The sequence below is a fragment of the Mus caroli genome, unplaced genomic scaffold (genome assembly GCF_978045245.1).
Source record: "Mus caroli unplaced genomic scaffold, Mus_caroli_1 scaffold_16, whole genome shotgun sequence".
Lineage (NCBI taxonomy): Eukaryota > Metazoa > Chordata > Mammalia > Rodentia > Muridae > Mus > Mus caroli.
The window spans coordinates 15,910,255-15,982,343 of record NW_028227271.1 but is presented as its reverse complement, the minus strand read 5'-3'; positions in this window follow the sequence as shown (position 1 = coordinate 15,982,343).

Genomic DNA, 72,089 nt, shown 5'->3' with positions numbered 1-72,089 from the left:
CATTATCGGCATGCATTGAGGGCCCTATAGAAGGTGGCAAGTAGCAAGACAGTGTCCCCCTACTCCACTGTGCACAGCTGAGGATCCCAGCTCAGACGCATGAACCAGTCATCTGTGACCCATCAGCTCTGCAGACAACAAGAGCCTTCTGTATGGAGTGTGGTGGGGATGGCTTTTCTCTATCCTTCAAAATATCTATGACAGCTTGCATTCTGCAGTTTCTCTCTAAGTTAGGATTGGGTCAAAGAGAGGACTCTTTTGATGGACTTTATTCTGAAGTCACAGAACCGACAGGCTTGTGTTTGTGGATCTGAGATCATTTCCCTCCATCCTTCTTTAGAGACTAATCAGGAAGGTTGGGCTTAGGACTCAAGGTATCAATTACATTCATGTCTGGATGGTGCAGCTGCTATTTCAGATCTGCTTACGCTTGTTTAATCTCAAACTCCACGAGTAATGACCTTTGGAGATAGTGAGTTCTTTCCTTGTGGACTGACCCTGGCAAGAGTCCCCTGAACTGCTGATGAAGTTCTAGAATGGTACCCACCATGCACTCTGGCAATGAACATTCAGGACCTTACTTGAGACCTGTTATTTGCTTCACCTGATAAATGCTTTGCCTAAAGCCTTGTATTTCCCATAGCGGAGGTCACAATTCTTGTCCATCTTGTGAGATCAGTTTGACCTCTCATATAAATAGGGTTATAATACAGCAGGCTTGCTGTCACTGTTTATAGGAGGGCTATGTGTTGAGGTTTGGTCTGTTGCTATTTATTGTAGTGCTAAATTCTGTACCTGAAGGTCCAGGCCTATGAGTAAATTCTTGTTTGCAAGCTTTTGTTTTGTGCGAACCTCGTTCCTTGATTTAAACCTATTAGTTTAATAAAATTGGCTACAGCCAATTACTGGAGATATTAGAGGTAGATGGGTTTTGCGTTATCTGGTCAGGGTAGAGAAAAGAGTGGGGGTAGACCAGGAGGAGAAGGAAGAACAAGAAGAGAGGAGAAAGCTGCCAAGAGGGGAGATGGACCATGAGCACGTGGCCAGGAAAAGCAGTCAGTATCTGGTAGCCAGGCCAGCAGTTAGAAGAATAGATTAGGGGTTAGTCACCAGTAATTGTCAATGCCAAATAAAATAACATAGTCTGAGACTTACTTATTTGTTAGTGAGTTGGAGATAAGTTTAAACTGGTTCTACTACAACTATGACTCCTTAGTGGCTCCAATCCGTAGTCTGATTGCCATTCTGTCTCTGTTGGGACAAAGTTGCACACTATTTACCCTAGGGGTTGGTTGTCAGCTCTGCAGTGTGGTTCTACAGCTCCACAGTGAAAATGACACAAAGCCTAGCCATGTGGCCCCATCCGTCTGCTCAGCTGGAGGACTCTGGTTGCAATAGTCTTCTCTACTGTTGCACAATAGGATGGAGTGCCCCCAGGCCATCTGTAGGACTGTGGTCATGTGATCAGTTCACAGGTCCTATGGTTTAACCTCATCCTCACACAGACAAGTCCTGGTTCTTCAGCAGCCTTCTCAGAGTGCCGTAGAAAATGGCATTTCTGCCCCTAGTTCTGAGCCATCACCTAAGGTTCCCGGAGTAAGCCCAGTTTTGCTGCTGCCAAGTCAAGTGGAGAATGATGGAGTATTGATTGCCACCATTACAGAAGAAAGACAGAGTTCCCAGCTCATCAGTTTTAGACTAGGCAACTGACAGAGGTCTTGGATGAAAGAAGTTTGGAATTTAAGGGGGGGAGAGGGTGTCTTGGAGGGACAGAGCGGGGAGTCCATGCTCTTCCCAGGCAGATTTTTTTTTTTTTTTTTTTTTTGGTTTTTCGAGACAGGGTTTCTCTGTGTAGCCCTGGCTGTCCTGGCACTCACTTTGTAGACCAGGCTGGCCTCGAACTTAGAAATCCGCCTGCCTCTGCCTCCCGCGTGCTGGGATTAAAGGCATGCGCCACCACGCCCGGCCCCAGGCAGATTTTAACATCAGAAAGGTCAACAGGGGGTGGAGGAGATGGCTCAGTGGGTAAAGTGCTTGCTGTTCAAGTGTAAGGACAGGGCTCTCTCTCTCTCTCTCTCTCTCTCTCTCTCTCTCTCTCTCTCTCTCACACACACACACACACACACACACACACACACACACACACACATGCATAGAAGCATGCTGTTCTGTATGGTTTAGAGGAAGGTCTACAACAGTAACGCTTCTGGTTTTGAATGAATGCTTTATGAAGTGTTTATCAAAGCTGATAGGATAAATAGCAAGTAGCAGAGAGAAATCAGCAGCAGATTCATAGCGGAAACATCATCAAAAGGGCACGTACACACAACACCCGGCAGAGAGCCACAGAGGATGCCCCCATTGAGGCAGCTGGGGGAGTTCCCAATAGAGAGCCATGGACAGAGCAGATAGACTCCCCCATTGAGACTCCCAAGTCAAATAGCAACAGCAAGGTCACAGCATCAAATTGGGGGCTTACAGACATCCAAGAGAAACCAGCTAGGGAAACTGAGGCAGCCAGCTGGAGTTCCAGATTGAGAGAGTCCTGGTGAAGGGTCCCTTCTGGCTTCTAAATGAATGAGTTTCCAACCACCATTTATCCCCACTGTAGGCATCTTTTAAAAATATTTTTTATGTTTCAAGTCAGTATGCAGGTATTGGATATCATTGTGACATTTTCAAAGGAAGTGTGTTTTGTGACCCTCTTCACCCTCACCTCCCCCACCCTCTACCACCCCTGATTCCCCAAAGTCTCTTTTTTGTCTTCCAGCTCCCATGTGTCCTTTTGTCCTCGCTAAACTGTAAACATTTTTGTGCTGTGGGGCAAACAATAGTAACCTCAGTTGTAAATAGTTTAGCTTCCAGTCCTCCTCAAGGACACAGTGCCTCTGATACCCTTGTCTGTTCACAATTTCCCATCCTCTGCTTTACAGAGTTAGGAGGCCTCTCTGGCCCTGAACAGGGAGTTTTGGAGGAGATAAAGAAAGGCATCCTCACTCTCAAACTCCACTTTTAACAACAGCACATGACATTTTATCAATGTATACTACACTTGCATACACAGAAACACCACACGCATGCACACCATACACACACAGGTACACACACACACATACACACACACACACAAACCATACACACATAGGCACACATACACACATTCATACGTACACACATGCACACACATACACACATTATACACACATAGGCACACACAGACACATACACACATACATACATACATACATGCATGAATACATACATACACACCATACACACATAGGCACACAGACACATACATACATACACACACACATACAAACACACACACACCATACATACATAGGCACACACATACACACACACACACACACACACACACACACACACTAAAAGTGAGAAGGAAGATCCAGCTGGCATTTCAACAACTTCCTGAAGGCAGAGAATGGTCTCTTATGAGAGTGTGTGGACTCCAGGAGACATAGACAGACTGTTTCAGGGTAGATCTTGAATGTCCCCCAAGGGCCCAACCCCACTGGGAGAGAGGGGGATCTTTAAGGGATGAAGTCTATGGAAGGAAATTACATCACTGAGTAGCTGGAATTAGGATATCAGTGTATCCAAGCATGCTTTTATGTTCTTTCTCTCTTTCTCTCCTTCTCTCTTCCTCCCTTTCTCTCTCCTCCTTCCCCTCCCTTTTCCCTCACCCCTCCCTCTCCCCCTCTTCTTCCTGGCCTAAGTCCATGAGGGAAGCAACTTTCCTGACTCCCAAGCCTCCTGATCTGCTGTAAGCTGCACTACAGTCCCACCCACGGGTCCTGAAGTGTTAGAGCTGGGTCACCATGGGTTGGTAATCATGAGACTGAAGACGTCTTTCTTCCCAGCAGGTTATTTCTCAACTATTTTTTTCATAATGATGGAAATTTGGCTGAATCACAGGAAGAGCTTTGACCACACCAAGTAGCTACAGACCCTATTATAAGCTTGTGGTTAAGACTAGAAGCCAAGATACAGACAGAATAGCTGCTTCCTACTCCAGCCTTGAGTGAGAAACAGGCCAGTAGCTAGGGAGACACAGACCTACCAGAGATCAGCTTTCATACCCTGGGAGGTCTTAGAATCTACTCTGCTTCTAGGAGAGGAACAAGGAGTGCCCTGGTGGGCAAAATATTAGAAAAATAACCAAAAATGAGACGGGGAAAGCAGCCGGCACATTGATTTGACCCAGTGACAGTGACAGGCACATCAGACCCAAGGTGTGGAATCAAACCAGCTAAGAGACAGGGACAACCCAGTCCATCAACTCCCGCATAGTACTGTCTTAAGAGAAACCACATGAACTGTGGTGATGTGGAGAGATCGATCTGTCCATGCCTTTCCCCCGATCCGTGGTGTGAGAAACAAAGACCTCTATTCCATAATAAGAGCACTGGAGACTCAGGGTAGCCAAAGCAAGGCAGATTATTTTTGATGACTCTGAGAAGCCAGGTATCAGCCTAGAATGGCCTGTGCCAGTTGAGCACAGGGAACACTTTATATAATCCTAACACAGATCTCAACCTCCTCTCATCACTGGCTAAATAATCAAAATGGTTCAATCTTCTATGTTGTGTGTGCTTAATATATCTTTTTATTTTCAACCAAGACCGTGTATGGGTTCATCTCTATGTTTTGCATCCTGGTTATTCTAAAACTTTCCAGATACGTGACCACATCACACCTGTAAGCAGGTCTGGTTATTAATTGTAATTTTCTACTCACAACTTCTAGTTTGGGGTGGAGCTAGAGAGATTTACAGATATTAGCAGTGTCCAGTGTTTTCTATTTACTTGTATCTGGACCTATGGTGGCTCAAGAAACTTTTGAAATAGTCCATTTCATGTTGACTTTTTCCAATGGAAAGACAGTTCCCATATGCCTGCTTTAATGAGTTGCATGTTCAGGCCCACAAATCATGCCTACTCCATTGTCTCTGGCTTTCATTGTCCCCTGCTAGAAATCAGTACTCCTTAACTTCCTCTTTGTATATCAATAAGTCTCTTCCTCTACTTTTAAGTTGTGTCTGATAATTAGCTGAGTGTTCCTCTAGGGCCACAATTGTTCTTATTGTTCATTTTATGTCTTTTTGAGTTGAGATTTCTTGAACATTCCACTTGGTTTTTTTTTTTAATAGCTTTGAAAATTTCTTCACCTATGTATTGTTAAAGATTATGTATGTTTCCTCAGTACTCTATCTTCTGTCCAGTCACACATAAATTAGACTCTCAACTGTGGCTTGGTTGTCTCTTGCCTTTTAAAAAAATATATCATTATTTAACTGTGTGTTTTAATTATTTGATATTTTATTTTTCCAATGACTTATTTGTATTTAATTAAAATTCTTTTTCTATATCGAGATGCCACAATTTACTGAACTCCTAGTTTCCATTTTTAAATTTTACAATAATCTGTTTAGGGAAAACTATCCAATCTCCACAGACTCTTGAGTTTCTTCCTAGATGTTGGTTATTTCCCATTCTCTTCAGTTTTCTCAATTTTATTGATCACTGTAATGTCGGGTCTGAAGGCACTGCCTACTTTATGGAGAAATCCCTGTGTATCTTTTCACTCTGAAATTTTGCCCATTAGGTGTGATCTTCTGGGGACTTCTGCCTTATCAATAGAATTCTGCCCACTTCTGTATAAGATCTAGGAAGGTTTTGGATGGCATCTTGGGGTTTATCTGCTCTTTGTTAAGCTAGCAGATGGACAGAGGGAGACTTTTAGTCTAAGGTCCAGGACATAAGCAGAGAACCTTTGCCTCAGTGGCCCCGTCTGGCTGGTTCATTTCTACTTCTGTATTTAGTCCTCATGAGCAGCATCCTCAGGGAACAGAGTGGAAACCTTCGAGATCTGCACCTCATGTCCTGCTTGGTGGGGTGTGAAGCTAACAACAACACAGACTTTAGTCTATTAGCAATGTTCTCGGCCTGCTCTTTACTATTTCACCCCATATATACCTAGTTCAGAATTCAGACAGTGGTGGAGAGGAGAAAAGAGCAGGTGCAGGGGACCCCTCACTCATCGCCAGTTGCTCCCCTTGAGGCTCTCAGCTACTTCAATCCCCAACCTCTCCCAAACCAAAGCAAAACTCTTCTAAATGTCAGGGTTAAAACTCTCCTCATTGTTAAGGGTTTTGTTAAGACACAGTTCCAAGACCCTAAGGCTCACCCTTTGAACGTACGGCTCAGAGGCTGTAACATAGTCACAGAGCTGTATACAACCATTGTCAGATCTCTGCCCATCCCCCCATGCCACTGTCATTATGGCCATAGCAACAGCAGCTCCTGCAGGGTGGCAGCTCATGGGTTTGATTGGCACTTCTGATAGCTGATGACCATTTTTCTTTTCATATACTTACTACCAGTCAAATCTTTGAGTTAATGTCTGTTGGGAGCCTCTGCCCATTTAATGATGCCATATGCCTTTGCTTAGGGAGTTCTTACTTTGTATAGTCTACTTACAAATCCTTACCAAATATGCAATTGATAAATACATTCTCCCCTGATGCTTGTTGTGTTTTTACCAATTTGTTGGTGCCCTTTGGATAAACTGTGCTGCGTTGGGGCTGAGAGTTCACTGTGGAAGTGTACACATGGCTCTAGGCTTCATCCCAAGCACACACATCCCCCCCCCCAAAAAAAAAAGGTTTCAATTGTGATAACAGTAACACTTGCTTTGTTTTGTTGTTTTGACTTTAAATGCCATGGGTGTGTATGTGTGTGTTATGTAAGTTCAAACCCATATTTCCCCCTAAGAGTTTTTAATCCCTTGCGTTTAGAGCTATGTTTCATTTTTATTTAATTTGTAATGTAGTACAAAGCATGCATTCAATTTTATTTTTGGTATGTAGGTATCTATTTGCCTCAGTACCATCTGTTGGGGAAAATTATCCTCATTAAAAATTATTGTTGCCCCGTGGAACTGAACTGACCACAAGCTGTGACCTTCAGACTATTCAGCCCCAGCCTGCATCTCAGAATGGTCCCATGGATTCATCATGGAAATCAAGTGTGCTCTGAAGTGCTGCAGTCAGCTCTGAAGCTGGGGAGCATAGCCTCCAGTTCTGCTCCCTCTCAAATGGTTTTGGTTACCCTGAAAACTTCCAGCAGCTCCATGAGTTGCAGGATGAGATTGTCATGACCTGTGGCAAAGAAGCCAGGTTGGATCTCGATAACAACTGTCATTGACAGTTAAGATAAAATATTAAACTCTTACCATCTGGAATGGTTGATATTGGTTGTTAATTTGACAAGACCAGAAAAGCCTCGGGAGGAAGGCTCTGGGAATGCAGGGATGCAGATGCTGACTCAATTGAGGTGAGAAGCCCCATCCACTGTGGATTCCCTCATCACTCTGCGTCCATATTGTGGATGCCATGTGACCAGCTGCTTCACGCTCCATTCCTGACTTCTGCATCTTGATCGAACTCTTTAGCAGTGTGGGCCAAATTAAACCTCCTTCCACGTTGTCAGCATTGCTTTGTTGAAGTAGGTTTATCACGGTATCTGGAGAAGTCACTAAGACACGCTCAGGACAAGTCTGGATCTGATTCACGAACACAAACTAGTCCCATATATTTAGGTTTTATAACACTCCTCTTACTAATATTTTATGAGTTTTTCAAGCAGAAGTCTTAAATATATTTTGTTCAGCTTATTTGTAAGCACTGTCTTTTAGAAAAGGGCGTTTTGCCTGCATGTATGAGCACCACACCCATGCTGTGCACATGGAGGCTAGAAGAGGGCACTGGATCCCCTTGAACTTGAGTTACAGATGGTTGTGAGCCATCATATGGGTGCAGGGAATGGAATCCTGATCCTCTGGAAGAGCAGCCAGTGCTGCTGACTTCTGGGCTATCTCTCAAGCATCCCAGCATTTTGTTTTCGGAGCTATTATAAATGAAATCATTTTCTTCTCAAACTTTTATTAAGGACTCGATGCATGAGCACTGCATTTCCCTGGCTCACTCCATTCATGCCCCCAACTCCTCCCATGTCCCTTCCTCTCATGAGCTCGTCTTTAATTATAGTTATATGTATATATGTATGTTTGCATATATATGCACACACACACACACTGTATTTGCAACCTCCTGGATCCACTCAGCATTGCTTATAATTACATTATTCAAGGCTAATAATTTAGGGTTGAATAATCTATTTCGGAGCTTGTCCCTGTGGGGAAACTGATCCCCCACCACCCCCATTGATTATCTGTACAGAGACTCACAACTGGTCAAAATGTAGAGAATAAGTAGCATGAAGTATCAAACTCCAACTGATACATCTCTGATCCATCCCTTATACTTAAGTCTCAGAGGAAATCATGGAATAGGAGAAATGCTGTAAGAGCCACTGGTCCAGGCTGCCTGCTGCTTGACAGTGCCCCCTAGATTTAACAGGAGAAATGCATCTATGATGTCTCAATAATAGGGTTGCCTGAACAGGAACAACATAATAGCAATATCATTTGGCATGCCAATATAGACCAGAAAAATTCCACATGGTCCCATCACTAGATGATGTCACTTTCTTAACTTTGTCTCTAGACTGCTCATTAAACTTGTATGAAAATAAACAATTGCTGTGTATTGATCCTGTATTTTGAAATTATGTCTCAGTCAAAGCAGGCTTTTAGTGGATGCTGTAAGATTTTCTCTACATAAAGTCTTGTCCTTATAGCCCAGGAAAGGCTTTCCTCTGCCTTCAACAGTGGTGGTTTTCATTTTCACTTTACCTTCTCTTTTTCCTGGCAAAGTCTCCAACACAGGGCTGGATAGAACTGGTAAGCTAAGTGTGGTGGTTTGAAAATGCTTGGCCCATGTGAAGTGGCACTATTAGGAAGTGAGGCTTTGTTGGAGTAGGTGTGGCCTTGTTGGCAGAAGTGCATCACTGTAGGGAGTGAGCTTGGAGTGTAAGCTCCTCCCAGAGCTGAAGAGAGCCTCCTGCGGAAGAGAGTCTCTTCCTGGCTGCTTTCGGATCAAGATGTAGAACTCCCAGCTCCTCCAGTACTAAGTCTGCCTGCATGCTGCCATGCTTCCCACCATGAGGATAATGAACTAATCCTTTGAAACTGTAAGCCAGCCCCAAATAAACGTTTGCCTTTATAAAACTTGTCATGGTCATGATGTCTCTTTCACAACAATGGAAACCTTAACTCGGTTAAGACACTTGGTACCTTAATTAGCTTTGACTATCAACTTGACACAGCCTAGAGTCACCCAAAGAGTGAGTCGCAACTGTGAGATGACCCAGGTCAGATTAGCTGGTACACAGGTCTGTGCAGGGTTGTCCTGATCCAGCATAGCCTAGCCCAATGTGGGTATGGCCATTTTCTGCACAGGTGCTTCCCGGGCTATCTAAAAAAAAAAAAAAAAAAAAAAAAAACCAGCTAAGCATGACATTGAAGGCTAGCCAACCAAGCAGCCTTTGTCCATTGCTTCCACTTCAAATTCTTGCTTAAGTTCCTACCCAGACCTCCCTTAGTGATGGACTATGAGCTGGAAGAATAAGCCAAATAAATCACTTCTTTCCCTAAGGTGTTTTTTGGTTAGAGTATTTTTTAACAGCAACAGAAAACAAACTAGATCATTGAGGGCGCCTTTGTCTTGCACCTGGTCATAGTGTGAGCTTGGTCTCTCTGTGGCGATTAGGTGCATTGTCGCTGTTGGTTTTCAGATGTTTGTTACAGGCAAGGGTCTCCCTGCTGCCTTGCTTTGTGGATGCTCTCCTTCCACAGGGGCGGAATCCTGTCAGTTACTTTTACCTGGAATCTATTTAAGTTATCATGCTGGGGTTTCTCTATCTCATGGAATTGATATACAACTGACTGCCTTAACGGATTCATACGTGTCATACATCCCCAACACTTTGGGGATAATCCTTGCCTCATCTTGGCATGTAATTCTTTGCACATGGCTAGAAAGGGTTTGCTAGTACCCTCTCAAAGACTTTTGAATCTATATTCTTAAGAGCAGTGATGTTTTCTTGAAATGTTGTGTCTGGTTTGGGGATCAGGATAATGTTGTCCTCGTGAAGTGTCTCCTCATCTGCTACGTGGAAGAATTTGTAAAGAATTGCTATTAAGCCCTGTTGATGTGCTTGGGAGAATTCATCAACAAAGCCACAATTCATCAAAAAGGGCCTTCTAAGCCTTTTTCATAAATAGTTTTTAGAATACTAATTCCGTGTCTTCCCATATTTTCATTCTTCTTGAGTCAGGAATTTCTGCCTTTCTAGCAACAAAGGGCACTATTTCTTGATTCATAGAGGTCCCCACATTCTGCTTCCTTCTTTTTTTATTGTATGCTTGGCAATCATGCCCCTTCCCTTCCGTTTTAGTAACTTCAGCCCACTTACTCTCTGACTCCATCAGTTTGACTAAAGATCAGTCGATGGTATGGATCTTTTGAAAGAATCAATGTTGGTTTTTCTGTCAACTCCCTTCTGTCTCTGTTCTCTGTCCCATTACCCTCAGCTCCAGCCTTCATCATCGCCTTCCCTCTTCCAGCTTCATTTTCTCTCCACTTTCCCGGTATTTTAAAGAGGAGGTTTGGGTTATTGATCCGAGATTCTTCTTCTTTTGATATGGATCTTCTTGGCCTTCAATTTCCCTCTTGCCAAGCTTTCTCCAGAGCCCATATGTTCCGGTAAGCTGAGATTGCATTCATTCCTATGTTTTCTCATTGTCTCTGTGGCTCTTCTTTACCCCACCAGTCATTTGGAGTTTGTTGTTTAATTTCTAGATAATGAAACCTCTTGCCTAGGCTTTCCAAATTTGATCTGCTATGGAAAGAAAAGAATATTTCCCGTGACACGGGTCATGTGGATGCAGCTGACCTTAAGGCTGACCATGCGATCCACCCTTCAGATCACTCCAATGCCTGCTTTTGAGTTAAGTGTTGCCCAGAGGTCTGTGATGCCCTGTGGGGTTTGGGTATTGTTCACGCTGTTATTATTTGTCCACCCTCTACCTGGTCATCCTATACAAGACTGGAAGTGAGTGTTAGTTATTTTCTTGCTGCTGTAAGGAAATATCTAACAGAAGGACTTTATTTGGCTCACAGTTGAAAGGTGCAGCTCATTATCTGGAGAAGGAGTGACAGAACAGGTATAGCCATGATGGCTGAGAGTAAGGTGACTGTTCACAGCATGTCCACAGTCAGGAGCAGAGAGAAATGAATGCTGAAAGTCCCCTCACCTTTCCTCTTATTTATTTTATGATCCCAGAACATTGCATGGTTCTTCCCATGTTGCAGGTGGATCTTACCATCTTTCAAGTGAACCTTCTTGGAAACAGCCTCATAGACACACCCACATACATGTCCCATGGTAATTCTAAGTCTAGTCCAGTTGACAAAGAAGATTAACCACCACAGCTCCAGTCCACATTACCTTGGCACCCAAACACATCACTTTAAATCATACCAACCCACCCCTGATCTCTAAAGCTTTTTTTATTATTATTCCATAATGTAAAATGCATTTGATCCATCTTTCCAGGTCCCTACAGTCTTTTAACAGTCCCAACATTGTTAAGAAATTCAGTGTCTCTTCTCAGACTCAGAACAATCTCTGAACTGTGACCCCTATGAAATAAAACAATCTGTTATATACTTCCAGTATACAATGGCACAGAATAAGAATTCCTGTTCCTAAGGTCACTTGCATTGACTCCTGGGAGCCTCCTCCATCCCAAATCTCTGGGACTTCCTAGAGATTCACCCCACCCCCTAGAGATTCACCTCCCACCCCCAGCAGCTGCAGTTCCCATTCATTTTCCTGGCCCTCTGGCCTTCTCTTCTGTCTCTCCCCATATCAGATCCTGCCCCCCCATGTCCCTTCCCATCCCCTCTCCCACCAAGTTCCCTCCCTCCCTCTGCCTCTTATGAGTATTTTATTCCTCCTTCCAAGTGAGATTCAAGCATTCTCACTTGGGCCTTCCTTCTTCTTTAGCCTCTTTAGGGCTGTGGGGTTTATCATGTGGGGTTTACTTTATGGCTAATATGCAGTTATCAGTGGGTACAAACCCTGCATGTCTGGGTTACCTCGCTCAGAATGATATTTTCTAGTTCCATCCATTTGCCTGCAAAATTCATGATGTCCTTCTTTTTAGTAGCTGAATAGTATTCCATTGTGTAAATGAACCACATTTTCTCTATCCATTACCTTAGCCAAGACACTTAATAGTGGGGATATGGAACCTGAAGAGGCCACCTCCTGTAGCCAGGCAGGATCCCCAGTGGAGGGATAAGGACACTAATCCATCCATAAAACTTTCAGCCCAATATTTTTCCTCTGGAGCAAAGACTGAGGGAATGACCAAACAGTAACTGGCCCAACTTGACATCTACTCCATGGGCAAGCACCAATCCCTGACACTATTAATGATACTCTGCTATGCTTGCAGACAGGTGCCTCTGAGAGGCTCTACCCAGCAGCTGACTGAAACAGATGCAGATACCCACAGACTAACATTGGACAAAGATTTGGGACTGTTGCAGAAGAGTTGGGGGAAGGATTGAGGGCCTTGAAGAGGATAGGAACTCCACGGGAAGACCAACAGAGTCAACTAGCCTGGACCCTTAGGAGCTCTCAGAGACTGAGCTACCAACCAAAGGTAATACACGGGCTTGGTCAAGGCCCCCAGCACATGAGTAGCAGATGTGCAGCTCAGTCTCCATGTGGGGTCCCCAACAACTGGATCGGGGTGGCCCCTAAAGCTATTTCTGTCTGTGGAATCCTTTCCCCAACACGATTGCCTTGTCTGACCTCAGTGGAATAAGATGCACCTAACCCTGCAGAGATTTGATGCACCAGTGTGGGGGGTACCAAGGAGGATGCCACACCCACTCATAGGAGAAGGAGAGGGGAAAGAGGAGGGACTCAGTGAGGGGTAACCAATAGGGGAGGTAACAATTGGGGTGTATAAAAACTTTTTTTAATTAATTGAGGTTAAAAAAAAAAAAAGGAATTCCTGTCACTAAAGATTATGGTGAGGTTATACTGAGAAGAGATTGAATTAAAGCAAGACCCACACCAGCCAGACACCACCAAACCCTACAACTTCACATTCAGCCTCTAGGGCTTGTGATGGGATCATCTTAGTCTGCCTTTCTTCAGACCAGGTCTGTGCTTTCTTTGGCAAACATCCATGCCCCTGGTATCTTCACCATCTTGAGTTTCACCACTACGTCTTTGTGAAATGCCCCCTGGTCCCCAGTTTCCTTTCAGAGAGTCTGGCCCTGTCACACGATCTTTGAGGAAGCTTGGTGCAAGCTCAATTGTGCATTTCTCAGTCTTTTAAAGCCAGTGCACAGGGATGACGCTGTCTGCTGAGATGAAGCCTGGCCCCTTTGGACCACAGTTGCAGTGGCCTCTGTGTGCTGACTCTGAGGAAATACTTCCCTAGGCTTTTGATCAGGGGTCTGCAGAGATGTTGTTCTAAGCTCAGACTATCATATGAGTTTTTATTTTCATGAGTTGCAGCCTTCTAGGGGAAGTCTTGTCCTCCAGACAACATTTCCATTGCCCCGTGCAGACAGGAGTTCTCTCTTCAATGACACTAATCCTGTGTAAATCTACAGCTGCTTTCTCTGCATATCTTTGGTCCACTACTTTCACCTTACTTATGATCCTTGCCTGGGCAAACTTCACCTTTGCTGTATCTTTTTGTTCCCTCTCACTGTGGATCCAGATAAGAGCAGTGGTCAGGAGCCTCAGGCTGAATGCTAACCTCAATGAAAGTTCCTTCCCTCAAACAGATTAGTCCATTCAGCATCAGTCAAGTTCTCAGGACCAGAGGAAAATCAAGCTGCATACTTCCCCAAAATATACAGAAATAGACTTCACCCCTGTCCTAATAGAGACTCAGTCCTCTTTGTTTCATTTCTAATTTTAAAAATTATATTCTGTGTGTGTATGTGTGTGTGTGTGTGTGTGTTTACTATGGCACATGTGTGTTGATCAGATGACAACTTTTGGGCATCTTTTCTAAGCATTTGTGCCATGGGTTCCTCAGATCAAACTCATGGCACCAGGCTAGGCTGCAAGAATTTTTACCTACCAAGCCATTTCACTTGCTTCTTGCTCCTCTTTGGGGCCTCATGAACTAGGCCTCTGCTGTCCCCATTTCTTTCAACATTCTAGTCCTCCAAGCTCCCACCGGAATGGTCCATTAAGCTCTGCTTGACGCCATCTAGGAGCTCTGTAGTCCATATCTCCCACAAACCAGTTCCGGTGACCTAGCAATCACATGGTTCCATCAGATGAGTTATCATGTTTATTCCAAAAGCAGTTCTATTTCTCAATACCAGTGTTCTGCATGTGGTGCTGAGGGGGTTAGCTCTGTCAACTTGACAACCTAGAATCACCTGGAAGAGAGTCTCAAGGAGAGAGATTGTCTAGATCAGATTGGCCAGTGGGTTTGTCTTAGAAGGTATTGCCTCAATTAAGTTAATTGCTATGGGAAAATTCAGCCCACTGTGGGCGGCACCATTCCCTGAGCATGGGGTTCTGAACTATGTAAGAGTGAAGAAGTTTAGCTGGGCACAATCATGCAATAAGCTGGATGTATATGTATTCATTTCTCTCCTCTTGCTGTTGGATGTGACCTGTTTCTTCATGCTCCTGCCTTTACTTACCCACAATGAAGGACTGTAGCCTGGACTTGCCAGCTAAAAACAAAAACAAAAACAAAACAAAAAAAAACCCAAATCTTTCTCCCCCCACAATGCTTTTTATCAGTACACTTTATCATGCGACTTTGAACATAAGATTACAGCCCACCAGGAGGGGAATGAATGATGGTGGCTTTCAGTGTAGCCAGAGCTTGAGGCAGCTGGTCAAATGGCTCTCACAGTCTAAAAACAAAGAGCTGTGAATACTGGAGTTCAGCTCACTTTTTCTTTTAGATTGAATCCATGACTCCATCCCATGGGACCATGCTCCCTACATCAAGGTGAGTCTTCCCACTTAAACCCTCACAAGACACACATGGAGGTATGTTTCCATGCTGATTCTAAAACCAGTCAAACTGATAATGAAAATTAACCATGGCAGCTACTAAAGCATCCACTGGTTATTGGTCAGTTATCCTCCCATTCAACTTTGTCTGGCTCTACTCCACAAGTTTTAGGAATTCATTACAAGTTATTTGCATGTCTCTAATTGTTTCTTCCTAATGGGTTGGCTGTTTGTCATTGCAATACATCTCTTTCTCTGCTGACTGTTTTGGTCGGAAGTCTATCCTGCCTGGCACAACTGCACCCCCTTCCACTTCCCAGGTCATTCCAAGTGACACATTTCTTCAACTCTTAAACACTCTCTAAACACATCCTCTGAATACAGAAAAGACACCACAGTTAGGATAATTTTTTTCTAGTTCCATCCATTTGCCTGCAAATTTCGTGATGTCATTTTTTTTAACAAGTAATAGATATTCCATTGTACAGAAGTACCACATTTTCTTTATCTATTCTTCGGTTAACAGACATCTAGGTTGTTTTCAGTTTCTGGCTATTATGAATAAAGCTACTAAGAACATAGTTGAATAAGTGTCCTTGTGGTATGATGGAGTGTCCCTTGGGTATATGCACCAGAGTGGTATATCTAGGTTCTGAAGTAGATCAATTCCCAATTTTCTGTGAAACCTCCATATTAATTTTCAAAGTGGCTGTACAAGTTTGCACTCACACCAGTAATGGGGGGAGGGTTCCCCTTGCTCCACATCCTTGCCAGCATGAGCTGTCACTTGAGTTTTTGATCTTAGCCATTCTGACAGGTGAAAGATGGATTTTCAGAGTCGGTTAGATTTGCATTTCCCTGATAGCTAAGGATGTTGAACATTTCTTTAAGTGCTTCCTGACCACTTGAGATTCCTTTGTTAAGAATTCTCTGATTAGATCTGTACACCATTTTTAATGGAATTATTTGATTTGTTGATGTCTAGTTTCTTGAGTTCTTTATACATTTTGGAAATCAGTCAGATGTAGGGCTGATGAAGACCATTTCCCATTCTGTAGGCTTCTATTCTGTTCTATTAACAGTGTCCTTTGCCTTACAGAGGCTTTTCAGTTTCATAAGGTCCTATTTAAAAACTGTTGTTCTCAGCATCTGTGCTATTGGTGTTCTATTCAGGAAATTGTCTCTTGTGCCAATATATTCAAGGATATTCCCCACTTTCTCTTCTATCAGGTTCTGTGTATCTGGTTTTACGTTGAGGTCTTTGATCTGCTAGGAACTGAGTTTCCCGCAGGGTGATAAGTGTGGACCTATTTGCATTCTTCTACATGCTGACATTCCAGTTAGACCAGAACCATTGGTTAAAGATGCTTTCTCTTCGTTTTCATTGTATAATTTTGACTTCTTTGCCAAAAATTGGATGTCCACAGGTGTGTGGACTTACTTCTGAGTCTGTGACTTGATTCCATTGACCCACCTGTCTGTTTTTATGCCAATACCATGTGATTTTTATTACTATAGCTCTGTAGTAGAACTTGAAATCCAAGGTGATGATGCCTCCAAAAGTTCTTTTATTGTACAAGATTGTTCTAGGCATCCTGGAGAGTTTTTTCCCCATATGAAGTTGAGCCTTGATCTTTCAAAGACTATAAATTGTTGTGTTTGAATTTTAATGGGGATTGCTCTTGATAAGATGGTCATTTTCACTATGTTAATTCTACCAGTCCATGAGCATGGGAGATCTTTCCATCTCCTGATTTCTTCTCCAATTTCTTTCTTCAAAAGACGTAAAGTTCTTGTCATTCAGGTCTTTCACTTGCTTGGTTGCAGTTTTACCAAGATGTTTTATTTTATTTGTGGTTATTGTGAAGAGTTTTATTTCCCTGACTTCTTTCTCGGTCATTTGTATATAGGAAGGCTACTGGGGTTTTTTGTTTGTTTGTTTGTTTGTTTGTTTGTTTGTTTTCTTGTTTGCTTGCTTGCTTTTGTGTTTTGAGTTGTATCCAGTCACTTTGCTAAAGGTGTTTATCAGCTATATGAGTTCTATGGTAGAATCATATCATCTGCAATTAGTGATACTTTGATTTCTTTCTTCCCACTTTATATCCCCTTGATCTCTTTTAGTTGTCTTATTGCTTTAGCTAGAAATTCAAGTACTATATTGATTAGATATGGAGAGAGAGAGAGACAGAGAGAGAGAGAGAGAGAGAGAGAGGGAGAGGGAGAGGGAGAGGGAGAGGGAGAGGGAGAGAGAGAGAGAGGGAGAGAGAGAGCCTTGTCTTGTTTCTGGATTTAGTGGAATTGCTTAGAGTTTCTCTCCATTTAATTTGTTGGCTATCAGCTTTCTGTGTATTACCTTTTTTATATTTAGGTATGAACCTAGTATCCTCGATCTCTTCAAGACTTTCATCATGAAGGGATGCTGCATTTTGTCAAAGGCTCTTTTCAACATCTAATGAGATGATCATGTGGGTTTTTCTTTTAGTTCAGTTTGTTTATATCGTGGGCTACATTGACAGATTTTTGTATGTTGAACCATCCCTGCATCATTGAAATGAAGCCTACTTGATCATGGTGGATGATCTTTTCTATGTTTTCTTGGAGTCTGCTTGTGAGTATTTTATTGAATATTTTTGCATCAATTATTCATGAGAGAAACTGGTCTGTAATTCTCTTTCTCCGTTGAGTCTTTGTGTGGTTGGGTATCAGAATGAATGTGGCCTCATAAAATGAATTTGGCAATGTTCCTTCTGTTTCTATTCTGTGGAATAATTGTAGGACTGTTGGCATCATCTCTTTGAAAGTCTGGTAGAATTCTGCATGAAAACAGTCTCATCCTGGGTATTTATGGGGGGGAGTTCAGGGGGAGACTTTTAAAGACTGCTTCTATTTCCTTAGGGGATATGTCTTTTAAATTCTTATCTGACCTTGTTTTAGATATCACTTGATAAGTGACCACTTGTTTAGGTATCACTTGGTAATCTATCAATACAGTTGTTGGTTTCTTTTAGATTTTTTTTTCAATTTTTGTGAAGTACAGGTTTTTGAAGAATGATTTAATGATTCTTTGGATTTCCTCAGTGTCTGTTGGCATCCCCTGTCCCTTTAATTCCTGATTTTGTTAATTTAGATATTCTTTCTCTGCCTTTTAGTTAGTTTGGATATGAGATGTCTACCTGACATTTATGGATTTATAGCTCCCATTTTACTTTTCTTCTATATGCTTTTTTTTTCATTCTTCCTCTATTCACTCTCTTCTGTTTTCTTTCACACTAGGTGAATATTTTCTATTGTAATATGTAGTTCTTTGGATAAGGTGTCCAGGAATAATGACTGTATAGAACTCTGTAGTCTTGATCTTCTGGACATTATTTTTCTAATAGTTACTTTAGGCTTTTCATTAATCTCATTCAACTGAGTTTTTTCTAGATTTGTATTACCTAAATTTCATTGACATAGATACGTTCCTTTCCCACAGCTCTGTTCTCCATTGTGATGTCTGTGTTCTTGGCATTATAGCTGTGTGTTACTTACCCAACAATGCAGTGTTTAATTATTTTGAATAAATGGCCTTATGTCTTTTTAAAGAAGATGAGAGGAGACAGTGCATGTATGTGTGTAGCTAGTTATAGCAACCTTCTGATTTAATATCTCATTTTCAGACCTGAGCTACCATCTGGCATCCCTCCACAGTCCAGCACAGCTTGGCTTCTGTGCTGTCAGAATCACATACACTTTGCTTCTATAAGCTACAGGCCCAACCATACAATGCACAATGCATGCTGGTTACCTGTCCATTGGTTTTAGACAGGTTTTAAAAAAATGGATGGTCTGATGTTCCCAGTTTCCACTGGAGTTGTATGACTAGTGAGTCACCTGCTTTCTGTGTCAAGAGCTTCCTTTTGGGTTTCTTGTTTGGAGAATTGGGTAACAACACATTCTATAAGCCCATGGTCACCTAGTGTGATGGTTTGTAGTAGTTTGATAAACACAATGACCAAAGGCAATATGGAGAGACAAGGGTCTATGTCAGCTTGTAGGTTATAGCCCATTGTTGAGAGAAGTTAAGGCAGGAACCTAGAAGGAGGGGCTGTAAAGTAATGTTTCTTAGTATTTTAATTTCTATGGTTTTTATACAACTCCAGACAACATGCCCAAGAGTGGCTCTATGCACATTGAGTTGGGCCCATCCACAGCAATCAGCAATCAATAAAATGCCCCTATGTACTTACCTGGAGGCCAGTCTGAAGGGGCATTTGCATTTCTCATTTGAGGTTCTCTCTTCCCAGAGGACTCATCTAAAAAAAATTAAAAACTTAAAATATAAAACAGTGCATGGGACTTCATACAATCTAAAATTACATGGGAAACGAACTTCTGGGCAAGATCATGAGTAATTATCTAGACTGAGTTAAGTGGGATGGGAAGATCCACTTTATCTATAGACAGTCCTTGGGTGGGGATCCTGGAAGTAGCCAGAAATGAGAAACCGAGCAGAGCATCAGGGTTGATCTCTCTCTGCTCCTTAATTGGGGCCATCATGTGACCTCAAGCTCCACTGCCATTCTTTTCCCGCCATGATGGACTGGACTGCAACCCTCCAACTCTAAAATAAAATAAATTCTTTCTTTCTTAAGTCACTTTTGGCCTGGCATTTTTGTCACAGAGATGAGAAGAGTAGTAACAAGTGGACCCAGGAATGTCTTTGTTTCACCTTCATCCTTGAAAGTCATTTTTATAGCCATCAGGTAATTGAATGAAATTTTATTTTCTTCCCAAAATGGCGAATATTGCCACCCCACCTTCCTATGCCTTCCCTCACAAGGAGCTGAGTTCAATCCCCAGAGCCCATACAAAAAAAAAAAAAAAAAAAAAAAAAGCAAGGTGTGGTGGTGCTTGCAATCCCAGAGTTGAGAGTTTGAGATGGGCAGATCTCTCAGGCATTGCTGGTCAACCAGCCTAGCCCAATTGATGACTTCTAGGTCGGTGAGAGCCTCTGTCTCAAAAACACTGAGATGTACAACCAAGGTTGACCTTTGGTTTCCACGTGCACTCACTCACACATCCATGTACACCTGCACATATATAAACACATTTTGGCAAGAAGAGTGAGCTGGAACTGGAGAAGACAGCTCAGTTCACTTGCCGCTCTTGTAAAAGACCAGTAGTCTACTCCCAGTACCCACATGGTAGCTCACAACCACCTATAACTCCAATTCTAGAGAAATGACTCCCTCTTCTGGCCTCTGTGACTACAGTATTTGTGTGATGTGCAGCTATATATGTAGACAAGAATTCACACACAAAAAATAAAAATGAAAGAATAATGACCTTAATGAGGTCTCAACTTGCCCCCACTCTCCTCCTGATCTTCATCTGCCTCTGTATCATATTCTGAAAAGCAAAATCCTTGAAACCATGGGATTTGTGCAAACCAAAAAGTATTAGGAGCAAATAAAGCAGAAGTTCTATCAGCCATGGTCCTAGATAATTTCTGCTGTTTCTCTAGATGTTCACTGAAAAGCTCCATTCTGAGGCTGCTTCTCATGTGACACAACTCGGGGCTCACTTCACAAACAATATAGCACCCAGTGTATTTATGAAACCCACCAGCAGCAATGATTAAATGGTGAAGCTGCTGGAAGCATGTTCTCCAGCTGGGGCTACAAAAGAGACTTCCAAGCCTTTTACAATGAGCTGGGGAAGGAGACATTTACAGAGAGACAGAGAAAGCTCGAGCACGTTCCTGGGAATCTGCAAAATCCTGTACATGTGCAGGGCAATGAAAATCCCCAGGAAACTCTGAAAAGGCCCTAATTGCTCACCTCTGGCTGACCTTGAGGTACGTTGCAAAAGAAAAATAAAGGCTAAGGCAGTTATAAAGCACCTGCTGGTGTATTAAGAGAGAGCCCAGCAGGCTGAGCAGAGGCAGGAGACTCATTGGTTCAAGGCTATGTAGGACTCTCAGACCAACCATTAGCTGACCGCTAAGCTCACACGGGGAAGCAAAGACTGTTGGTCACAAAGAGAGACAGAGAATAGGCAGCGGTAGCCCAGGAAAGCCCTCAGCAAACAGCAGCGACCACTGCAGCAGTTCATCTTAATTATCAACTCAATTACACTGAGGAGCATGTAGGGGTTTGCTGAGACACTTCAGGGTACCTGTGAGCTCTTCTTCAGAAAAGACCAGATAACAGGGGCTCTACCCAGGTCAATGCTCTGAAGCCCTATGGACGTGAATAGTGTCGGGGGATGGGTATTATAAAATAGGAAAATTCTGTGGAAGGGAATGACATTGGGGGGTACTTACTATACAATAGGAAAATTCTAGTAGAGGAAACTAGGTCACTGTGGTGAGGAGAGTGAAGGCTATACCTTATCCTGGCCCGTCTTGTGTTCCTTTTCTGTTTCTTGGCAGCCAGGAGAGGAACTGACCAGCTGTGTTCTGCCTTTCCTGCCTTTATGAACGTACTCCTTTGAAAATAGAAGCAAAATAAATTCATCTCTGTCTGAGTTTTGATGGGAGAGAAAGTAAGAATGAGAATGAGAGGGACAGAGAGAGGCAGAGATAGAGAGACAAAGACTTTATTAGAATGGATTACACAGTTGGAGGGCAAGACCATCCAACACTAGGAGTCAGTATGCTGGAGAGTCAGAGAAACTGGTAGCTACTCAGTCCAAGACACTGAGGCCCTCAGACCATGGAGAACTAAGGGCAAAACACTAATCCTAGACTGGAGGACTAGAAGCTCCGTGGAGAGTGCTGATGTGGGCACATGTTAAAAACTGAAGAAGCTGATATCTGATGCTGGTGTGTTATGAAGCAGCTACAAATGTGCCAGCTCTGGAATATGGAACTTGAAGGATATTAGCTAGTGCTGCCAGGTATGGGATGGGCCTGCCCTGCTCGGCTGTTCCTCCACATGTCTAACCTCCCTAGAAATACCCTCACAGATACTCTAAGGGATTCACTAATCTCCCTGGCACCTTTCAGTCCAGATGAGAGATTCATCATTGTGTTCATGTAAGCTGTTTGCAGCTGCTGATTAAACACAGTAATGGCAAAAACTAATTCAGATGATGGCATTGGTCTATTACCAGCCAGTGAGGAGAGAGAGGAAAGAATAGCATGAGTTCAAATCCTGCATAGGCTGCGAAGTGAGTTCAAGACCAGCTTAGGCAATGTAGAGAATACAAGGCTGGGAGCGCAACACTAGTAGCTTGCCTTGCCTGTGCAACACCCTAAGCTCCATCTCCAAGATAGAAAAGCAAAGAGGTATAGAAAGCTGTTGCCTGATAAGCTAGTCTTCACTGTGAATGCTTGACAATGTAGTTTTTAAGAAATTGGAAGAGTTTTAAGAAATGAATTTGAGAATCCCTAAGATGCTATAATTGCTATAGTTGGTGATTCTGGTTGTAGCTAATGAGACCAGAAGGCAGACCAGGTTGTTACTGCCCTCCACTCCTATGCAAATGAGGACTGTGTTGGGAATTGGGATACAAGCTCCCTGCTGTTATAAAATACCTGCATAGAGCATCTGAAGGAGGGAAAGATTTGTTTAGAGTCACAAATGAAAGATACAGTCCATCCTGCTGGGGAAGGCATGGTCTCAGGAGCAGCTTGGTACCAGGCTCATCAGTTGACAGATCCTATCCCAGGGGATGAAGAAGCAGAGAAAAGAATGTGAGTATTCAACTCACTCTTTCCTCTTCAATCATTCTCTCTCTCTCTCTCTCTCTCTCTCTCTCTCTCTCTCTCTCTCTCTCTCTCTCTCTCTCTCTCTCTCTCTCCCCTCATTGGATGATGCTTCTAATATTCAAAGTATGTCTTCTTCCCAGTTAATTCTCTCTGAACATGCCCTCTGAGACACATCCAAAAGAGTAACCTATGAAGGCCCTAAGCATCTAGTAATACAATCATGTTGACAATCAAGATTAATCATTACAAGGCCGTTCATTCATGGTACATCCTAGCAAATAATTTATATATGTTCTGTCCATACCCTAAGACTTCAAGTGATGCTGAATTTGAATGTAATGGACTAATTAATTTGATGGGGGAATTTCAAGATGGCACAGCATTTAGTCTGTAGCAGAAAGCTCTGCTTGGCTGCCTTTAGCTACTTTTTTGACGAGAATTGAGAGCATTACAAGAAAAGCAGAAAGGTTTAAAAACTGTGCTGTTTGACTACAAATGTGATACATTTAAAGTTGCAGGCTAATGGGACATGGGTGCTACGTAGGAGAAAAGAAGTGAAGTAGCCATGAGAAAGATAATTTCAGGACATCTGAGGAATTGGCAGAACCTCTCCCATTGCAGGATCGAGTATTAAGGTTTGAATTCATCTGAAAGACATCTCTGAGAAGCCTTCAGAGTACTCTGCACACATAGGACCATCTAGATAAGGATTTTCATGAGTTCAACCTTTCAGAGCCTAGGCTGAGATCCCAGCCAGCAGCAGATCTTGGTATGATACTGGTTTTGTAGACAAGCAGAATACAAAAGATGTAGGATCACTGGAAACTTCCACTCAGATCTCAGAGAAAGGCCTGGAAGTTCTAGCCATGTCTGGTACGGTTGGGACCCCAAAAGCCTGCCCCAGAGGTGGTATGTGTAGTTCTGGAAGCAAAGCTGATACTTCAATGGAGACTCCAGGTTGTGCAACATCAGCTGTGAAGAGCTTCCAGCCATCAGTAGAGTCAGCATAAAACAGAAACCATGTGGGCTGCAAAAGGCAAAGATATGGGGCCAGGATGTTCCCAATCTGTTAAAGATGATGCTTACATCAGGTGCCTGAGAGACCACATGTGGACTAATTGACTTAATGTGTCCTTTGCTTGATTGTGTTTTTGCTTTGATTATATCTTTTCTTGGTATGCCTCCATTACTCCCTTGGAATTAGAAAGTTTACCTTGTCCATTCCATCTTGGGAGCATGTAGCTTGCTCACTTGCTTAGTTACTTGCTCACTCTTTCTAGTTCCTTCCTTCCTTCCTTCCTTCCTTCCTTCCTTCCTTCCTTCCTTTCTTTCTTTCTTTCTTTCTTTCTTCCTTTCTTCCTTTCTTTCCAACAGGTGTTCACAACAAAGACCTTGAGTCTCAGAAAATACTCCCAAACTTAGGCTTTTGAATAATCTTGGATGCTTAAAACTTTGGAGACTCTTGGAAATTAACTAATAGGATATACATGGGCCTTGGGGAGCCTAAAATGCAGTGCTGTAGCTTAAATATTCAAATGTGTGTGTTAAGCATTTAATCACCAGCTGAGGATGCTGTTTTGATTGGTCCTGAAAGCTTTAGGAGATGGGAGATGGCTAGAGGAGAAAGTCTACTGATGCTGTGCTCTTGAAGGATGATCTGGGTCTGCTGCTTTTCTACCATGAGGCAAGTGAGCTGTGTCACATACTCTTATGCCATGACTCTATCTAACATTATCCCAGAAACAGTGGAGTCTTCCACAATGTGATGAAAGCTTTGAAGCTGTGAACTAAGATAAATCCTTAGTTTAGCTGTTCCTTTAAGTGGTTTACATCAAATGTTTTGGTTACAGTGACAAGAAAATTAACTATAATAACACACTGTTGTGGGGGTAGGGTCTTGCTGACAGATTTGTCTACTGCATTATTTTAAATGTTCCAGCTGTCTACAAAAATAAAATCATAAGATGCAAATAAATAAATAAATATCCTAGCTTGTTTTCTGTTGCTGTGATTAAAACACTTTGAATCAAAAGCACCTTGGTGAAGGAATGGTTTGCTTGATCTTACTTTTCAGGTCACTGCCCATCCTTGAGGAAAATCAGGACAAGAACTTTAGGCAGGAACCTAAAGTAGAAACCATGGAAGAATGCTATTTGCTATCCTGCTCTTTGGCTCACTTTCTGGCTCTTGCTTAGCTAGAGTTTTGCCAACAGCCCTGGGCCAACTTTCAAGGAAACGGTGCCACCCACAATAGTCTGGATCTTCCTATATCAGTAAATAATCAAGCTAATTCTTCAGAGACATGCCTATAGACCAGATTGGGCTTTCTTAAAAATTTCTCAGTTGGGGCTTCTCTTCTCAGAAAACTCTGGGATGTGTCAGGCTAATTAGGACAATAAATATATTGGAAACTGCTATCCATTCATGTGGTGGAAATTAGTCTGTAGAATGAACCTGTTCCTGGGGAATGTCTGTCACTGACTTGGTAGACAAGGACTTTAAATCAGTTATTGCTAAGAATTTCAAAACTCCAAAGGGAATCATGTCTTTAAAATATTAAGAAAATAAAAAAAAATATGTCTTCCCAAACATAGTCATATGTAAAGAGAGATTGACTAACTTTTACAAAGAAACCAAATAAAAATTCTGAAATTGGAAACACAGTGGCTCTAATGAAAACATTATATCTGTGAAGCTGACAGAGAAAATGGTAACACACTGTTCACTGATTCTCCAAAGTTTGTGCCTACTCAGTGGCTGACCAATCATACAGTAATGTAGTCATAAGTAACTTTTTTTTTTTTTTGGTTTTTTTCGAGACAGGGTTTCTCTGTGTAGCCCTGGCTGTCCTGGAACTCACTCTGTAGACCAGGCTGGCTTCAAACTCAGAAATCTGCCTGTCTCTGCCTCCCAAGTGCTGGGATTAAAGGCGTGCACCACCACTGCCCAGCTTTTTTTAAAAAGTACATAATTATAGTCATACACAAGTCTTACAGAAACAGGCCACTTCTGGTATTTGGTGTGCTTACCACAGCACGAACATTGATCACAGTATATCTGGTGAAGAAAAGGCACAGCCAAAATGCTCTCTATGCAGGGAGAGAAGGCATGGCCACAGATGCAGGAATCTGAGAACTCTATTTTAACAGACAAGTACCAAGCAGAGAATAATATGGGAATGTGTGAGGTTTTGAAACCTCAGAGCCCTCCCCACGTGAAGCACTTCCTCCAACAAAGCCACACCTCCTAAGCCTTCCCAAAGAGAGCCAGGAACTGGGAACCAAGTATTTAAATGCCCAAGATGAGGAAGGGGACTGTCATTCCTGCCACAACTGGGGATGTCCAATATCTTTAGAGCCTCAAGCAGATCCCAGGCCCGGAGAGACAAGCCAGCCCCCATTCTTGGTTTAAGTGGGGATGTTAATGGAGGACAATTACCCTTCTCACCTCAGTCAAAGCCTAGGACCATGGATTGGATACTGTCTTTTTCCTCCTACCTGGCCTATAGTTAGAGTATATAGCTGCTTGTGAAGGGTAAGGCGCAGCACCTCACTTCTCAGAATCCTGAGTGGCTGTAGGATTGGTCTGAATGACAGCTATAGAGTGCTCCATAGGCCAGTGTGCAGAACTATATGGTGTCATTGCCCCCAACCATATGCCTCACTGAGGGCACCGGGACCACAACACTCCTTACTTCCATCCCTGTTAGGAAGAAACCAGTAGATTCAGGGTACCACTAGGACTGGAGGTGGCTGGAATCCTGATGAGACCCTACATCTCCTCTGTGTCTGCCTTTTGTGGGGATGTCCTTTCTAAACGTTGCCTTTCAAAACTCACCCCACAAAGTGGATTCAAGATGGGGATAATCGGAGAGCACCCAGCCTGGCATCCACAGGGTGTGCAGTCTGCCTATGCCACAGCAGCAGACACACACACACACACACACACACACACACACACACACACTGTGTACCTCTGCTCTGCATCTGGTTGACAATAGCCCCATGTCTCTAGAAGCCATACTGTGGAAGAGGCCCAGCTTGGTGCTGTTTACTGCCAGTGGGGACAATATAGACTCTATTTCTGCATTCCAGGGTGGTACTGGGGAGTCACAGGTGGGTGTTTTCCAATCCACTGTGGCTCCTCACAACAAACCTGAGCTTCTTTCAGCCCTCTGTGCTATGAGCTACAGCTCCTCTAGAATGGGACCAACTCCTAAGGCTGGTTGTACACATTCTAGATAGGTCGATTCAGAGGCAGCAGTTTAGGCTGCAGTGTGTAGACCTGGTGCACACTGGGGAGAGAATAGGGATGGCAGCCATTGTTTGGGAGTCTGCAAGTTAGCACATCTGTAGGTATATGTATCCACGATCTACAGTGATGTAACTGCTCCAGCTTGTAGCTCGGGAACTATTCAATTCAAATCTGGGCAGTTCTCAGGAACTGCTTTGAAACAAGAACTCTATTTTCCTAAACTGGAGAGCTCTGTTCAGGCATCTGCAGAAGAGAATTGATCCACTCCTGGACCTTTTGTTTCTGGAAATACATAAAGACAAGGAACAGTTAGTTGCCTGTTTGCCTGACTTGGGAACAGAGGACATAGCAGAATAGCTACAAGGGCCTTGTTGCTTCTCTCAGATACTTCAGTGAATCAGTGGATGAGTGCAAGGATGAATGAGTGAATGAATTAGAGTTAGTGAGTTCATGAGTGGAGAAGGTGAATGAATGAGTGGATGCTTGAATGGAGAGGTAGGTGTTCACCAGAAAGACTGAGAGATTAAGTTAGTTAATGAGTGTTGGATGGATGGATGGATGGATGGATGGATGGATGGATGGATGGATGGATGGATTGGTGAATGGATGGATGAATGGGTGAGCAGGTGGGTGAACGAGTGTTGAAAGGATGAGCACTGAGAGGGGCACTAATCAGAGCCCGATAGAGATGCAGAGAGGTCGATGGAGCAGCCTCTCCAGCTCCACCTAAAGGTAAGTCTTGGGAATAAAAGTTGGAAAAGGAGATTGTAGCATTTGGCTCCACCCATCAACCAGAAGTGTCCAAGTTATCCAAAGGCTTCACTGAGCCTCAAGACTGGTAGTAGGGATGAATTCTGAACCCCAGCACCCAGTGTAGAAAAAAAGGTGGTGGCATCTGTAACCCCAGACATGTAACCCCAAAACTGGGGAAAGGCAGAGAGTGATGTGCTCTGGGAGATTGTTGGACACTCAATCTAGACAAAATGGCAAGCTCCAAGTTCAGCGAGAGGCTATCTCAAAAAAAAAAAAAGATAACAATTAAGGAAGATATCTTGTGTTGACCTCTGGCCTCTACATGCATGTTCAAAGGTACATTCTCCCCTATACACATATACAAGCATAATATACACATACACAAAATAGATGAGAGCCAACAGGATGCCAGTGGGAGATGGAAACTCACAGGCATTGGGACAGAGCCTGTAGACAATGGCCCCCCTTTCCCCTAGGCATAAGGTGATGTGAAGTAGACAGTGCAATGTGGCCCACTAAGGGAGAAAGAGAATTTAAAGAAGGAAAATTGTGAAGTGACCCCTCCCCAAGGCATTGTGCACATAACCTTGTGTGGCAGGTAGTATCCTCTGCAAGATAGGCTTAGAGAGCTCTAACAAGTGGACAGTGGGGTCTTCTTGGAGTTACTCATCTGGCTTTGGTAATATAGGCAAAGAGCATGAGATTGACCCAGGGTCACCTATAGGAACTCTTCATGGATCTCATAATTTGAGGCCAGGACCTGCCTTCCCTCTTGGGACTACCATGTAACTGGAGACAGAATAGCAGAGCCAAGTACACAGGCTGAGTCACAGGCCCTCAAGGCAGGACATGGTAAATTAGCCATTGATCTCAGTGCCTGAGAGACCCTCTGCTTGTACACACTGCGGTCAGGATTCTGAACTTTCTACCAAGGCCACCTCTTCTCTTCTCTTCTCTTCTCTTCTCTTCTCTTCTCTTCTCTTCTCTTCTCTTCTCTTCTCTTCTCTTCTCTTCTCTTCTCTTCTCTTCTCTTCTCTTCTCTTCTTCTCTTCTTCTTCTTCTTCTTCTTCTTCTTCTTCTTCTTCTTCTTCTTCTTCTTCTTCTTCTTCTTCTTCTTCTTCTCTCTCTCTCTCTCTCTCTCTCTCTCTCTCTCTCTCTCTCTCTCTCTCTCTCTCTCTCTCTCTCTCTCTCTCTCTCAGTTTCAGCATAGAACTCCCTTCTTCTATCTGGTCCCTTTGGAATCTGAGCCAGTTCCCCATTCCCAGAGATGTCTTATGAACCCAGCCTATCTATCTTCAGTGAGACCTCTGACGTCATTTCGTTAGTCAGAAGCCAACCCTTCTGACGTCTCCTTTTGGTGCTTTCTCATCTCCTGACCCATTATGCTTCTTGGCTGGGATCTCTATTTTCTCATGTTATATTTGGAGGTCACCTCATCTCTTTTCCCCTCTGACAGTTTCATCTCGGTGGTCCACACACCTACTGGTGCTTTAGCAGATGTCACTGAATCGTTCTCCTTTAAATCTGTGGCCCCAGGATTCAACCCAGACATGATACCGTGGCCCTGGGCCCCGTGAGCCATTGACAGGGTAGATCTGGCCTCTCTATTTGGCCATCCTGTGATAAAGGAAACATGTGAGTGGATAAGAAGACTGAGATTGTTTTCAGGATAGGAAGACATGCAGTTTAGAAATAAGCAATACACTCTGGCAACCTGTAGAAGTCCTTCTGTGTTAAAGCAGCCCTGGTGCGAATGGCATGAGCCATGGAGGTGCTATCCAGCTGAACCCTGGTGACATCTGACATGGGACAGTATCTCTGATAATGGCACATGGCCACCCCAAATGGAATGGGGGTATTTCCAACATCCCAAGACCCTGAATCCTATTGACCTGGAAGGAATTGTACAAACTGCCAAGCCCAGCAATGTCCTTTTGCAGGAGACCAGCCACCACCTGAGACAACTAATGCTGCCATAAATCCCAGCCAATCACATAATGAGATTTAATATTTGATGTCAGATCATTAGAATATAATGAATTTGCCACTTTAATATTGATGAATAATCAGTCCTATTAAGGCTATGGGAACAAGATTTAGGGCAAAGAGAAAATTAATTGCTGGGTGATGGCACCAGCCGAGGCTCCCTCCTGAGCCGTACTTAACCTCCCCGGAGAGACTGACCCAGGAGTCCTGTCTCTGTTGTCACAGGAGGACTTTCTCCTGCAGAAACTGGACCCAAGTTCAAGGACGGCATAGACCCTCATCACAGGCAGCCTCTGCCCTCTGCCCTATCAAACTCACATTGAAACCGTAAGCCCAGTGGAATAATATAGTTACTGCACTGCAATGAAAAAAAGACCCAATTTCAGGAAGGGTTGTGTTCACAGTTTAAGGGTACAGTCCATCAGGTCAGAGAAGTTGAGGCAAGTGGTAAGGTAATTTTCAGTCCATAGTAACAAAGCAGAGATGAATGCTGGTACTCAGGTTACTTCTCCAAGACCTCAGCCCATGGCATGGTGGGTGCTGCCTACCTTAAGGATGGGTCTTCCCTTCTTAATAAAATCTAGAAGCCCCCTTACAGACATGCTGTAATGTAGGGTGGTGGGGTGTGCACAGACAGCCTGGTCCCCGGTAGCAAAGGTCTGGCACACCTTCTGTCTCACATAGGTGGAAATCACCACCCACTGGGGGCTCTGGGGTTCTAGACCTTTGCTTGACTGGGGACCAGGCTGTCTGTACACAGTCCACCATCCCACACCATAAGTGATGCCATATCCTGATAAGTTGAAAATCAAGATTAACCACCACAGTGTTTGGAGGTATAGAAGGGTGGCCTGTGTAACAGGACCGGTGTCCTGGTGAGATACCTGCTTCACTCGGTGCTCTGTTGCTGGGAAGAGACACCATAACCAAGGCCGCTCTATAAAGGAAAACATTTCACTGGAGTTCTCTTACAGTTCGGAGGTTCAGTTCATTATCGTCATGGCAGGAAGCATGATGGCGCACAGATAGACACAGTGCTGGACAGGTAACTGAGGGTTCTACATTCATACCAACAACCAGCAGGAAGAGAGAGACACAGGTCTGCCTTGAGTATGTGAAACCCCAAAGGCCACCCTCAGTGACACACTTCCTCTGACAAGGCCACACCTGCTCCAACAAGGCCACATCTCCTAATCCCTGTCAAGTAGCTCCACCCCTTAATGACCAAGCATTCAAATATATAAGCCTGTAATGACCATTCCTATTCAAACCACCCGAGATACCAGCTACCTGAGGACACAGAAGGAGCTATCTGAAGCCATGAGAAACCTTGCCAGTAAGCACCCTACTGGCCTCTATCTTGGGCCTCCAGTATCTAGAACAGAGAGAACCTCCATATCTGATGTTTAAGCAAGCAACCATTGGCCTGTGGTTTGTGCCACACTGATTAAAACAATCAAAAACCCCTGTGAAGCCTGTTAATTTGCATGCACCTGGGGGGTAAGTCTGAAATGTGTGTTCTCTCCTAATACCAAATAAAGGCAAAGCATGGGTAAATAGGGGAAGGGGTTGGGGGGGAAGGGAGCCTGCTGCTGCTTGCTCCAGCTAAAAAGAGAGCAAGATGCCAAGAAATATGGGCACATGGTCACACAAGTCAATGTCACCATGCTCTGCAGCCAAGTCTGTCACCAGCCCTCGGGACCCTGAGCTGGGACTGCAAGTCAGGCTAAGGCTATCTCCAGTAATCTTGAAGAGGTCTGTGAAATGAAGGGGCATCTCACTGCTCCTGTTGAGAGTTGGGAACTCCTGGGGACAGGGACTAGAGACTAGCCTGGTCGTGAGCTCTTCGGGGAAAGACTAAACTAAAGCAAGGAACACTAGGAACGTTGGCCTTGCTGTAAAAGCCAGTGGGCGGGAATGCACCAGTGTGTCTTTCTGCTGTGGGACATGCCCCAGCTGAGCCTTTGAACTTTACATAGCAGTAGCAAAAGCAGCCACCACTCTCAGCTTGGCCTCAGGACCATCTAGGGTCACCCTTGGGCAGCTCGGACAGTGATCTATGAAGCCTGAGGAGTGAGCTCTGCCAAGTGGCCAGACAGAGAGCAAAGCCGTTTCCTCTCCTGGTGGGATGAAAGTTATCACTTCTAATCGCAGTTGCCAACTTTGAAACTACCCTTCACATCCCAGTGGTCACCTAACAGCCATCAGCACCCGAGCCTCCCTGTGCTCCTGCTTCAGCCTAATTACCCAGCTCAGTTTCCAGTATAAACAGCCAGGGGCGTGCGGCAGGCCTCCGTGCCGGAGCCTGTGACTAATACCTCGAAACACCAGTCTAATCAGAGAGCCAATTAGTCAGCCCAAGCGAGTGAGGCAGCTAAAATAAACACATTTGCCCTGATTTACAGGCAGAATGCTCCAAACCCAGGCAGAGTTGCTGCTTCATGGCAGGCAGATGAAACTGGTAACTGCATGCGGTTGGGGAGCCTCGGTTGGTCCCAAAAGCCCCACCTGCACCAGGGCCTTGCCCCTCGGAGTTAATCGCTGAGTTAGCTAGTCTCAGGCCCAGGTGCATAGATGCATTCTGGTTATACACTTTACAGTAATATTTCAGATATTACATGCCTAACATGTTATCCCTATGGCTTCCATAAAGCCTGACCACACAGGGTTGCCAGCTTGTTCACTTGTCTTATACTGCCGGGACAAGTCACTCTATTGGTGGGTTCATATAGAACACAGTGGTAATCCCATGGTTCTTAAAGGCTAGAGGAAGGGCTCTTTATGTGGTGATTGCTCACAGCCAGCATGAGCAAGACCGAGTGGTGCCTTCTCTGACTGTTCCAGCTTGTACAATCCACAATCCACACTGCCCACCTTCTCCACACCCTCCTGTAGAGGTCTCAGGCTGAACTGCATTGGCAAGGTGATAAGGTGATATGAGCATAGATAAGGAGGTCCCAATAATGTCCCACATATCACAAAACACAGACAAAAACTCAGCTGTGTCCCAGTACAATGTTTATTTTGAGAACTGGGCTGCAGCTGGGGCTGGTCTGGAGCCATAAATTGGCAACCCCTTATTTGAATCTAGTCTTTAAGGGGCCGAAGAGGGGGATCAGTGCTTAAGAGCATTTGCCGTTCTTTCAGAGCACCAGAGTTTTGTTCCTAGCCCTACATCAGATGATTCACATTTGCCTGTAACTCCTTTTCTGGCCTCTGAGGTCACCTGCATGCACGTTCACAGACACACATACGCATAAATAAATAGCAAAAATACATCTTTAAATCTGCACTTTGAGAATAAAGCTAAAGGTTATGAAAATTAACTAGCTTTGTTTTATATTTAATGAAATGTAGTTCAAAGGTAGCCCAAACGCTATGAGCTCACTAATACTAGACAAAAGGAAGAAGCAATTAAACATGCCTTTTGTTTTTAACAAACTGCATAAAAACAGTCAGAAAACTCTCTCCTGGCTTGCGAATCCCCCTCCAAAATGTCACACTTTCACGGTGAATCCGTTCATGATTCTAGAAAATGTTCTACAGAGTGAGTTCCAGGACAGCCAGGGCTACACAGAGAAACCCTGTCTCGAAAAACCAAAAAAAAAAAAAAAAAAAAATCACAAAATATTGGCAAAGAGAGATAGCTGAACAGCAGAACCAATGTAGCTCAGCCCAGAAATGGCTGGTCTAAACGGATCCTCATTCCAGACACCAATAGACAAATAGACACAAATAGCTCACCAGGCACAAATAGACCCTATGGAAAGCTTTTCTCCTGGGAGCAGTTCTGAAACCAGGAGTGATGGGGGAAAGGAAGATTTAGCTGAGGAATATTTGGTGGCAATATCTGTTGGCTAGTGTCACAATTTGGCACAAACGTGGCTGCTATTGGGCAGCAAGGATCTGCTTCTAAGTTCCGGAATCAGGAGTCCTGTGGCCCCTGGACCATGTACTGAGGCTTCTTGTCCTCACAGCATCTTCACAAAGTAGAAGGGGATGGGGACTCTCTGGAGTGTTCTTTATAATGGCACAAATCCCACCAGTGTCTCTACCCTCATGATGTCACCTCTCTTGAGCCCCACTTTCTGACACCATGCTCTGGAGGGTGAGCACTGTGGAGCGTGGATTGGCTGGGGCAGCCGCCACATTTGAGTAACAAGGACCCACGGGACAAACAGGAAATCTCGGGACAAACAGGAAATGCCAGAAAAACTAACGGAAGGAACGTGGGCCTGAAAGATAGCTTGGTCAGTCAAATACTCACTGGGCCAGTGCAAGGATGAGTTTGGCCCCTAACACCTGTGAAAAACAAAAATCAAAAGAACCACCCACCACCAACATCAGGCATAGTGTCATGTGCTTACAGATCCAGTGCTACAGAGGTACCCGGGTGGATCCTGATCAGCCAAGCTAGTCTAGTGCCACGCCAGAGACCCTACCTCAAACAAACAAACAAATTAGGGCTCAAGGTAGGGAGGGGCACAACACCTAGAGAACATCGCCTGGGGTTGTCCACGAGCACACTCGCATACACACCCGTGCACCCCTGGGTGAATAAACACACACACACACACACACACACACACACACACACACATACACATACTGAAACTGATAAAAAAAAATTAAACCCTCAAGTGGGGTAAAAAAAAATAATAATAATTTCAAGTGTTTGAAATCTTGATTGATCAATAGAGTTCGGCCAACAGCATGAGTTACCAGTGTGCTGTCCTCATCCGTCCATTCGCCGCACTGGCTGTGCATGAAGGGGACGGACAGATAGTCAGTAGAAGCGTTGCCGGGTTGACTCAGCCCCCACCCAAGCACCAGCCCACATCATCTGAGAATGCCAGCACTAGTGCGGGTGCCTGTCATCTGTGCTCTGTGTACCCTCAGCATATGAATGTCAGTTAATTAGCAGATTTACACCACCTGGCAGGAGTTCCTGGCTCTTAGCAGGCTTGGGTTTCCTTCGGCTGGGGTGAAGAAGAAGAGAGGCTGCCACTTGGGTAAAATGAACCCTGGCCCCTCTCCCCATGGTGAGCGGCATCCCCTCCCCCTCCCTCTGCGGGCAACCTGAAGAGGATCTTCAAGCGCCAGCCTCCCCGTGCTGCTTCCTATTCATCGCAGTCTTGTCAAAATGTTCTCACAGCTTCCAAAGCCTTTTACCGCCTGTCAGATATGTGACTGGATTTGAGTCCCACTGTTCAGTTAATGGCTCCTCACCCTCTTTCATTCCCTGGGGAAGTTTTTATTTAAGTCCCGAAATAATATGTTGAATTAGAATCTTTTCAAATAACACGATTTATTTTTTACCTCTAATTATCAATGGGAGGGGGAAAAAAGCCCACAGCAAAACCACAGGTGGAAACGAGGAGAGAGGATGGGCCGATGGGAGCCCAGGTGGGCACATGTCCCACCCTGGAGCCTCCATGTTGCTCTCTAGGGAATGGGTGGATTTCAAACGCTGCTGATTTGTGAAGGGTGTCTGTGTTCTTGTTCATGGTGACACAGCACTTCATGTTCTTGCTCATGATGTAAAAGTTAGCCAAAAAATTTAGACCTGACTCCAGACATGGCTTTGTATAGGGCCATTACCTATCGAATCACCTATTTAAATGTCCTTGAAAGCTTGGTCAGGGGTCTATACAGGTGATACATCCATGATGCTCAGGTCTGATATACAAAAGTGTGTGTGTGTGTGTGTGTGTGTGTGTGTGTGTGTGTGTGCAGAACCCCCACACAAGCCCATCACAACATGAAACAGGGAACGTTGGGTCAATCGTATTGTTCAAAAAATAATGACAAGAAAAATGGCCTTGGTACATTCTTTTCTCTTAGTTCTTCTGTGTTTTCTGTCTTCATCTATACATTTTTCCTTCTAAAAAATATTCTGTTACTATTATTGTAAGCTATGTGTAGAATGTGTTGCCTTTGAATGGTTATGTGCATGAGTATAGTGTCTACGAAAGCCAGAAGAGTGTGCTAGAGTCTCTGGAGCTGGAGTTACAGGAGGTTGTGAGTGCTGGGAATTGAACTTAGGTCCTCTGGGAGAGAGGTATACACTCTGAACTACTGAGCCATCTTCATCCCCTCACCTCTATACCTTAAAAAAAATTTTTTTTAATTAGGGGCCTGGAGAAATGGCTCCAAAGTTATAAGCACTCACTGCTCTTTCAGAGGACCTGGGTTCTGTTCCCTATCCCCACAGGGTACAGGTCACAACCACCTGTAATTCCAGAAGATACAATACCCGCTTTTGGCCTATCCACGCCTTTTCCTTCCTGTGGTACTCATACATACACTCAGGCACACTTGTATACACAGGAAAATTTTTTTAAAAACTGAAATTTAAAATTTTTTTTCCATTAGCCTACAAAATGCCTTGTGGCATTGTCACACAGAGATCTGGTCATGTATGGTGCTTTTCCCCCAGCTTCCTGTCCTGCATCTCCAACTGTATGCTTGTTCCCAGCATTCCCTATTCCTCTTCACGTCCCATGTGTCCACTTCCTTCCCCTTCCCCCCTCTCACGAGACCCTTCCTAGTTTCCTGACCTCCATCTATACTCCCACAGAAATACACGTATACAAAACACACAAGTTAGGATCCTCCCTTGATAGAGAGTGTGCAGGATATGAGAATATGTCTTGCTGAGCCTGGGTTACCTCATAGCATGATGCTCGGCTTTAAGACAGGATCTTGCTGCTCTGTAACTCGTGATTCTCCCTGCCCTAGGCTCTTGGATGCTAGGAGTACAGAAGTTCACCAGGAAGTATATTTGTGATCTGTGGTTGGTTGAATCTAATGTGAAGGTGTGGGGAGGGGACTGTGCCTACTAAGGATTCATAATTCAGCCAAGCACTGGGAATCCTGGGGACCAGGCATCTGCTGAGAGGAAGGCAGGTGGCCAATCACTGACCAGGGGCACAGAAGTTATGGTGGGAGCAGATATCTGGACAACCAGCATATTAGCCACATGCTATGGCAATACTGTGATACTTGCCTTCTTGCTCCTGGGTGGCCTAGGCAGGGTGAAGATCTGATGGGAGTCCTGGGGTCTAAGTGTCTACATGATTCAGTCCCCACAGGGGGAGGTCCTGGTACTGAAAAACTGCTGTTTACTTCAGTGTAGTGTTGAGCTCTATACCCACCTATACCCACTGGAGTTCAACACAACCCTGGATACCCATCACACATCACAGGACAAATACCACCCAGGGTCACAGTACCCCTTGTGGCTCGTATGGCTGACAGGGAACCACAGGTCGCTGTTCTGGCCCAGTGTTTACAAACAGAACCACGCCACACATTGTAAGCAGCAAATATGCTGGCTGTCTAAATATAAAAATTCAGAACTCGGAGCATTTTCTTTCAGATCATCAGCAAGTGTGTGTAGGTGCATGTGTAGGAGTGCAGGTGTGCATGCGTGCGATTGAATCAAGAACTTCAGATAAGCTAAGAACGTTCCCTACAACTGAGCTACATAGCTCTGTCTGTCTGTCTGCATGAATGTAGATGGCTGTCTAGATATGTATACAAATAAGTGTGGAGTTTAGCATCAGCTATCTTCTTCAACTGATCGTCACTATTTAAAAAAAAAAAAAAAAAAAAAAAAAAGGCCTCTCAATGACTTGGGAATCTCTGATTTTGCTGGGCTGGCTGACTTGAAGACCCCAGGAATTCTGTCTCCACCTCCCAAGCACAGGCACACATAACACCCAATTCCTTTAGCATATAAGCTTGGACAGACAAAATCAGGTCGTTGTGTTTGCACAGCAAGCACTTTACCCACTGGGCTATCTCCCCAGCCATGAAGGCAGCTCTTTAGAGGCAATATTGACATTGACATTGACATCGAATAGCTTGCACACAGCAAAGGTATCACTTTGCTGAGCATTGACCTGAGTACCCAACTGCAGCACCCCCTCTTCTCCTAGAGCACATTTCAGTGGCTTCCTGCTGCTCGTCTGCCATTTCCCCTGGCAGCTCCTCTTGCCTCCTGCCCTGTCACTGAAGCTTGGCTGCAGTGAAAGCACACAGTGTGTACATCTCACATCTGGAACAGTGTATGTGCTCTCATCTGCCTGTGCTCTCTCTTCAGCGTTATCTGGACTCGATGCAGGAATCCTTCTGAACTCTCCTGACCTCTTCGCTGTGGATGGACTCTTTGGATGCTTGCACCTTGAGCTATTACAAATAGAGCAATAGTGACTATTCACACCCAGTCTTCTTATGAACAGACGGTGTGATTGTTAAATGACTGTTTTACTTCTGAGATCATAGAATAATTACATTTCCCCTTTCCTTCCACCCCTCTAAACTCTCCCATAGATCTCTCCCGGCTCTCCTTCAAATTCATAGCCTCTTTTTTTTTCATTGTTATTCCATGCATATGTATTTGCACATACATATATGCACACATATATATGTAGATAGACAGATAGATAGATAGATAGATAGATAGATAGATAGATAGAGACATATGTGCATGTATGTTCCTAAATAGAACTGGTTCAGTTCATATAATGTTACTTGTGTGTGTCCAGCACTTGACACTGGACAACTAAGTGGTATGCTCTTCCCTGAGGAAGACCACCCGTCCTGCTCTCAGCTTTCCTCGTTTGCCTATAGCTCTTCCCCTAGAGTTGAAGCCTCATGGTCTTTTCCGAGTCCAGTGTGGCACTTCCATTGGGCTTAAACTTGTTCAACTCACATTTGGGCAGTCATGCCGGTGAGACTTTCTGGTTGTCGCTTCTGACATTAACAGGAAACAATCTCACAGCAATCTCCCTGATCTTCTTCTGTCTCTTACAGTCTTTTTGCCCCGTCTTCCAGAATGTTACCTGAGCTTTAAAGAGGTGAGTCTTTTTGCATCCTTTGGGACTGGGCTCCACAACTCTGCATTTTGATTGGTTGCGAGCTTTTTTGTTTTATTCTTTTAGGCAGATGCCTAGGAGTGCAGTGGCTGCATTCAAGATCACACAGCACTTCATGTTGGGGCCAGCAGGGCTCCACAGCGGAGGGGGATACAATGACCTCAGGAGCTGCATCCTTCAGAAAGTGACTCAGTTTACCTGATGGCTCTAGCAGCTTTTATGCGGATTCTGTCGTATTTCTCCATACACAATCACTCAATCCAACTAAAGACAGTTTGCTTCCCTTAAACCCTCTAGATGCTCTGTACCCCCTTACTCCTGTCCTATCTCAACCGTTAAAATCTCCAGCACAAGAGTCAGCTGAAGCAGAGAGAACAGAACTCCTCTCTGCCCTTCCTCATCTTGAAGGTACACCTGCGCTATCAGGTGACCCAGTCAGCTGTGGTATCTGGGTTCATCCGACACTGTTTCCCACAGCTGTATGCTGAGGAGTCTCTCGGAAGTGAGTGACAGGCTTTGTAAAGCCTACGGTGGCTTGGCTTTCTCAGTTAGGTTGCCTTCCAGCCATTAACACTTGGCGTATCACAACCTGAATCCCACTAGTGAAAGCATAGTTTTCTTTTTCCAGAGCATCTTTGTCCCTCTGAAAGTTTGCGTTTAGAATCATTCCTCCTCATTCACGAGAGAGACCAGCGCATGTTTGTTGGTTTATTTTTAATTTTTATTTTATTTTATGTGTTTTAATGTTTTGCCTGCAGGTATGTATGTGAACCACATGCTTGAAAGATCAGCAGAGGGTGTCAGATTCCCCCTCGAACTGTAGTTACAAATGGTTGGGAGGCACCATGTGTGGGTGCTAGGAATCTATCCCAGGTCCTCTGCAGGAGTAAATGCTCTTAACCACTGAGCTAGTCCTCCAGGCCCTTGGTCTGTGCCATTTATTTATTACAATGCTTTTGGTTGTTTTGTAGTCAGGATGTTGCTGGGCCCACAGAGTGAACTTTATCGAAGAACACACACACACACACACACACATGCTGGTCGTTATTTCCTGCTTACATGTCTGAGAAGAGGTGATAACATTCCGGTGAATTTGGACCACGGTTTTCTTGGCAGGAAAGTTCTCTTTTTCTAGCTAGGAGTGTTCGATTCAGCTGCTTCCTCAAGAGTAGCTCTGGTGTGCTGTTTACTGAGGAAAGTGCCAGGCCAGTATAAGGTGTTGGCTGTACTGGTACCAAGTCATTCATATTGCTGCTGTACCATGGTCCTTGCCACTGTTGGGATGATTCTAATACTCCGTGTTTTGTCCCTGGTAACAACCATGCTCCATGCTTTTATTTCCACTCCCCCCCCCCTTTCCTGATCAACATAAGCTAGAAGCTTATCAATTTCATTGATCTTCTCAAAAGAACCAGATTTTCTGCTTTGGTTATTTTGTGAGATTGTTTTCTTCTGTCTTCCATTCCAGTGGGTTTTTTCACCCTGGGTTTTATTTCCCCTTTTGTTTACCTTCTCCAATCTCTCTAGATAGAATTTCTCTAGGTTAGCAATTGGACACCTTTTCTTTACATAGACCCTTTCAGCTACAATTCCTCCAAGTAGTCCTTTAATGACATCATACACTTTTTAAATTTTGGGGTGTGTGTGTTTTTTCTACTTCTATTCATTTACACATTCTCTATTTGGATTTTCCTTTTTCTGTATTAGGAATTTACATTAGAGTCCCTCACATTTAGGCAGGAGCCTAGATTGTGCCTGAATGTATGATCCTCCTGCCTCCACCTCCCCATCCTACATAACTAGGCATGTGGGTACTGTGATAGTTTGTATATACTTGGCCCAGAGAGTGGCCCTGTTGGAGTAGGTGTGTCACTGTGGGCATGGGCTTTAATACTCTAGTCCTAGCTGCCTGGAAGTCAGTATTCTGTTAGCAGCCTCCAGAGATGTAGAACTCTCAGCTCCTCCTGCACCATGCCTGCCTGGACACTGCCATGCTCCCACCTTGATGATAATGGACGGAACCTCTGAACCTGTAAGCCAGCCCCAATTAAATGTTGTCCTTATAAGAGTTGCCTTTGGTACATTTACACAATGGAGTACTACTCAGCTATTAAAAAGAATGAATTTATGAAATTCCTAGCCAAATGGATGGACCTGGAGGGCATCATCTTGAGTGAGGTAACACAATCACAAAGGAACTCACACAATATGTATTCACTGATAAGTGGATATTAGCCCAAAACTTAGGATACCCAAGATACAAGATACAATTTGCTAAACGCATGAAACTCAAGAAGAATGAAGACCAAAGTGTGGACACTATGCCCCTTCTTAGAATTGGGAACAAAACACCCATGGAAGGAGTTACACAGACAAAGTTTGGAGCTGTGATGAAAGGATGGACCATCTAGAGACTGCCATATCCAGGGATCCATCCCATAATCAGCTTCTAAACGCTGACACCATTGCATACACTAGCAAGATTTTGCTGAAAGGACCCAGATATAGCTGTCTCTTGTGAGACTATGCCGGGGCCTAGCAAACACAGAAGTGGATGCTCACAGTCAGCTATTGGATGGATCACAGGGCTCCCAATGGAGAAGCTAGAGAAAGTACCCAAGGAGTTAAAGGGATATGCAACCCTATAGGGGGAACAACATGATGAACTAACCAGTACCCCGGATCTCTTGTCTCTAGCTGCATATGTATCGAAAGATGGCCTAGTCGGCCATCACTGGAAAGAGAGGCCCATTGGACTTGCAAACTTTATATGCCCCAATACAGGGGAATGCCAGGGCCAAAAGAATGGGAATGGGTGGGTAGGGAAGGAGGGGGGGTATGGGGGACTTTTGGGATAGCATTGGAAATGTAATTGAGGAAAATATGTAATAAAAAATATTAAAAAAAAAAAGTACAGGAAGAGTTGCCTTGGTCATGGTGTCTGTTTGCAGCAGTCAAACCCTAACTAAGACAGGTACCAAGCATACTCAAAATGCATCTTACACTACCCTTTCATTTAAACCTTGAGTCATCAGTAAATGTTAGTTTTAAATACAGGGAGATGTGTCTGAAGATCTCTATTACTCATTTCTGATTCAATTTTCTTATTATGCTTTTGATTGGTTTAAATCCTTTTGAATTTATGAGACTTTGTCTTACAACTCGTGGACATAGTCTCCCTTGATAAATATCCCGTATGGACCTGAGGACCTTGTGCATTCTGCAGCTGTCTGGAGGAGTGTTCCGTAAATGTCAATTAGGGCCAGGTGGTTAATGGTATTGGTTAGGATTTCCAGATCTCTACTGATTTTCTGTCTGCCTTTCCTATACATTATTGAAGCACGCACATTTAAAGCTCTAATTATAAGTGTGGGTTCTCTATTGGACCTTATAGGTCTCCCAATCCTTGATTCATGAATTGTGAAGCTCAGTTAGTCCTGTTGTTTGGTGCATAAATGTTTAAGTGTTGTGTCCTGTTGGGATAGTAATTATTTTCCATTACAAAACAACCTTTGAATGCCCTTTCCTACTAATTCTGACATATTTGCTTCTTCAAGGTGATTTCTCATTGACTGACTTTTCTCTTCACGGTGGGCCCCATCTCCCTGAATGCCTGGCTGTTGTTCCTTGTGGAGTGTACACTGTGAAGTCTGCCTGAAACATCACGGAACTTTAAGTACAATTAAGTCACAAGGAAATGGGGTCATCTTTTAGGGACTATGTTTAACATATTTGACATGGTCTCAGCAGGAGGGAATGATACTCAGCCCAGGGTTATCTCCATCCTCAGGGCAGGCTCTTCCGTACCTCTGCTTGGACCCTCAGTTCTTTGATTTGATTGGGCAAGCATCACTCACATCCCTCTGTGAGCACTGGGCCTATTGAGCACCAAAGGGTTTTTTCTCTGTCCTCGGTCAGGGACTGTGTATTCTCGTAATACTCATAAATGTGGGGGAGAGACCCCTCAATCTGTATGTCACCCTTCTGTTTCCATCTCCCTGGGAACTCACAGATTTTCAAGCCCATTGGGTACTGAGACTTCCACAGTTCCTACTCCTCAGGTTGCCGCTTGTGTTGTTGTGAGCAATGCTGTGAACCTGCTCTTTCACGTGGTTCATCGACTTAGGGCTGTGTCACATGGAGACAAACCCTCTATCCCATCTTTTGGAGAAGAGAAGGTCCACATGCAGAAAACATCCAACAGTTCTACTCCTATGCTTCTGGGATCTCCTCCTCCTCCTCCTCCTCTTCTTCTTTCTCCTTTTCCTCCTCTTCCTCCTCTTCCTCCTCCTCCTCCTTCTCCTCTTCCTTCTGAGTTTTCTCCCAGCATCAGCAGAGAGAACTGACTTTGTGTCACGCCCATGAACTGGATGGCATCATCCACAGCTCTGTCCTGACCCTGTTGATCTCCAAACTATACCAGGATTGCTACCACTTTGCCTTCTGTCCTTTCACCCACTAGGTTCTAAATCCCCCCTCCACCCAGGAGTCAGGTGACACCTGTCTCAACTCTGCATCCCCAGTATCACGGGCCCTCATGCACTGTCCTGTACTGGCAGGACATCCCACAGACTTCTTTACGGGTCACTGAGTGTTCCCTAAGATAAACCCAGTAATGTGCTCAGCTAATTATGTGCTAACAGCTCTGTGCAGAGTGTATGTATGAGTTGAGGGAACTAGGGAGCCAGGGCATCAGACATGTTCACAAGAAGTCACTTCCCTGAAAGGACTTTCCCATCTGTCCTGAAAATTAAATGTTCAACATAGTCACCAGCATCAAGTGCAATGTGAGTGACCCCAACATCAATTCTCAAAGTAATCTGCCATAGGAAGAAATAGTGGTGCCCACACTTGGAATCACTCACTCTTGCCTTTGGTAGCATTCCAGGAGCTCAGCAAAGCAGGGATTTCAGGCCAGAATCCCAGCCTTCTTCCAAACTGAGTTTGCAGGTGCTTCAGTGGTAGTGGATGGAGGACATCCTGGCTTCAGGGTTTGCCTAAGTCTCACACCTCCTAACTTGCTAAGCTGTCCGGATCCCAGCAAGAGCAAATGGCCCTGCTAGCAAAGCCAGGAGGAATGCTTCTCCTCAGCTGGAAGCCCTTCGCCTTTTCTCTTTTGATTCTCCACCACGGGCTCACGCTACAATTTTATTATAATACACTTTATGCACAGCAGTGAGCCTTCGCTGCAACATATGTCCACTTTATATATACATGCATAAAGCATATTTTTTAAACCCTTAGTCAGAAGCTCATAGTGCAATATTAAAGCCAAGCCACATTTTCAACATACATTCATTAAAAAGAAAAAGAAAGAAAGAAAACATTCTGGTCTTTGGGAAAACGTTATTAAGAACTCTGACTCCAGGGTGTGAGATGGCACAGAGCACTCGAGTGCTTTCCCAGAGCTGAGCAGAGTGAGAACCAGGCTCCGAGGCATGCGGAGACAGCAGTCCTCGGACCCCTGGAGGAAGAGTTGGGGTTGAGCTATGAGCAGAGCTTCTGTGGGGACATTTTTTCCATGGGGCAGGGCTAGATGCAGGCAAGGAGGGCAGGTGGGAGTGCGCTGTTTCTGTTTAGAAAATGAGATGTCACATCAGAAATTACATCCGGTTATTTATACTCAACAGGAGAGCACCAGCCTGAAGGGAAGAAATTGAAACAATACCTCCCAGTAACCCTAGCCCGTCGGATCAGCATCTGGTCGTTTGGAAATCCCTGTGAGCTGGGAGCTTTGGACTGGTACAAATTGCTGGCTTTGTGTCCTGGGTCTAAACCCAGCAGATTTTATCTTGAGTCTGTATTTGGCATTTTACATTATATTGTAACCAAGTGACCCACACATAGACAAAACGGCTGCTTCCCTCCCAGGGATCCTCCATGCCAGGAGCCAACACCCAGCTAGTAGTTCACTGTCTATGGTCCCTTTAGCTTTTTGATATTATTTTTTGCTTATCGCAGTCTTATCATATGGGATTATTAAACACATTTTAATGAAAGATCAGAATGTGCCTCATTTGGAAGGACTTAAGTGCTCATTCTTGCTTGTGCAGTGACTATGCAGCTAACCAGTCAGACACCACACCCTGCCTGCATCACCCTTGGGTGGAGACTTGTAGGTCAGACACAGCAGAGCAGCTCTCTTGAGACCAAGAGGAGTTGCTGGGACTCTACAAGTCATGTTGAACATACCTGATGCCACACACCCACCATGTGGAAAAGCCAGGCCGGGACCCTTGGCTCAGCTAGAGTGACAGGCCCGAAAAGCTTCCTGGGCAGTAACTGGGTGTCCAGTGGGGGAAGGGTACTGAGGAGATGATGTCAAGGTAGAAAATGGTAGCAGACATTAGTAATGGATCACAGAGCAACTCCATACCTCGTTTGAAGCTCAGATTTAGCCTCTGCCCCATGAAATGAGCACACTGAAGAATCGGTATCTCTCAGAGAATTGCCTCTTTTATGGAAAAGCCCAGACCACAAACGTGGGTGTGTGATTTCCCCAGACGAGCAGAAGGTAGGCAGTGTGATCACACGAGAAGTAACTGGGCAGGTTCTGGCTGTACAACACTGGTGTCCGCATGTACAAGTATCAGGGCTGGGACAGGTGACTCGAGCCCCTCTAGGCTCAGTGCAGATGGCGGCTGGACATTCAGAACCATTTCGGGATGCATGGAAAGGGAAGGATGCCGAGGATGATGGGAAGTAATTGTGTCAGTGTTCAGCCTCCTTCCCCATCGATCCACCTCCTTTTCTTGGGAGGATCAGAGCCATGTGGTGTAAGATCTGATGGGTCACACTACCGGATTTGGTCACCTGTGCCCCTACCTTGCGGCTACGTCTCTGGGCAGTGCAGAGGAATTATAGCTGGTTGTGATCAGCGCGGACCGGAAGTGACAAAGGGCTATACGGTATATAAATGGCCCGCAGCCACAGCTGCCCAGAACTGTATGCATTCATTCTATTGTTTCTTTCTGCTGTGGCCCAGAGCACACAAAGCCCCTGTAGATTAGAAGGAAGAAGCTGCAGCCTATGCCTCCCTGCCCTGCTGCATAGGAAGCAGCCTCTTCCTAGTCCCACATTCCCGAGGCTCGCCCTAAAGGCCACAAATAAGCCTTAGAAATACCTTCACCGAATTGGTCTCCACCTGATCTCTCTGGGATTCTAGGAAGGGAGCAGATTCTGGCCTCGCAGGTAATCGGGTTCTTCTGCTCCCTAACCTTCCAGAACCACACACTCAGGGACACAAGAACCCACCCAAGGGGACTCAACTAGAACCAGGATAGAAGGGCTCCAGGCTGAATCCCAGGTTCCTACCTGGCACCTGTGGAGCACTGCCAGACTCAGCATTGCAGAAGGCACATGGTCTGCAGCCTAGCTGTGTCGATATGAAAAACAGTCTGTGCAATAAAATGCTTTAGACTCCTCCCCCTCCCCCAGCCCTAGGGTCCCTGGGGACCATCAGCCCTCCCAGCACTAACTCTGATCTGCAGGGACTCCACCACAGAAAAAGGCCTGTTGTGATCACCTGTCACCTGCATTTGGGGGGGGGGGCACAGATATCACTGCCACGTCGTGGTTTTTCTCACCCCTCCTTTACGTTTCTGCCATCATCAGGTGGTCAATATATCAGAAGATAACACTAGCATCCCACCCAGAAGGGTTCTGGAGCAGTACAGAGCAGCTCTCAAGTGCAGGGAAAGAAAATCCTCCCTAGGGATTTGATAGTCAGAAATCCCACAGTCCTCTGCTTCTCTCCAGGACCAAGGAGTAGATGGAGGATCAGAAGCAGGATTGGGGTGGGTTTAGCTCCCATCCTCAGATGTGGAAATTAAAATAGAATCACTGGTGGAAGGCAGAACACAGCATCCCTTTGACTTCCTACATCCTGCGAGGGATGTAAAGGCTCATCCCCACTTCTGCCAGATGAGGACCAGATTCAAGGCCTGAAGGGTAGACTGTAATAGACCTCTGCGCAACGAAGTGGCTGAACTGGGCAAGAACAAAATGCCGGTGAGAGAGGAGCTGCCTGCCTGGCTCGCAGAACTTTGCGTCTCGGTTTGTTTCCAAGTCTATTTTAATTACAGAACTTGCTGCCCATATTAGTGTTATATCTCAATTCAATTAGCAGTGAGATGGGTAAGGGCAGGTGGCGGCTGGATGGCAGCCAGCTTGAAGCAGAGAGCAAAGGATCGCGGTGATGAATGTTTCTATCTCCTCAGAAAGGCCCAGAAGAGTTGGAATGGTCTAGTTCCGAGAGCAGGGAGAGGTGCTGCCTCACAGGCAAAGGCGGGGCACAATGACTCAGTTTCCAACAGTGCACTCAGAAAGGACTTCTCAACTTAACGAGGACACAGTCTTTCCAGATGCTCACTTGCAAGGACCCAGGCCTACCAGGATCTCCAAGAATGTACCATTCCCATTGTCAGGGACCCAGGGGAGCCCATTCCTTTCCAGGCAGAGGGGGGCCAGAGGTGCAATGCCATTAGACACAGTGCATTAATATAAAACAAGAAACACAGGGGAGACCACCAACTGAGTGATACCTTCCAGTAAAAGGACATGGAGGGAGCACCTGGACCACACAGGACCATGTGGGAAGCACGGATAAGATACCTGGGATCTGCACGTCTGAATAGCTTCAATAAGTCATTTGCCAGTCCTAAGGTTTGCTCAGTGAGGCTGTCCAGGATCAGTAGAGCCCCATGTCAACGAATCAGAACAGAAAGCCAAAGGTATAGTTCACAGGAATCCAGGTTTGCTGAGGATTCTGCAGCATCCCTTCCTTGCCAGGAACAGGGAGCAGGACTGATGGAGTCTTGGTTTCCTAGGCTTCCCGAGGCTCTGATGCAGCCCATCCACACCTCTGAACCCCGAATCCTCTGCTCTCTACAGCATAAGCCTCCCCTGCTTCTCCAAACTCTGGGACCAAAGGCACTCACCACCACCCCCCACCTCAACCTCCAGATAGAAGGGAAGGCGATGATTACGCATCATACTTCTTTAAAAAGCACTGTCCCTAAGCAAAGAATCAAAGACCTCTGTGTCCAGCAAGACTTTAGACAGTGGACCCAGTGACCAGAGATGGAAGCTGTCCAGGGATCTGCAGATAGGTGGGTGGTAAGCATGGTGAGCCATCCACAGGGAAGAACGCAGCCCAGCCTGCTAAAGAGTAGTGACCCTTAAGGAGATTATGCCAGTAAACTAAGCCAGTCACAGAAAGACATGGGTCCCTTCCCCAAACCCTAAAGTATGAAACTACAGAGACAAGATGGAGAGCTGGTGCTGCCCAAGCCTAGGACTGAACAGTGGGAGTTGTTGTTTGAGGGAGACAATTCCACAGTTAGAATATATAAAGGGCTCCGTCAGGAGGGGCGGTGGCGGTGGTGACAATCACCCTGTGTGGTTAGACTGTCGGTGTGAATGCATATAAAAGAGTCAATATCATAAACTTTATTTATAGTTATTTTAGCATAATCTCAACAGTTACTTATATTGGCATTCACCCTGATATATCAATGCTGTCATCTTTATTTATTTCTATCTTTCTCATGTTTCTGTGTGCCACCTTTATGTAGTGGCTGTGGAGGCCAGAAGATGGCATCAAATCCCCTGAGACTGGAGTAACAGACAGTTGTAAGCCACCATGAGTGTTGGGAATTGAACCTCGAACCTCTGGTTAGGGGTTAACAGCCAGTACTCTTAACCCCTAAGCTATCTCTCCAGCTCTTACCCATGCTGTTTTTAAATGCCTTTCAGCTATTCTACCTCAACCTGACATGCTTCGAGGTGATGTGAAAGTCCCCTTGGTCCTTGGGAAGCTTCAGCCCGCCCCCAATCCTACCTCACTCTCTTCCTCCATCTTCAGAGAAGACTATCACAGCTTCTTTTCCATATCTTTAGCATACATCCTTCTTCCCGCCTGGGAGCTTGGTGGGACCAGAATGCCATAGAGCCCCAGGAAATGGAGAATCTGGAGGTACAGAAGACCAGTGCAACATGGATTGCTGGTCAGATAGTATTCTCCCAGTCTAGCTAATACCACCAGGGCTGAGGATAATGGCTTTGTGTCTGTTTGGGACCTCGTCTCAAGCAGAGAGTGTATTCATAGCTGCTCACTGCTGAGCCCGGGACAATCCCACTCCAGCCCTGACCTCCTCCGCAGGTCCTACCATGCTGCGTTCTGATCAACACTCTGTTAACACCCACACGGGGCAGACAGAGGGAAATCATGAGCCGTATAATTATTTACCAGAATGTAGATTTTTTTTTAGAGCTATGATTAAGGAACAGACACCGAGCAAGTGGCTTGTGGGAAATTGACACAACTCATTGCGCACTCAATTGCCTCTGATTGTTAGACCCCAGTGATGGAGGAATGCTCATGTGCCCCTGTGATGGGAGTCAGGAGCATAACGACGCATGGTGGAGGCCCAGGTTGCTCTGCTCCCTGGCCCAGATCCAAGCTGGTACCTGGAAAACTCCTGGTAGAAACCCAGAATACCCCATATCCCACCAAATTTTCCCCCATTCTGGGGTCTCAGAACTAAGTTGGTTCCTGAGCAGAGCCCTGGCAAACGTCTGCAAGCCCCATTCAGGTGTCTGGTTACTAGGGGAAAGAGAACAGCCCGAATGAGAAGGGATTCCATGGTGAGAAAGTTGTGGAGAATTCCCAAGCTAAGAGGGGCCATAGTGGGATGGGGGCTCTGTACACAAAGACCTGTACCTCTAGCACACTCACTGACAACATGACATCCCTGTCTCCTCTAGGAACACTGCCCTCATGGGCAGCAGCAAGGGAGTGCTTCTGTGAAAGCCCAGACCTTTGGTGATTTTGCTGCCACTAGAAGATGACACTGGATGGGAAACAATGACGTAATCACACAATATTCAGTCAGGTAGGAGGTTGGCGGAGTGCTGAATGATGTCCTCTGAAAATCCACACGAGGTCTGCCCATGTTTCCTTTTCTGTTGCTACGATAAAAATATTCCGATAAAAGCAACTCACAGAGGGGAAGACTTGTTTTAGCTCACATTGGCAAATTATAGTTGACCACTATGGGGAAGTCAAGGCAAGAGTCAGAAGCAGCTAGCGGGTCAGATCATGTCCACAGTCAAGAGGAAAGAGAGAATGAGCACCTGCCTGTAGGAATCCAACCACTCTCTCCACTCAGAGTTTAGGATCCTAATCTAGAGAATGGTTCTGTCCACCATAGCCTGGGCCCCTCATCGAGACTCTCTTCTCAGATGATGCTAGACCATGTTAAGCTGACAATTAAAACTGTCACAAGGTCCTGACCCCAGATGCTCAGGATGCATGTGGAGGTGGGATCTATGAGTATGGTTAAGTTAAATTAGGTGGCCCTATGTACTGGCTGGTTTTGTGTGTCAACTTGACACAAACTAGAGTTATCACAGAGATGGGAGCCTCCCATGAGGAAATGCCTCCATGAGATCCAGCTGTGGGGCATTTTCTTAATTAGTGATCAAGGGTGGGAGGGCCCATTGTGGGTGGTGCTATCCCTGGGCTGGTAGTCCTGGGTTCTATAAGAAGGCAAGCTGAGCAAGCTAAGGGAAGTAAGCCAGTAAGTAACATCCCTCCATGGCCTCTGCATCAGCTCCTGCTTCCTGACCTGCTTGAGTTCCAGTCCTGACTTCCTTTGGTGATGAACAGCAATGTGGAAGTGTAAGCTGAATAAACCCTTTCCTCCCCAGGAATAGAAACTCTGGCTAAGATACCCTAATCTAATATGACTGATATCTCTATGACAGGAAACCAGGATGTAGACACATACAAGGAACCAAAGTGAGGAAGGAGATGGTGTCTGCCAGCTGAGAAGAAATGTATCAGTAAAGCTAGACCTGTCCTCAATGACCCCTGATATCCAGCCTCCAAGATAGGGTTCAGATGATGAGCATGGGGTGTGTCTAGGTGACCCCTGACCACGTTCCTCTGTCCTCAGCTGCCCATCCCTCAGGACCCTGACATCCTACCAAGGAACAGTCACAAAAGGGATGAGCTATGAGGAGGTGCCACCAGCACTCCTCACACTACCAGCCATATTGGCAAAAGTGGGGATTGGATGTCCTCACAAGTTGGTGGATGGAAAGGAGGGGGGCTTTGCCTCAACAAGCAGAGGAATTAAAGGGAACCCCTGATATTGCTGCTTCCTTTCTCCTCCAAAGCAGCCATCCCATCACCCCATTGCCCCATCACATGGCTCTGAGTATTTCTGGCTCTCTGCTCCTGGTTTCTCACCCCATGTGCCCAGCATCCCTGCTCAGGGATCAGGTGTTCCCAAGCTCCTGGAACAGCCCTTGGGCATAACAGGGCTTGACAACAATGTCCACAAAGAGGCACTATCTCAGAGCTGTGCTCCAACTGCTCTGAGTCCTGAAGAGAAGGTGCCCCGCTCAGTACTCAGAACCAAGTGACAGGCAGAAAGGTGAATCAGTAAAGTTGTGAGCATGCCATGGAGAGATCCATAGGTAAGGAGAGTCAGGAACTGGAGGGGCTCCATGCCTAGAGTAGCTTAAAGGCTGCTCTACGAAGTAAATGCTTGGGAATGGTAATGAGTCAAATAGAGGAACAGCCAGGTGCCTGGGCCATTGGAACAAGCTCCAACAAGCAAGTGCGTTCACACACACACACACACACACACACCTTCCAGAGATCGTAAGGTTTTTCCATGTTGCTCTTTGCTCTGTACCTGTACCTTTCACGTCATCTCTATTTCTCAGGCTCTGCATCACATACTCACCTGGAAAATGGGGAGCTATGCCTGTATCCTTGCTATGTAGCCAGCTTCCTGATGGGGATATGTGTCATTTGCACACAGCCACTGTCCCAAGTGACATGCCATGAGCACCAGTCACCTTGCCTTCTATACATGCATACGCTTCTCTAGACAGTTCTAAAACTGCTGGATGGAAGGGATTGCATACTTCAACATACAACGGACACATCCTCTTTCTCTTTCCTCATAATTGCCATCTTGATTTCCTCATGGAACCTTCCTGAGCCTGTTTGTGGCAGGCAGTCTTCATCTTCAGTGTTCTGGTAGGCACCTCATCATTGATCCCTGTCTCATCTTGGCCTGTGCACACTGAGTATACAGGGACATTCATTGAATGAATGAGCCAAAGAGATTGCCCAACTGGAGTACACGGCCTCTGAGGAAGCACATTTCCCCAACCTCTTGTCATCCTGAAATGTATAAACCTGTATAATTTTGCCATCTGCAGAGGCCCACTAGTTTTAATTTGGATGTTTATTAATAGAGTGGTTGTCTCATCTATTTGTTGGACATTTATATGTATTTATGTAAATTCCCTGGTCATAACTCATTGTTTTGTTATCTGTGATTTGGAGGGGTCCACTGGAACTCATATGTCAAAACATAGATAGGTAGATGAATGTATGGGGAGACAGACAGGCAGACAGATAGGAAGGCAGACAGACAGACACCTAGATACGTTCATAGATACATAGATACATTGATATGTTCACAGGTGCATAGATAGATAGATAGATAGATAGATAGATAGATAGATAGATAGATAGATAGGTGGGTGGGTGGGTGGGTGGGTGGGTGGGTGGGTGGGTGGATGGATGGATGGATGGATGGATGGATGGATGGATGGATAGATAGATAGATAGATAGATAGATAGATAGATAGATAGATAGATAGATAGATAGATAGATAGATAGACAAATGGAAAGATAAATAAATGATTGATAGATGATAAATAAATAGATGACAGATAGCTAAATGATAGATAGATAGATAGATAGATAGATAGATAGATAGATAGATAGATGATAGATAGAAAGACAGATAGAAAGACAGATAAAAAGACAGATGGGCCTCATGCTGCTTCTATGAATGAGGACACCCTAGCCATACTGTTCAGAAGTCTAGACATAGTCAAAGAAGATGAGATGACTTCTGGTCACACAGTTACTGATGGAAACCTTCAGTGAATTCTCAAGAATGGAGGAAGTCTTGTTAAGATTTCAACATGTACATTTGAGGGGTCAAGATATAAACCTGTAACATCCTGCCTCAACCCCTGAGTGCCCTTTCCCCCAAGATTCCAGATAGGTCTCCTTATTCCAGCCTGAAGTCACACTGATTATCATTGAATCTTTTGGTCAGCACCAAAAGATAAGTCGCTGGGTCTCCTTGCCACTCCTCTCCTTGTTTCTTTCTTCCCTGCCCCTAGTGGAATGTGGGGATTTCTAGCTTAAGACAAGTAATCAGGAAAAACATGTCCTAATTAGGTTGGTTTCCCCAAGAAGGCAAGGTTGTCCTCATATCTAAAAGGAATCCATTATAATCATTGTTTATAAAAGAAATGAGATTAAGAGAGCTTGGGGCATCTCAGCAAATGTAAAAATCATCATTGGAAAACTCGACAGCCATTCAAAAAAAGGAACTTACATGAGAAGCAGTAAATCTGCCTCATGGTTTAGGGGATGCAGTCCACTATGGTGGGGAGGTATGACGTCAGGGGCAACTTACAGCTGCAGGAAATTGCTGATTTCTGGGTGGATCAGAAAGCACAGAAATGGATGTTGTTGCTTGTCTTTCTCCTTTCCCCCTTTTTATTCAGTCACAGTCACCAGCCAGTGGAATGGAGCCACCCACATTCAGTGTGTGCCTTCTCTCCTCGGCTAATCCTACCAGGAAATCACACCATCATGTGTCTCCTAGGTGACTCCAAATCCAATCACATTCATAATGAAGACTGAGCATCACCACCATTCTTGAGAAAGCATAGAACCTGCATGCCTTGTGTTAGACCATGGGGAGGCAGAGATGATTGCTCAACCCTTCATCCATAGCAGGTACATACAGAACCAGAAGTAAGTCTGGTAACCAGAAGGGGGAAAGGAGAAAGACAGTAGAAGGGAGAAGATGGGGTCACAGGGAGGCTCAATGTGGCAAAGAATTTCTATTGTCTTAAGAAATAGCCACTACTAAGGTGTGGTTTAGATAACAATCTTGAAAGGTGGGTCTAAAACTAAGCTAGGAAGCAAGGAATCCCTACTTCACATGATACACAATGACCTCATACAGAGGTGTTTCATCTGGTGCCAGTCATGACAACCACACACAATGACTTCATACAGAGGTGTTTCATCTGGTGCCTGTCATAGCAACCATACATGGATGAACTCATACAGAGGTGTTTCATCTGGTGCCAGTCATGACAACCACACACAATGACCTCATTCAGAGGTGTTCCATCTGGTGCCTGTCATAGCAACCATACACAATGATCTCACACAGAGGTGTTCCATCTGGTGCTGCTCACAACAGAGCCCATGTTCTTTCACCTGGACATGTGCTCGATTACAGCTAGGCCATTCCTTAATCCTGCTTTGTCCGTGTGCCTGTGACAGGAGCTGGTTTCTAGTCTTTGTGGTGTCAGTTCTGTACTCTGTCTACCTGTCTCTGCTGCTGCTTTTCATCCATCTCTTAACCTCTGCATAGATTACCTATGGTCAAGGTTACCTAAGTTCATGATAAACCTGGACATCAGGTCATGATAGGCCTCTTATTTCTTCCTAAATTGCTTCAATTGTTAGGTGATTCCCAACACACACACACACACACACACACACACACACACACACACACACACACTACATGTTCTTGTTTTCCACTCTTTTCATTCCTGGGTGTAGATAGCAGATACCATGAACTTTATCATATTGGGTACTGGGTAATTTTGGAGTGCCAGATGATACCTTACTAAGTACAATTGTTCCATTCCTCTTTGTTTATTTGTTTGAATTTCTATCTGAGAGGGGAACAACTTTCAAAAAAGTTTAATCTATGGTTCACTTTAAGACTTCAGGACACACCAGAATGTAAAGGCTGGTACTAGAGTTCTTGTCAATGAAACAAGGTCTTCCCAGGCACACTATGGACTTAAGCTTTCCAGCTGGGATTGGGAACCAGTACTGTGTCTACCCAGAGTGAGCAAGATCAGCATGAACTACGGCATCCATGATGAGATGTTGCCATCACAGCTCTTGCCATTACATTCCAGTGTCACCTGTGCGGCCTATGTGACCCATGCGACCCATGTGACCAGTGTTCCCATAGGACTGTGTCCCTGTGACTGCCTGTTTCCACATGGGCAGGCTCCTGCCCCATCCTGTTCCTATACAGGGTGTGAGGCAAAACCAAGAAGAGTATGAAGCCATCAAACCACAGCATGGGCCACTCTACCCTGTGTGCTTTTGTACTTATTACAACCAACAGACACAAATGCAACTGCCAAGGTCCAAGACCATCAAGACAGGAGAAATGTATTTTAATTGCACAGAAGAGATTTGAAAATTAAATAATATGCTATATCTGTCATTCAAACAAACCACAGTTCAATAACCGGCCACGCACTTATGCAGAGAATGGCCTCTGTCAAAGTAACAGTAGAGGCCGGTGCCAACAAAAGGAGGCCTACACAGAGACAAAAGCTTGGACTGAAGAGGGAAATTTCCCTTTACTCAATCAAGATCAGAATCAGAGCCATAATGATGATTTATTAAAAATAACCCATCTGAAAATTTGGTGATGATATCAAAACTTTCCTTGGGTTAAATTTAATTGCTTTTGTAACTAGACACTCCTTTAAAAGAAAATACAAAGTAAGATGAGCATTAAACGTAAGAAATTAGAACAAGACCGACTTCCAGCCGACAGAAAGCAGGAAGGATTTAATTAACTCAAAAGCAGAGAGGACTGGCTCGGGAGAGGAAGGCTGCAGAATAATTAAGTCCAGGAATCTTCACTCTGAAAAGGCCAATCAAATGGAGGCATCCCGTCAATTCTAATTAAAAGCAGCAACTCAGCAAGGAGATGTGGGATGCAGAGAGCCCACAGACTGAGGTGTGGGGGTAGGGGTGGGGGATTCTGTGTTATTTATACACAAAACATGTGTAAATGAAATTGGCCATGGGGTTGGGGGAAGCAGATACGAATTGCCCAACTTATCAAAGAAAAAAGTCAAATCTGGAGTAGCAGTGCAAGAAGATTCATAATGGTGCTAGATGAGGAACAACAAATGGAGGACCAGTTCCTTCCTGCAGGCACAGACCTCAGGCATGTCTGCCATCCTCTTTGGCAGCAGACAGAGCCCTCCCCCATGACCTTTAACCCTAGGGCTCAGCCCGTCTCCCATTGCTACAACTGGATACCACAAGCTAGGTAAGTAATTTATATGAAATAAAGATATTTTGGACATAGTTCTGAAGGCCTAAGAAGCACAGGATCAGGCAGCCATCCAGGGAGGTCAGGCTGTATGCCGTTGTGCCCTCTTGACTCTATTGGTACAGGGCTTTGTGTGGGAAGACTAAGATCCACAATCTATCTAACACCCCCTTAGACCATAGTCCTACCCTCTCAGCCTCATTTAACCTTGATCACCTCCACCCCAAAGCCCTGGATCTTAATAGCACATGGATAGAAGTAAATTCCAGACTCATTCTAGTGAGATATTAAGGTCCCAGAACCTGATAGCCTTAATACCTTGGGAAGCTGGGGGCCTCTGAGTCATCCACCCACACTGTATCAGTTAGTTCTCTATCACAGTGATAAAAGTCCATGGTCAGGGCCACTTAATAGAAGAAAGGGTTTGTTTGCGCATACAGTGTGAGAGAGTTACGCATCTGTCTTGGTTAAGGAAACACTGCAGTAAGCAGCACCCATGGTGGCAAGGGCAGGAAGCTGAGGGTTCACATCTTTTTTTTTTTTTTTTTTTTTTTTTACATTTCCAGTACTATCCCAAAAGTCCCCCATACCCCCCCACTCCCACTTTTTGGCCCTGGCGTTCCCCTGTACTGAGGCATATAAAGTTTGCGTGTCCAATGGGCCTCTCTTTCCAGTGATGACCGACTAGGCCCATCTTTTGATACATATGCAGCTAGAGTCAAGAGCTCCAGGGTACTGGTTAGTTCATAATATTGTTGTACCTACAGGGTTGCAGATCTCTTTATCTCCTTGGATACTTTCTCTAGCTCATCTTGAACTACAAACTTGAAACAGAAGGAATGAACTAGAAACTGTTCCCGTCTTTAAATTCTCAAAACTGCATCCAGTGACACACTTCGCCAACCAGCCTCCCCAAACTGTGGACCAGCTACTCCAATGCTCTAGACTGTGATGGACATTCCTCATTCAAACCATTACACCTGCCCTGCTTCTGTGAGACTACTGCACCTCTCTAGGGCTCTACAAGGGCCCAAGAGACCAGTGGCTTGGAGCCTGACTATGTAGGAGGTAGGGTGTGCCTGGGACCCTCAGGAGGACAGTTGAGGGTCCAGCTGCCACAGTCCACCCTCTCTAGGTTCTTGCCCTGAGTGGCCCCCATGAAGAGCTCCTCATGCCAGGGCATTTCAGCCTTATGACCTCTTAGCAGCTTCATATTCTCACTTCCTTCAAGGTTGCCACTTGAAGACCTCTCTGTTCTTTTGTTAGTGTGTTCTATGTCTTATGGGGTCCATAGTGTTTTACAATTATATTCAAACCACCTGATTGTGCCCCATGCTCATTACTTGATTACATGGGTTGTTATTTTTTTCTTTAAAAAATTTTAATGTATATGTATGATGCACACCTGTGCACACATTCAGGTACACACCCATGTGTGTGAAAACACATGTTGATGTTCCGCCCTGAATTCCTCTTAACTTTATCTTTTTTTGAACAGGGAGCGTACCTATTCTTCTAGGCTGTTTAGCCAGAAAGTCCCAGTGATTCCCTGTCTCTGTTTCTTTAGTACTGGGATTACAGGTGAGCACACTGTACCCAAATTCACCACCTTTGAAACACACACACACACACACACACACACACACTGAGAGAGGGGGGCAGAGGGAGAATGGGAAAATGAAAGTCAAACCCTTGTATCTCTGACCTTGCAAAATAAGCACTTTACTGACTGAGCTACTTCCACAGCATCTAGTTGTATTTTTTCCTTACAGGACTGAAGGATACATAATCATTTTATTCGAATGGCATACTCACATATATGGGTATATAGAGACATATACATATGGAGTTGAAGACATAGCAGAGATAAACCCTTAAACATATTTCAACTCTGTGAATGCATTGCAAACCTAGATTAAGTGGGTTTTTAAAAAAAGAAAGCCAATGCAAAGACTAGCTGTAAAATAGATGGGGAACTTGAAAGAACTACTACTGACTGGAGAAATTTAAATTAAAACCAAGGACTTCCCTCTTCAAACACTCTGGGAAAGACTACAATAAAATGGAAATCCACCAGACTTCAAAGGACAGACAGCTCCAGCAACTGGCTTTTCCAGAACATGGATGTGGAATCATGTCTTTTCACAGACAGAGAGCGAGCGGGGTGGCTGCTTTAAAAGGGGACAGTGGACGCTTCAAAGGCAGAGTGTCTGGGCTCGTCTCCTGTTGCTAGAACAGAGAGCCACAAGCCCCAGGGCTCCAAAACAGCACAAAGCTGCTGCCTTGTAGCTGGAATTCTGCAGGTCAGAAGTCCAAGGTGGGTCTGGTCAAGTTTGAATCATGATGTGGACAGTAGCATGTCCTCCAGGACTCCAGGGAGACGCATTCCCATCCTCTCCAGCCCACAGACACATGGCATCTTTCTGATGTCCACCTCCTTTCAGAAGAAACCAGCTGCGGATCAAGTCTTCTGTTCATTGTTCTGTCTCCCTCTTCTATTTTTAAAGCCCCTGGTGTTGATGGGAACTGGATAACTAATTAGTAACTGCAGTTCTATCCCAACCTAAGTTCCTTATTGCCATGTAAGCTGCATAGTCACAGATTTGAGAAAAAATAGCCCAAGGATCTCCCAGAGTGTGTGATTATGTCTAATGCATTTCACACCGTGGCCTGTATCTGTCATTGCTTATCAGCAGATTCAACAGACCAAGGCCCCAAAACACTTGGGAAATATCCCACCTGTACCGACCATGGGTGCACATATTCCCTTTAATTACTCCTTAAACGATGCAGTGCAGCATCAATGCCTAATGCATCTTACAGGACATTAAAACAATCTAGAGATGGTTTGAATATTCAGGGGGTGATCCAAAGGTTACATACAAACACCTTGACATTTATACACAAGGCTTGAACACTCAAGTTCTGGTACTGATGCTCTGTACATATAGAAAGACAACTTCACTGTCATCTATAAACACATAATCTCTATATACGCAAACATATCTATATATTTACATAAGACATATAATTTCTATGTCTGTGTGTTTGTCTTTCTCCCTGAGGGAGGTTTGTGGTTTTAATTTTTCTCTGTTCTCCTCTCTATTGCCTGACATCTCTCTCTCTCTCTCTCTCTCTCTCTCTCTCTCTCTCTCTCTCTCTCTCTCTCTCTCTCTCTCTCTCTCTTCTCTCTATCATTTTCTGAATGCATGTTTAAGAGAGAGAGCATGTGTGTGTGTGTGTGTGTGTGTGTGAGAGAGAGAGAGAGAGAGAGAGAGAGATTTCCCTACATGTCAGAAAATCTAAATGGAACTTCATAACAAGAAACTGTGTGCCGTATGCCAGGAACAAGCTGTGAGTTTAACTCAGAACACTCTAGAAATAATGGAGACCCTGAAACGTAGCAACTGTTACTGGCTCCCACATGAAGCTATGCCCTGCCTTGGCACCCATGGCAGACGCTCCTGGCAGGGTGCTGGCAAGGACGAGACTGCTCCCTTCTGTGCTTTCTGGCTCCAGGAAGGAAACTGCAGGTAGGAGGCTCTCATTAGGAGCAGTCTTACTTAATTAATCTTCCATTATTGGGCAAACCATGGGATCGGTGGGCTCCACCAGGAAAACCGTTTGCAGCCCTTGTCAATTTGCTCACTCTGTGAGCAGTCCGCCCAGTAAATCAAATGCTCGCAAGTGCAGTGCACACGGCAAATAATTAAACTGTCCATAAAGGCTGCTGAGGTCTTCACAGAGCTTAATTGTGTGTGACTCAGCAGCGAGGAGGCAGGGTCTGCCGGAGCCAGAAGATGATCCGGCACTAGTCAACTGCCTCCCCTGCCGGTGGGAACTGAGGGCTGGCTTTGCCCTCTGAGTGTGGCCGCAACAGAGAGCACCCAGTGAAAGGTGACCAGCAAACCTATGGAAGCCACAATTTCCAGGTCAACCCAAGTCCATAGCTACCTACCTCAAGCTTGCTCCTCCAGGGCATGGCTTCAGTATCATAAAAAAGAGATCTTTTAGAACAGTCACCTGAATCTCGCCTTTACTTCACCCCTTTCCTGCAGTCTGCCTTCTACGTCTGTACCTTGCTTCCCTGCCTCTTGTCACCATAACAAGCCCCTGCCAGGTCCAGAACTGTTCCCCCTAACAAGTCAAAGGGAAATTCTCTGTCTGTAGTCTATGACATCATCCACAGAGAACACCTTATTCATCTCCAGGCACTCAGATCTCCTGGGCTGCATCTGTGCTGGTCTCTCTCTCCTCTACTGTCCAGAACTACAAAAATACCACCACAGAAGGCAGCTTGTATGTCTGTCCCTGCTTTATCCCATCCAGGCTCAGATCACCCTTGGTACTTGTACCTCTTAGCAGGAGAGGCCATCCATAAGAAGATCATGTCCTGCTTCTCAGGCTTAATTCCAGGAGATCTAAGTTTGCCCTGCCTGGCCATTAGTGTCTTCATTAATGCATCTAGCATGCCTGCTTGCAACTTCTTTATACAAAACTGGAAATAGAGACCAAGATACAGTCCCTGAGGTCTCTGAGCCCCTCAGAGAGACATGATTTACACTGTCTGCCATCAAGTTTACTCTTGTTCAGTGAGCATTGGTAGATGGATGGATGGATGGATGGATGGATGGATGGATGGATGGATGGACAAAGGAAGAGAGATCTCAGTGAAGATGCTACAGGAACCTGTGAAGGATCTGATTCCAGTTTCAGGGCCTAAACAGACATGCTTGGGTCTATAGTAGAAAATAAGATCCACCATGTTTAAAGGGATGAGAAGGGACAAAGAAAGGACAGGGTGTGTGATAGGAAGAATATGGGAACACGTAGCTGTCATTGGATATATGATTTGAATACAAGACCAAGGGGCCCACCTACAGGCTTTTCACAAGCTCCAGAAGGACCATCTATAAACTATAGCTTTCCCTCCAACCCATTCCTCCTTGATCTCCTCCACCAGTGAAGACGGAAGATACTCATGCTGAGAGACTGGTGTAAGTCACAGAGGGTGTGGTTTTAATCTGATAAGTGTTTAACAACAAAGTTAGTGAGAGAATCCAGTTCTGAAATGGAGACAACAGTGCAGGAAGGTTCCGACATAGAGATCCATGCCTAATGACACAAGCCTAGTGGGCCAAGCATGGCGATGAAGAGCCACAGCCACATCCTCAGGAGTACTGACAGGTTCCTGCCATGAGCAGATAGAGTGGTGATTAGGGTGCTCTGGAGAGCTTTCATGTGGACTGGTGCTCAGAGCTTTAGCTCTGCAAGGACTGTGGTATAGTCAGAGTATTTTTGAGACACATGTGTAGACTGTAGACCAAGGCCCACACTGTGGGGTAAGAGCACCCACTCAGCTTTCAGAGACAGATTGAAGAGCAAGCACCCACACAGATGTGGATGGGCCAAGGGTGGCAGCATGGGGGTATGGTATATAAAAACAACCCAGAGCAGTGGAGGTGAGGGAGGAGAGAGTGGACTTGGGAGTGGCGATGCAGGGAACTCTAGGAAAAGAAGTCATGGCTCACAGCAGCAAGTGGATAGAATGGGAAGCATCAGTGACTCCATTCGTTCTCCACTGTCACACGACCATCAAACATCACTGTTGAGTGGCCATGGTGGGCACTATCAGAAAGATGTTGGGGATGAGAGTCAGACAGGTGTCACTCACGTGTCCATGAGAGAGGTGCGGCCACCAAATGTCCTTTGTCCTGGCTTCTAGAAGCCCAGAGATGGTAAGAGTCTCAGAGTTGCTGGGATGGGAACAGTCAGGGGTATTTGGGGAATCGGACCGAGCTGGGCTTGTTTACAGACAGTAAAAATGGAACCTTAGAAAAAGGAAGATCTGTGGGAGCCAGGTGGAAGCTTCTAGACAAAGAGGTGATGACCGAGAAATATAGGAAAGATTTTAGAGCCCAGGAGACATGACATGGAGGAGCCTTTAGACTGGGGACTGAGTACTGTGGGAAGTCATTTCCAGAAGCCATGGGGTCGCCACACAAAAGCTCCAGGAGGGTGGCCCATTCTCACTGTCTGTAAGGAGTACCTCTGTGCAAGCTGCCTCCTGCGGGCAGCTCCTGTGGTCACTGCAGCACATGTGACTAAAACATTTAATAGTGTCTCTGCCCTTCACTGAAGGCCTGGAGTATGGGCTCATATGTAGCAATTCCCTTTGAATTAAAGCTTTCCCTCCTGGAAGGAGAGAAACGCTTTGAGACTCAAGAAGTAAACAGACCTCATAAGGCGAGGAGAGCTGAAACATGCCAGATAACCAAAGACTCTCCCCAGTACTATAGTACTGAGCAACTGCAGGGCAGAGCCTCCCCCCCCCCCCGACCAGCTTGGCTTCCTGAAAAAGAGTCTCTGGCCTGTGGACATTCCCGAAAGTAAGGCAGGGATCTCCCAGGACACAGCTTTTGTGAGCAGGCATCCAGGTGGGGTGAGCTTACGGTCCTTTGAGTTATCCATGCTCCTGAAGGAACCCCAATAAACTCACTGGCCTGCCGAGGTGGGCTTTGGTGGACTCATTTCTTTGGTTTGCTGCTATGCTCTGTCTGGGACAAATAGACACTTCTCTGCATCTCGTCAGGAAAACTTAGCACAACACATGGTTTGGGTACACGGAAGCTAACACTTCCAGTGGTTTTCCTTTAACACAAGCATCACAGCCTCCCAGAGAGGCCGTCCAGCCATATGCTCTAGTGAGGACCTGCCATCTGCAGGCAGTGGGTCTCATTTTAATAGGTAATTGATTGGACGTGGGCCCACTGCCACTCGAGAAGAGGCCCAGCCTCCAGGGAGGGCCCACCTGTCTCTGGCAGCAAGGGTGGGTTCTTCTGACTTTTCAAGATAATTGAGTGTGACGCCTGCTGCTGCCAAACACTGACACCTCCAGGGTGGGCAGAGGAGGGCTCTGTTTCCAGGCATCTGTCTGGTACCCCTAGAAGAAGCCTCCAAACATCCTAAATTCAGAGTCCACAGAGATGGCCTATGAAATAAAGTTCAGCCCCATGCTCTGGAATTGAACTCCATCTGCTCTGAGCCCTTGCAGAATCCAAGTGTCTGCCCCCTCACTGCTGACAGGGACGTGTCCCACATTGTGGCCCTCACCATCACCAGGGCAGAATGTTTCTATCACACAAAGGAACCCCCTGCCTATGAGCTGACTCAGGCCACTGTAGTGCCCCCAGCCTTACTATCTCTAATCTTCCTGCAGTCAGGTTTAAATATTCTGGACATTTCTTGAACATTAAATCACGTACTATCTTGTCTACTCTTCCAGAGGTTCTGAGTACAGCTGCCAGCACCCACAGGGCAGCTCACAACCATCTCTGATGTGATCTGATGCTGTCTTATGGTATATAGACACACATGTAGACAAAGCCCTAAAATACATAAGTAAATAAATCTTAAAAACAACAAAAAAAAGATTTGTTGTGCCAGGAAAATGTTAGCGATCCCCCTCCAAATAACAGACAGGAGCCGATCTGGTGCAACTCACAGCAGAGTCTTTATTCTATTTGAGCTAGCTTGCTCCCTCCCTCCCCTGCCCCCTAATGCACTGCCATCACACAGGATGGTTTTGGTGATCGGGGAGGACAGGAAGGTGTGGAGCCCCAATTGTCTATGTGCACAAGGCTTTAAAGTAAGCAGCAAGCAAGGAATACATGTGCAAACATCTAATTGGAAAGCTACTGTGCCCTTTAACATAATTGGCTGGTGCTGGGAGTCATATCATAAACTTAACTTCTGCTCCCCTCTGCATTGGTGGTCCTTAGGCAGGGGGTGGGCTTGTAACCTGGGGGTGCAGGTCTGTTGGGGGAATAACCTGGAGACACTGGTTTTGTTGAGGGTGTAACCTGGAGACGCTGGTCTTGTTGGGGATTAGCCTAGAGACTGGAGCTAGGCTCAGGTTTTGTTGGGGGGCAACTTAGAAACTAATTCTAGGTACCAGCCTGTTCGTCTATCCTGAGTTTAAACTTAGGTCAGGTTATCTAAAATGAAGTCTGAACTTAAAATCTTTGGCATCTCAGATTTACTTCCTGCTAAATGTAATGATGCACACTTTTCATCCCAGCATAAGGCCGAATCAGGCAGATCTCTGTGAGTTCAGCCTGCTCTATGTATTGAGGTCTGGGACAGCCAGGGCTCTGTAGGGAGATGCTGTCTCAAAAAGAAATAGATAAGGGGAAAAAAAGATTCCCTTTCTTCGTAATTCTGTGCACTCCTGTGTATCTGTGTGAGAATTTACATGTGAACGCAAGTAACACATAAAGTCAAAAGGAGGTGCTGGCACCCTGAAATTGGAGTTATGGGTGTTTGTGACCCATCTCACCTGGGTGCTGAAAAACTAAGTCCAGGCCTCTGCAAGAGCAGCAGATTTCTTAACCACTGGGTCAACTTTCCAGCCTCAGTTGGTATTTTTTAATAGACATTGAGGCAGGAGGTAGCTCACTGTAGAAAACTTGGGGAAAGGCCCCATTGGAAAGCTCCATATTGGTCCCAAAAGATACAGTGAAACCACTTAAGATACGTAAGATACCTCGCTGCTGCTGAGTAGGATATTGCAGCATAAGAGGAAAGACAGGGCTCTGGGAAGCAAAGTCAATAGCAACTTCCAAGACGTTCTAAGAAACCTATGCAAGGCCCTGTTACATTATCACGGGTTCTTCTAGTGCAGCTAATTGTAATGGGGGGAAACTATAAGTAAGGCTGGCTTGGAAAAGGCTTGCATTTATCTCAGGTAAAGAGACTATCTCCAGACTGTCCAGTACACAAAGAGTTAATGAGGTAACCAAGAAAGACCCCAACTGTGTTTTAATATCTGTGATAAGCATTAACTCTAGGGAGAAGCTGCACTCTGGCCACATATAAAAGAGTATGGTCTGACAGCCAGCAGACCCCACCAAAGTCAAAGACCAGCAAGACCTGGTAAGCTGGTGGCACTAGCAATGACAGCTCAGGCTAGTGGGTAGCAGACAGGACAAGGTTGGCAGTTAACACAGCAATAGAGACAGACAGAGGGGGCTTGAAAGTATAAACACTCCCAGAATTGGGTGGGCAGCATATGTACAGTATTTGATCATCACGGGCATGTACATGCATGTGTGCATGTGTGCATGCATGCAATGTGAGTGCGGATGTTTATGGTGGCCAGAAGAGAACTACAGCCTCAATTATCACTGGCCAGAAAAACGTGTAGAGTATATTACCCTGTAATTTGCTCAACTTGGGATATGCCCAGAGAATTTATACCAACCCATCTCGGTAGAAATTACCTCAGTCTTTGTCCAGTTTTAACCATATGTCTATAAAACACCCTAGATTAGATCAACTTTCCTAATACTGTGACCCTTTAAAATACAGTTACCCCCAACCATGAAATTTTCACTGCTACTTCACTAACTGCAATTTTGCTACTGTAATGAATTGTAATGTAAACATCCAATATGCAGGCTATCTGATGTGCCACCCCTGTGCAAAGGCTGTTTGACACGCGCCCCCCCTGAAGGGGTCCCAACCCACAGGTTGAGAACTACTGCCTTGGATAACTATCTCGGTGATTTTTTTTCTCTCTCAGAAACGCTTTTTGCCCTGGAGAGTATCTCTCACTTTTCCTTAATTTCTATCAATAACTCTTGCTTTCTTCTTGCTTACACACGTCCGCATCGTTGATTTTCATTTGCATGAGAGAACATACTTAAGAGGCACTATTTCAGGTTGATTGGGGGTGACCATTGAGTTTCCAACATCATAAGCTCCTGGGCCATTCTGTCTGCACTGAGAAAGGTCCAATCATTTTACAAATGGCATCCATATGCACTTACTGTAAACTAGATGGTAGACTCCCAAAGAGCAAGCACTCAAGTTCCCCATCAGGCTCTCCTCTGCAGATAACTCATTAAGGACTTAGCCAGCCAGCATCAACCTGGGCACAGCCTTGCAGACCTCCAACACTGGCATCCAGCATTGAAGAGCACCTCCCCCAACACTATCCAAGCAAGAGCTCTACTCCCACCCCAGTGTTGGCTCATATTTATGTCAACATGACATAAACTACAGTCATCTGGGAGGAGGGAACTTCAACTAAGAAAATGCCTATGGATAAGTCAGTGAAGCCTTTTCCTAAGTAATGATTGATGCGGGAGGGTCCAGTCCACTATAGGTGGTACCTCTGATAGGTATGTGAGTCTGGCCTATAGAAGAAAGCAAGCTGAACGTGAACCTGGACAGTGCGTCAGAAAGCAGCATTCTCCCGTGGTCTCTGCTTCAGTTCCTACCTCCAGGTTCTTGCCTTGAATTCCTGTCTTGACTTCCCTTCAAGATGGATGTAACCTGTAAGATGAAGCAAAACCTTTCTCCCCAAGTCAGTTTTGGTGAAGAAGGAGGAGGAGGAGGAGGAGGAGGAGGAGGAGGAGGAGGAGGAGGAGGAGGAGGAGGAGGAGGAGGAGGAGAAAGAGGAGGAGGAAAGCGAGGACACCTCCTTACCCTGTCTCCACACCATCACATACACTAGATTCTCAATCAGAAATACCCCTCATCTCCCTTCCTCCCCACTACCCCATTTCTATTCTGTATGATCTAACTGGCACAGAGTAACCCCTGTGCAACCTTCTGAGATACAACTATGACCATGGTTCCTCCCATTGTAGGACTAGGCCAGGGTAACCCTGTTGCCATCAGTAGAAAAGTCAGAGTCGTAAACACTCTGCTTTGAAAATCAAGGGGTTGCCATAGATGTTGCCCTACATACATACTTGACCCATCATCTCTTACGTGATGCTCACTTTAGACATCCCAGGAATAATGTACATCACTGCCCAACTCTCCAAGATGCTCTCAGTATCCATGCTGCCTGGAGTTGGTTCTTTCTGTATCACTGAGATACCATAATTAGCTTCTTTGGGCCTGCATTTCATTTCAAATGGATTGTCCTACCCATGAGCATCACAGACAGTAAATTGTGTGGTTCTGACACACAACTGGATAGCTCCCTGTCTTAGTCAGGGTTTCTATTCCTGCACAAACATCATGACCAAGAAGCAAGTTGGGGAGAAAAGGGTTTATTTGGCTTACACTTCCATGCTTCTGTTCTTCACCAAAGAAGTCAGGACTGGAACTCAAGCAGGTCAGAAAGCAGGAGCTGATGCAGAGGCCATGGAGGGATGTTCTTTATTGGCTTGCCTCCCCTGGCTTGCTCAGCCTTCTCTCTTATAGAACCCAAGACTACCAGCCCAGAGATGGCACCACCCCCAAGGGGCCTTTCCCCCTTGATCACTAATTGAGAAAATGCCTTACAGTTGTATCTCATGGAGGCATTTCCTCAACTGAAGCTCCTTTCTCTGTGATAACTCCAGCTGTGTCAAGTTGACACAAAACTAGCCAGTACACTCCCTTATGTCTCCTAGTTTTAGCTGAGAAAAATGACACTTTCTCCTCTGACCCTCTGTCTTCTGACCCTCTGCTCAGAAGACCCTGTCTCTGAGGCTCTAGTCTTTAGGGACACCATCAGAGGACTCCACACTATACCTCACTGCCCCTTCAGGAAGCACCATATTCCCACTCTTCACTCTTCACTGACTATCAGGTGGATAGATAGAGCTCAGAGAAAGATTCCAGGAGTCCCTTGAAACTGGTGACCAATGTGATTGCAAGCTGCCCCAAGGGGGCTGAACGAATGCAACCATTATGCACTAGGATCGTTTCCATGGTGGAATGACCACATGTTTACATAAAGAGCACTATCCACCCCCTGGATGTGCCAAGCAGCACAAAGACCTTGAGGCTCATCACATCCTAAGATCCATACCATGGAGCTCCTGAAAGACAGGAACTTATGAAACCTAGCTCTGCTTCAGGTCATATTTCAGTTCTAGAGGGACCAGAGCCTGCACTGTACTCAGGACCGCCTTGAAATTGGTAGACTGACTAGGGAACCTAGAAGAGGATAGTCCAGCCTTGTGAAGGTATCAGAGCTCAAAAGCAGCAAGAATGGAGGGGTACGTTTTTCTTTCAATATAGGGCACAGGAAGAGTGAAGGAGAAGGGGAAGATGGAGTATGAGACCTACACACTCAGGTGCAGCAGTGTTTGTGATGGGTCCAGGCTGGGAACACCTAGGGAAGCCTCTGAGGCCAGTAGATGATCATGGAGGGTGGAGGCTTGCAAGTTCGTGGTACCCAGAGTGAGGGTACTTTAGGGAGATGGTGTATGGCTAGAGACTGTGTGTGCAAGGACAGATAGGCTTCTGAAGAGAGGTGGGCAGGGAGCTGTGGGTGCTTTTGAATAGAAATGGGGAGGCTATTCTACCTTCAAGTAATCCATCATGCCCAGAGGCTTGCTTCAACCCCAGAGATAGAGAACAGCCACGGAACTACAGGCAGAGAGACTAAGGGCCTAGGTATCATAACATCTGAGAATAGATGTGAAGACCAGAAATGAGGCCCAAGGGGCCTCTGCCCAGCACAAGGTGGTGAGATGACATGCTGTGTCTCCTGAGCTGTGGCATTGAGGTCCCAGAATACAGGATGGAGGATTCCCCAGGGGCTGCCAGGAAGAGACCCAGAGATGTAGCGTATGTTCTCAGGTCTCTGAGCTCTAGAGATGTGCTGGGGTAGCTCGCAGAAGACATTCGTCATCAACCGTTTTTCCCAGTGACAGCCAGGGAATCATCCTTCAGTTTAGCCGGATGCCCCCATCCCTCAAACTCAAGTGCAATGGCATTGGCTGGTAGATAGAGCGCTTTCCCTCTGTGTTTCAAGTTTATTTCAGCCTAAATTATTAAGCAGATTGTTTAATAATGCAAGCTCTCTCATTGGAGACGGAAAAGCAGACGCCGTGTTTCAAAGCATATTGTTTCCCTAAAGCAGCAGGCAACGCAGCTCCCTTCTCTCTGATCTTTGGTGCGAGATCATCTGCTAATCGAGACGAAGGGGGTTTTACTTGGTGAATAAATGAGGCCTGGCTCTGTTTCATGCCCAGCCAGACAGCTGTGGACATGTTGCTCTTCTTCCTAAACAATACCCACTTACTTATTCATTTGCATTTGACATGGTCTCTGGGACGACTGTTGGCATCCCAGCAGTTTTTAGTCCATCACAGACACTGTCTATGCACGAGCGCCTTTTCATACCTGGGCGTCTGTTCTTTTGTGCCATACGGGCAGGTTCGGATGGTGTGTTCTTTTAATACTCAGAGAGAATTAATTTCCTGGACTAATTCTCATTTCATTAGAGCCCTCCATGAACACCCTTCATGCTTCAGTAGAGGGGCTGGCTGGGGGCCACCGCCTGGCTGGAGCTCATGATGGTCTGAAGGTCAAGGCTGCACAGCTAGAGATGCAGACCTTGCCTTGCATGTGAATCAAGACTCCACACCAGTCCACATTAATTAGGCATACATCCCATCTAGAAGCTTAGCTAAGGCCATGGAGATAGAGGCTTGTTGTCCAGAAAATGCTGGTACCTTTAGGCAGCCTGGTCCATATACCCTGCCCTCTATCTCTGTCACCAAGGGGTGTGGTTGATAGTGAAACATCCTGGTTGCAAGCTCAACAACCAGGGTGTGTGATAAGTGTGATAGTTCTGGTTGGGTCTCTCAGTCATGCTGGAAATCCTAAAGGACCCTTGGAAAAGCCCACACCCCTCCAGCTTCAGACTCCACTGGGGCTCAGATCAGAATACCCTGTGATTTGACCTTTTTGCTGGAGTACCTGGGGGAGGGAGTGAAATGGGTTCAAATCACTGACAAGATAGGGGCCATCAGTAGAACACGGCACTGTCCCTGCTGGGCTGTGCATATTGGCAGCCAGGACCTAAAAGGTCATTGTCTAGATTCTTGGTATCCCTTGAAGTAGTGAAGATGCCCACTTTTTGCCTTAGCTTTCTTCAGATGTTCACAAGTCTTTGCAACTCCTCATGACCAGGTTTCTATAAAATCTCCCATGAGGGACCATCTTTGAACCCCTAAAGCTTGTCAGGGTCCCTGTATGTACACGGGGTTGCTGTATGCTGAGAATGCACCAAGCTTATATAGGATGGAAATGGATTTGTGTTTGGCGGAGGAGGGGGCAGGGACAGAGAGAGGAAACACACAGAGAATGTGCTGGTGACATCTACACAGCAAAGTGAGCAACAGAACAGATGAAGTGAGCATTTCAGAAGGCTGGCAGTCATGGGAAGGAACAAACTTCAGCCTTCTACAGCTAGTAACAAGTCCACAGGATTGGGCTCCATGGAACAGCACTGAGATATACCAGTTTTCCATAGAAAGCAACAGGTGTGCAAGACCAGCGTAGTGGGCCAGTACAGAGAAATGTATAAAGAGGCTGCCCCAGGCTAAGTTCTGGAGTAAAGATACTTGTAGCTGAAGATAGACAATTGTAATCAATGAGGTTCTCAGAGGGAACCTAGGAAAGAGGCAGCCAAGCCGACTGCTCTGTCCATGGTACTGATATGGAAAGCTGAGGAGAAACAAGGGGATGGGCCACAGCAAGTGGGCTGTGAAGGAAAGAGACTGAGGTAACCTACAGGATAGCAACGGGATGGAGCCAACCTGAGAGGGTCGTGACCCTGTGGACACTGGGGAACAAATAACAGTCTTGATTCAAACAAAGGCAAGATTCGCCTGCTGTATAGTGAGAATGTGGCTTGGGAGCTACTGTGGACACCACACAGTTCAGTGAGCTCTGAAAGATGATATGGCTGGACCCTGTGCCCTCTTTGCTCTGGATTTCATATAGGGCCATGGTAGAGAGATGCCTCCATCTGCCACCCTGCCTTCAGGGCTGGAAGGAAGCTCTGAAAGTCTGAAGTTTGGCAAGAGCAGTGGGGAACCTCCCTTGAGGCATGGCTGCCTACTTGTGTTTCCCCATGTTCTGGCTTTCCTTCAATGTCACAGTGGTAGCTCCAGACCTTGGACCCAGTGTATCATTAAATGTGAGTTGGGGGAGTACTTGTGTTATTCTCCAAAAAGAGTTTGTAAAAGAACAATGTTATTTCATCTTTAGGCCTTTGAAAGAACTCTCTCACACACACCTATATCTAGACCTTGGTTTATTTTTATTTTCTGAATGAAGTTGGTAATTGAGGATTCAAGATGGTCAATTGTTTTCTCAGATTTAGAAAATATGCTTTTGTTTTTGTTAAAGAGTAATTTGTCATATATATGACACATATATATGGTGAGATATATGTAGAGAGATGATCTAGATAGATATAGGTATAGATAAAGATATATAGATATAAATGACATATAGATATAGATGATATAGATATAGATTAGGTACAAGTATAGATATCGATATAAATACAGATATAGCTTAGGTATAGATATAGGTAGAGGTAGAGATAGAGATAGGGATAGGGATAGGGTTAGGGATAGGGATAGATAGATATAGGTAGAGGCAGAGGCAGAGACAGAGATGTGTTGTTGGCTCAGCAGTTATGAGCATTTGTTGCTGTTGCAGAAAAACTAGGTTTGGTTCCTAGCCCAGGACATTACAGCCAACTGTAACTCTGGTTTCAAGGAATCCATCACCCTCTCTGGCCACCAAAGAACTGCATACACACAGGGCACAGACATACATGCAGGCAAAATATCCATACACATAAAATAAAATATAAAATAATTGTATATGGGTATAGTGGCTCTTAGAATCCTTTTGTATCCTGTCGATGTCTACTGATATCGATGGTGATTATTTTTTGACTAATACTGGTAACATTCTCTTTCTTTCCTAAAATATTAATCTTCCTAAGAAATACTCAATCTTTCTAAAGAACACACTAGCCTGACTTTACCTGAGGCATGCATCGTTTCACCTCACTAGTTCTTGGTGTTGTTATGACTACATCCTTATTTTGCTTTAGGTTGCCATACCCTTTGAAAAAATGATTGCTTTATAAATATTCACTAAACACTGTGATTTTTCTCTAAGTATTGATTCACTGTGTCCTACAAGTTTAAATCTGTTGTAGCTCATTTAATTTTATTAAATTAAAATATTCCTAATTTCCCATCATTCCTTCCTAATCCTTAGGGAATCTAAACTGCGATCCTGAATTCTCTGATCTTGGGTTTCTTTTTTTCCCCCTCATAATCTTTTTTGTAAACTGATTCCCAGTTTAATTCAATTATACTAAAAGAAGATCTTCTATATATGGCCCATCGCATAGTTTGCTTTTATAGAAAGTTTATAAAAACGGGCAAAAATCATGTTTTCTAAGTTCAAAGTATCATTTCTGATACTATTAGTGAAAGATATGTTACCCCTTCCCCTAGCTGGACT